Source organism: Cuculus canorus, chromosome 5 (genome assembly GCF_017976375.1).
Source record: "Cuculus canorus isolate bCucCan1 chromosome 5, bCucCan1.pri, whole genome shotgun sequence".
Taxonomy (NCBI): Eukaryota; Metazoa; Chordata; class Aves; order Cuculiformes; family Cuculidae; genus Cuculus; species Cuculus canorus.
In genome coordinates, this window is record NC_071405.1 from 66,742,867 (window position 1) to 66,814,955 (window position 72,089).

General features: G+C 41.6%; 2 protein-coding genes across 2 annotated transcripts; one reads left to right on the top strand and one right to left on the bottom strand.

Moving 5' to 3' along the window:
• The first annotated feature begins 24,374 nt into the window (after window positions 1–24,374).
• On the top strand, window positions 24,375–27,833 carry SSTR1 (somatostatin receptor 1). The gene has a single exon (XM_009563615.2). The coding sequence runs from the start codon at window positions 24,510–24,512 to the stop codon at window positions 25,689–25,691; it is 1,182 nt and encodes a 393-aa protein (XP_009561910.2). The 5' UTR covers window positions 24,375–24,509; the 3' UTR covers window positions 25,692–27,833.
• A 4,700-nt stretch (window positions 27,834–32,533) lies between these two features.
• On the bottom strand, window positions 32,534–36,569 carry CLEC14A (C-type lectin domain containing 14A). The gene is given in 2 exon segments (XM_054068473.1): window positions 32,534–36,509; window positions 36,512–36,569. Coding segments are annotated over 2 exon segments (1,194 nt in total). The 5' UTR covers window positions 36,555–36,569; the 3' UTR covers window positions 32,534–35,358.
• Window positions 36,570–72,089: the final 35,520 nt, after the last annotated feature.

A 72,089-nucleotide genomic window follows, 5' to 3' on the forward strand; every position in this document is an offset into this window, starting at 1 on the left:
CTTCTGGCTTTCCAGAATTTTGACTGTATCAGATAGATGAATTATAAGAAAATCTCTGCAAAACAACATAATACTTAGTACAATGACCCCCTACAGAGACTAATGATCACTTGCACGACTGAATGTGATCTTTATTTCATTTTTACTCTCCTTTCATTATCATCTTTTCTTATAGCACTATGCTGTCTGAACATTTGTTGGGTTTCTGACATGGTAGCCACGAGAATTTTATTTCCAGTGCCATATTAACTTTCTGCTATGCCTTTTGGTATAGCAATAGGACAGTGCTGTGCTCTATTGCTTGGATCTCCGAGCCAGTCACCCATGAAGTCTCTGGAGCTGTGCAGAGCCCCATCGCTCAATAGGGTTCACTTCCATAATCTGATTGCACTTGCAAATTTGGATGCAACACAAACTTGCGGTTCACTTATTGTACTTGAAATGGTACATATCAATTATCTGAAGGGCCTTATTGCTTGAATTACCATCTTTTTGAGCTGTTCAGTAGGTCTAAGAAGCAGTCAGATTTTCATGAGGGAGACAAAAAACACGTACCTGATACAAAAGCAACCTGCTGTCAAATTGCACATCTCTACTTCAATGTGCAGGATCAGTAGAGCTCTTCAAAGACAAAAGCAGGCAGAATTTTGAGTGCTGAGCACTTTTTCACTGTCTTTAGTCTCAAAAATAGCATAATAAGGGAAAGATTCAATCACCCCATTTTTGTCTTGCAGTTCCTCACACATAATTTTCTTCTAGGTGATTTTTCTTTCTGAGAATAATTAAAAATAAGGCTAGCTTTAGTCTGTGCAAATGAAGCATTTTTTGTTTGCACTGAGAGACTCACTTAAGACTACGGAGACCCCGAAAGCCATTTATCTGCGAGGTATGGGAAAAAAGGAAATAACACCAGAATAACATAACAATAACAGAGTGCTGTTACTTCCTGCAAGTTCTTCGAGTCCTCTTTGCCATTCTGTGCAATTTCAGATCCTGACTAACACCTCTCTCTAGATTCATGCATGTCTTCTCTGTCTAAAAAAAATGCAAACAGTAGATTATTATACCCTTACAGAGTGGAAATATCAAGATGAGATTGAGCTCCTATCATAACACCACCTCTGAGCCCAATATTCTTAAAAGATGGTCTATGTTTACATCTAAGATCCTGAGTTGGCCTCAGCTTCAGTAATTATTGACCTGACCTAAAGCTATTCAGTCAAAGGAAACATTCTAATGAGTTTCCAAGAACGTTGGGTGACAATTTTCGTGCATATAAAGTCCAATGATGCATTAAGATGCCCTTACGCTTTGATTTGGACATTGACATTTGAAAAGGTCAGTCTGAAAGAACTTTTGAACTGATGATTAAGTGGAAGTAAAGCTAAAATAATAAATTCTCATCTCACAATGAGCTCACTGCACGCTTTAAAATATCCAAAGTAAGATATTTACATTCTCCAAGGATGGCAAATGGAGACATAAAATACCTCTCGAGACTCACATTATGCCTCTATGAATGCTTCCACAGTGTGATTATCTTTATTGAGATTTCTAAGTACAACACCTTTAAAAGAACAGCTTTTAACTTCCATGATTGTTGGAAAAGAATGGTTCAGTCCTTCAGCTGGTAGTTTTCTCTGAAATGTTTAGGAACTTAGCACAGACAAGAAAACTAGTAAACAAAATATCGTGTTAGGATGTTGGATATTCGTTGCTTAATGAGAACAGCAAGAAAAGACAGAGAAGCTCTTAATATCTGTGATAAAATTAACATTTACAATACACTGGTACAGGTGCTATTCAGTCAAGACCTCCCATTTCAAGTTTCATCACTTAGTATATTCATGTACCATTTTTAATTCCATTAACTCCAGAACAAGTTGAATTTTTGTTGTGGCACTAAGATATGCAGCTACTCTGTCCTGAGATGGATGGCATGTAAAAGGATGCATAATTGGGTGAAAAAAGTAGTTTGTCTTATAAGGGCAGTAACAAGCAGAAGAAAAATCATGAGATTCAGCCCCTGGGAGTCCAGAATTGTACAGAATGAAGCTGGCTTTTCTTCTAAAAAGAAGCAAATCAAAGGTGATAGACTCCACATTCACAAATGTCACTGTCCAAGACAAAGCAGGTAAAATCATATTCAAGTTTTAGTTGATATTACTACACAATGGAGACCAAAATGACAAATCTCTGCAGTTAGTTTGCATCAACTACTCCTTCAATTCCAACCGTTATCAGAGTGATTTTACTGTTAGTGAGAGCATTTACTTAATCTCATCTTCAGCCTCGTGGCTGATGAATGCCTGGCAGACAAATGCTAATAAAACATGGAAGTGGATGTAAAACTTTTGAGTAGCCACTAAACCCAGATTTAATCGTTTTTTTAACTTTGTGTAACTTAGCTGCCAATATTGTAGAAAAGGCGACTTTCTACAGTGATAAAATGGATGCGTTCTTATAGCTGAGCTCTGTCTTCCGATAGGCATGGGTTCTAGGTCAGGCCAAAGACTGCTGCATTGCTGTGGGAAAAGTGGATTATCACTGAAGGCTCTGGGAAGAACGATTACCCAAAATAAGTACCAGGGTTGTAAAGAGCTGGGACGTATATTTTCCATTTTGCTGCAAGAACTAGTTCAAGGCCTGATGATGCCATGTGCTGCATCTGTGGGAGGAAATCTCCTTTATTAGATGCAATCCAGTGACTTTTGACAAGTGGAAAGAAGGGTGTGATACAAAGACTGCTCTGAAACACGTTATCAATCACAGTTCAGAAACAGCTATGTTGAGGTAGAAATTATTTGGGATAGACATTTGGGCAGTTAACACACTACAGAGCCACAGATCATCCTTAACTAAGAATAGGCAAAGTGTACACTGCCTTACAATTTCAGCAGATGCTGCACTTTACAAGCTAAAAGCAAAGAGATGGAATTTAATTGTGCCTTCACTCTGCAAGACCAGACGGCTTTGTGTTTGGAAAGCAGTGGTGCCTTGGCGGTGATCCTTGTCGATCCCTTCCAACTCAAACTATTCTATGATTCTAACAACAACAAAAATACAAACCTAATCATAGAATCATAGAATCACCAGGTTGGAAAGGACCCACCGGATCATCGAGTCCAACCACTCCTAACACTCCCTACACCATGTCCCTCAGCACTTCATCCACCCGTTCCTTAAACACCTCCAGGGAAGGCGACTCGACCCCCTCCCTGGGCAGCCTCTGCCAGTGCCCAATGACTCTTTCCGTGAAGAACTTTTTTCTGATATCCAGAACCTAAAAGCCAATATGATTGTGATGCTGAAGTTAACATTCTAGTTCAGGAACATAGCTCAAAATTTTAAGAGTTGTCACAGAGCCATAGTGAGGGGCCACGGAGTTGTTCTTGCTTGACTGTGTGCAGCCTTCAAACACCAAGGGAGCAGCGATGTGTTTTCTCTAACAGGAGTATACTCTGGTTCTTGATTCATTGTCTCAGCTTCTTTTTGGTCTTGAGTGTTCTTATCAAGGGCAACATGTACTGGATTTTAGCTCCCCTTTTCATGACCTCATTCCTCCATGTGACTGCATTTTCTGTAAGTATTTGAGTACCTGCAGACAGCTCTCTTCAATTTCAGATTACTCTGGTAATTCAGAGATTGTTTTCTACCTCATGAAATGTTCCCACTGGCTTTTCACATTGCCCTATTTTGTTCTTTAAAAAGCAAGAATTAGCAGCATCATCCTTTGCTCTCAATGTTGTATTGTGAAGTTATGTACAACTTAGATGACATTCAGTTTTACTGCTGTTGTACTCTTCATCCTCAATTATTTTATACACCTTGACAATTGAATCTGAGACACCCCTTTCAGAGCAACAACTTGTACGAAAGAAAAAAAATCGCTCATGAGAACCTTCAGTACGCACAAACGTGTAGAATTTATGTAGTGTTTGTCCTATGGCCTTATTTTATATTAATGTTTCTTAGAATCATAGAATGGTAGAATCATAGAAGAGTTAGGGTTGGAAGGGACCTACTCAATTTTCCATTAACAACAGTGTTCAGTTTATGTAGTTCCCATTTTTGAAGTTAAGCATTACTGTATCAGGTTTTGTGGCACTTTCTTTCCCCTGCAGAAATATTTGCAGAATCACAGAATCACTAGGTTGGAAAAGACCTCCAGGATCATCGAGTCCAACCATTCCTATCAACCACTAAACCATGCCCTGGAGCATCTCATCCAACCATCTTTTAAATACCTCCAGGGATGGTGACTCAACCACCTCCCTGGGGTTTAATCTAAACCAGTTAGGACACTCTTACTGGGAGGTTTTGGATACTGACATTTGAACTGTGTTCTCTGCACTGTTCATGATTAAGGCAAGAGCAGCTTCTCCTCCTGTGGATTACTTGAGGAATGTTAATTACTGGTTACTATTACTTCTAATGTTATCTGAAATTTTAACCTTAACATCACGTTGTAAGACAGTAACACACCCGTATTTAGCTGAGGGCTGTATAACTGGAGTCTCTATTTATTAGTGTCCTCTCACAGCTGGTGGCACTTGAAATCACACTTTTGAGATTGAAACTGTATCTGTCTTTCACAGCCACAGATCTCTGCAAGAGACTGAAATAAACAACCGTTCTAAGTAATCTTCAGACAGTTTTCAGAAGTGTTTCACTTCCATTTTGGAGGTTATTTATAACATTATTAATCACTTCTCACTACTGCTGCTTAAAGCTTCAACCCAAAGTCTGCCAATGCACTTAGAATCAGATCATCAGCTACAGTAAATTGACACTGCTGTATCAGAGCAGTAAATACGCTGCTTTTCACCAACCTGAGATCTTCACCAGATCCTAAATTGCTGGGTTTTATCATACTGACTGAATTTTTGCTGCAGCTCACACTTTATTTTTACTGAAGTCAACTATTTAACATTTGGGTTTATGTTCTAAACATCCTTCATCTGAATCCATCATTTAAGCTTTCAGGTGTATCGTGTATCTGTAGCATCTCTTAACCACCTCCTCTCTTCAGTGGCATGTGATAGGATCCCACACCGCAGCTCAGTCTGGATCATAAGATGATTCATGTGTCTGAGCCGCCAGTCCCTGCCCAAGCTATGCTGTAGAGGTGTCTGCCTCCAGTCCCATCTCATACGTAGATCCCTTGGACCATATTGCAGCTGTATGTCCAGCCCCATCTGCAGACCTGTCTCGTGTTGCTTCTGACAAGACTATGAATAGGGCTGTGGATGGACCTGCTTCCAGCACTCATCTCTGCCCCCCTTGCTCAGGAGCTGCGCGACCATGCCCTGGTCAGGGAGGACACCGCCTGGGCTGGGATCACTTGTCTCCCTGCTCCCTCTCCCATAGGACCAGACTGTTCTTGCTGCTTCCTAACTGTGCAAGACACTACAAATCTTCTTTTTTTCTTTCATAAAATGCTGTGTGATCTGTACATAATACTCAGAAAAGGACAAAAAGCAGAGTGTAAGCACATCAACTATGCCCAATACTCAAGGGAGAGTCAATCCACCCACTACTGAGACTTGGAGCCTCTATGTTATTACACTGTCCCTGGCAAACCAGAGGCAGATGAAAGAGTCGGGATAATCCTCTCAACTGCTAAGAGACCTTGAGCGTGTAACACAAGTGCCCCAAACAGCAGAAAATGTTCTTTACTCTTGGTTAATGTTTAAAGGCTTTGAAATGCAATACGCCTATGGCTGTGACTGAAAAGGACAAATTTTGCTCACAAACATAGCTCAGGGTTTTCTCTCTTCTTTCTTTCTCAACACATCATTTTCCCAAATTACTGACAAAGCTGTTGCTTTGAGAGACAATGGCAATAGCTAAAAACTATTTGATTAACTCTAGAAACTCAGATCTTCTAGTATAATGCAAAAATTTTACTCGTCCTGTATGAGCGGTAACACTTGTGTGTGTCCGAGACTTTAACACCACTGGAAAACCGCACTTCTAATAGTGCAAAAGTGAGAGGACTCCAGTCTGCCCAGCTGTTTTGAAAGCTTAATTTAATTTCCAGGAAGCCCTGATACTAGCAAAAGAAATCCTTATTTGGTAACCAAACACATTATTTTTTAAAAAAATTTGTCATGGGCACAAATTTCTGGAAGTGCTCTGTCTTGCAGAAATAATTTCTTTGATTAGTTTGGGTATTTCTCTAAGAGAACAGAAACAGCTATACTGATTCTGGGATGCTCTTGGTCAGGTAGCTGCTTTAGATTCCCAGTGACATTCTTCACTTCCAGGAGCAGCCTCACCCTCTGCAGAGGAACTAGAACTCTCAGATTTGCTGTGGTGTCTCATGAACAAGGATGTTTGGAAACTCTTCCCCCTTTCCACCGGTGCTGCATTTCCCTCAGCGCTGGCCTGATAGTGCTGGTGTTCACAGCCACCCATACAAAGTGGTCTAAGAGCTGGCACCCGAGATGTGCTCTCCAGAAGCTACATCTACTAAATTACCAAGTCCGTACCACTTTCTTGATTTCCTTCATGATTAATGAGGAGAACAGCACAGGCTTTTTTACCAATTCAGCCTCTCTCTAGATTTTATATTCCCTCTCCAAGAGCTCTTGGTAGAAAGAAGCAATTTTTAAAAAAACAATAAAAGATCTGTGAAGAGGGTGACTTGAAACTTGACTGTCCCTAGCTTAGTATCTTAGCCAACACATGCGATGTCAATCTTCTCTTACATCTCAGCTGGACTATTTTATTATTTACACAAAGTGGGATAGCTTCACCAGGAGATACTCGGGTGTAATAATACAGGGTGGGACTGGAACTGAATTTGAAACAAAGTTTGGAAGGTTTGAAAGAGGATCTCTTGCTTTCCAGTGACATACTTTAATCCATGGGACTCTGGATGGTCTGGAGAGGGTTCCAATTTCTTATGAAAAGGGATTTCTCTTTCTAAGAAAGGACTTGAGTAGGCAGTGTTTTAGCAGCAACAGGCATGTCCAACGCGCTTGGAGCTGACGAATAACTACCTTCCAGAGACATGACTTGCCCATATTTCTTCTGAGCACCCCTGGCTGTCAACCTCAGTGCTTCTTCCTACATACACTGGCTCGTGGAAATTCTTTGCTTACACTCCATGTGTTTCATTTCTTTTGTCCAGGGTATATGGGAATCTATCCTGAATTCCACTAAACACCAGCATAGCAGCTATACTGGTGTCAAGCGACTCCACTGGAGCATCCCGTTGTGTCATGGCAAGAACTTAAACTCAGGTTTCTTGCAGAGTGGTCTAGGTCCAGACCTACAAAGGAGCTCAGAAAATTCCCAGAGGAATCAACTAACTCAGCACCTTCTATAATCTGGAAGAGTAGTAACTAGATCATTAGACAGCCTGCGTCCTCAGGCACACTGTGTAAGTGGATAATGTGCAATAGGTAGTTATTCATCTAGAAGTTCACCTAGAATACCAAAGAGAGGATTTTCCCTTGGAGATTGTGATTAGGCTTCATACACTTTCAGAATAGCCAGTCCATAGCGCTTCACTCTCCTAGTAGCTGCAAAGTTTAATATTGGCAATATTGATCTGTGGTAGCTAATTAGTATGTACAACTCCTTTTCCCAGAAAAAAAAAAAAAAAGGCTTTTTCATCCCATTCCATTTGGCTGTCCTTTTACAGAAATCTTATTACCACTATTTGGACTTCCCACACAGTGATGCAATGAATGCCATCTTCACACTAAGATGCTGCTGCTGCTCTTTACTTCCTGATACTTAAGAAAAAATTTGTTATTCAGATATTAAAGTAACAGCACAGTTGTGGGATTTAACACCACTGGGTGATATTTCAAGCTCCAGAACATTTTATGTTTCTTTAGGGGTCTAATTTTCAAGGTGATTTGATTCATTTTTGCTTCTGTATTCCCATAGCAACTGCAGCCAGAAATGCTTTTTACCATTTGGGCAGGCTGAAAGGCTGCAGTCTTTTTTTTAAGATGCAAGACTACATACCAGGATTGATGGTGATGTCTTTGTAACAGGAGGTGGTGATGACTGCTAGGACCAATCTCGAAGAATGCCTGGAAATAGTAGCTGATTCAAAAATGCTGGAACAGAGAGATGAAAAGCCTGATGCTAATCTCTAAATTGCACATAGGCCACCCATTGGAGCCTGGTTTTAACTCAATGCACTGATCCTTATCTCTAAAGCCCGAAGATCTGGATAACTGAGAACATGTATTTTCTGTTTGCTAGCATGAAGGCTGCAGCTGATGAAATTTTTAGACTCTTTAGCTCTATACTGAAGACGAAGGGATACGGGTGTAGTGTGCCAGTTCCTTATCCCTGTTTCCCAAGTTCATCTTTTTTTCCCTTTCAGATTGTAATATACTAATTCAGAACATGGCCAGCAAAATTCTCTTACATAGGAAGTTAGAACAGTTTTTCTTAGTACAGGAAAGTACTATTAGAGAAAGTCCCGTGTTGTCATTAGTGAACATCTATCTGCTCTTTTTATGAAGAGATCTTCTAGATGTGATGCTAAGTGTCTTTAAAAATGTCTCTAATAATAAAGAAGCAGAGATGGAAATAAAGTATTTTCCTGTGCTTTAGCTGTACACTCAATAAAGTCCATGTTGACACGTCTCTTATATTTTTATACCATCCAACAACACTTTTCCTTCATCAAAAAAGTTACCAAATGGACACAACAAAAGGAAAATTGTACCTTAAGATTTGTTTGGCCAGGGCAGGCAGTATACCTTGAATGCCTCACAAATCCCATACCTTTCTTCTGTAAGCAAGACTAGAGACTAATGCAGTTGTGTCATTTCTAGATTTCAGCCTTAGTCCTGCGATTAATGTGAAATGTACTGTTATCCACACTTGAATCATAGTGCAAACAGTGGATTTTACTAAAATAAATTACATGCTACAATGGTTGCAACAGCAAACCTTAAAGATCAAGAAGCTTTTTGTTGCATCTATTTCTTCAGATTTTTGTATTCAGGTGTTTTCAGTTACACTTTGTATGCATAAATCTTTATTTAGCATTGTTATTGTTGCATACGAAACCAAAGGTATGCCAGAAATATAAACAGTAGCAACTAAAGAATGTGAGAGCCTATATAATGATAAGGAAATGGTGACCAATTCAAGGTCACAATTGTGTTGAATCCCCATCAATCTCAAGCTGAAACGCATTAACATGCAGAGCAGAGAAGTCTTTGTGCCAGAAATAAAGCAGATTCCCTTCACAAATTCTTTTCTATAGATTGTGCTGAAATGAATTGAGATTACAGTGGTGATTAATCATTTTCTTCTAAGTTTCTTTACAATTAAGTGAACAACCTGAGATGAAACCTGCCCTATCCGCAATAACAGATATCCACATGATGTCTTGTTAGAAGACGGTAGTTCATATTAGTTTAGGCTCAAGACAGAAGATTTCCACTTCTCGTGCAAGGATTTTCTCCCTATGGCTGTGTTTTAAAGCAGATTGGTTTATCTCTGAGGAAAACCAGTCTTATCAACACAGATTTTTCTCTCCTCATGTTTAGATGGTGTCTGTGAGATCTCAGGAGGCCCATGCAGGGGAATAGCTGAGTTGTGGAACCTCACCAACATCGGCACTTGCATGCCTGCTGGACCAGAGAGATGGGGCAATTCTATACATTTGCATGAAAAAGTTTCCACAGGTATGTGGATTTTTAACACCAGTTTGAGAAGTACCTACAGATTTTTGGCTCCCCTAGATAGCCACAGAGCAAGCACTGGAGCTCAATTCACAAGTCTGGTCTTGGTGGTCTCTTTTCTGCTTCTACAATTCAGTTTGGGCATCTGAACACTTTCCTTTGTCAAATCATTGAATTCAGACAACCCAAATCCTACTCAGTTGGTGTCTAGCCTTGAAGAAAGCTAAAATTTAGGGATAAGTGAGTTGTGTCATTAAATGTCCCCACTGTATCTCATGAAGCTGAGTACACTCACCCCGTGCTCCCTTCATTTGGTGACATCTGGTGCTAGTCAGGTTTAATTGTAACTGCTTTGGATTGACATAATGGTTTTTATTTCATTTACCTTGAATTAGTCTCCCCTAACAAGCACTTGGAACAGTCCTTTCCCCTCTGTTAGCCACAGAGAAATTGTTTTGACTCATTGAGAGTCCTTTTTCTGCTTTGCAAAACTGAGACAAAGGAATGCCTCATCGAGTATTTACTGTTCAGCTGTCCAGTGTTTATAAAGCTCATATGAACGGGCTGTATGCAAAAGTCCTTCCTGTACAAGGTCACCCAGTTTGCAGCTAGTGCAGAGAACCATTAAGTCTTATTAATACAATCCTTTGCTTTAAATTTTTTTCATCTAGAAGCTTTTTTAAGTTGCTAGCAATATTTCTGAGTATAATTTGAATTAATTTGCAGTAATTAAAGAAATTATGGCTCTGAGTCTTGCACTGCTATTTATATTTAGCCCACCAATATTTCAATGCATAAATACCAAAATGCCTTTAAAAAATCAGTCCTCATTCTCTCATTTCTCCAACTTCTCGAGGAATTTGTAATGCTTCCCCCACTCTGCTTGCTGTCATTTTTGAACCATAAATCGTTCGGACTGAGAAATCTGTTCTATTGTGTCTCTATGCAGGATAACAGGACACTGATTTTTCTTGGACTGACTGGATATTATTATAGTTATTACTAAAATAATTGCGGGAAGACCACAAACATAAGCTTCGATGGATGGCTGCTCACTTTCCTCCATTTGGACCATGTATTTCAGTGGAAGGTGAAATTGGAGGGGGAAATGTAGGTACTTCTACCACCCATTTCTTCCCCTCCCTTTTCATCCCTATTATAATGGTACAAAGGGACTGCTGATGCTACTGGAGAACATACAGTAAGATTTTTCCATAGACTGACAGAAATTACACCTCACAGGTATCATCCAATCAGACCTTCTGCTAAGCAAATAAGTTCTCTATATTCAAATCACAAAGCATAATTACACTGAAGTCTTTTCTCACAAGACTTTAATTGTTGCATGGTATAAGCAACAAAAAGGAGACTATCAAGCAGTCCCAGTACTTGAGTTTACAATAGTTTTGCGGCAGGGAGGTGTTCAGGCGAGCACAGCAGGGGAACAACAGCATGTAATGCAGAGAAAAATGATAATTTTTTCTATCTCCAGTCACTCCTGTGAAAATACTATATCAATTCATCAGGTGTGGGCACTATGTGTGAATGAGGCTTGTAATCTCAGGTCTTGGGAGAGCTGGGGTGTTCTACTGCATGCTCTATGTTGCCTACAAATGGCCTGGTGTTTTACAGAAACACAGGGAAAAAAAATCTTAGTATCCATGTAAACTGTCCTGGGGAAATACATGATTTCTGATCTTTGCCTAGAGAGACTTGGTGAGAGTGAAAATTTCCAGGGCCTTTTAAAAATACATTTAACTTCTTATTTCATTGACAAGTCACAAAGGTCACTTGAATGATCATGCAAAGCTTAACTACCCTAACTGCCCTCTCAGTGATAACATAATATCAAGATACCGTCTTTATCAACATTGAAGCGTGCTCTCTTTTACAATTATTGTTATAATTAAACAGTTATAAGGGCACGCTGACAGCAATTGACTTGGTAGCAAACCTGAAACTAACCATAATTGCTGTAATGAATCAATTTCACCAGGATTATTACTCCTGTAAAACTAATAATCTGTAAGAGTAGTGTGTGATTATAGAAGGCTCTCTGTCACATCTTAGCAAGTAGGAATTTAGAGCGCAAAACTGAATTCCTAATGTAGAATGTGAAACTAATAGGTCTGATCATAAAAAAAAAATGAAGTCTAAACTCTCCCAAACTGTCAACAATCACGGAACAAATAAAGATAAAAAAAAAGGAAAGCTTGATCAAATTTTAAGGCTGACAAGAAAACACAAACCACTACGCAACCTGAATGCCCAAAGCAGTCTTGGAGCCATTGGGGTCCCTGCACTTGCAGTGCTGCGGGAGCAGCGCTTTCACATCTCATTAATGGAAGAACAAGGGAGGCTTTATGCAATGATACCCCAAAGAAACAATAAGCACGGCTCTTTCAGCTGATCTAACCAAGACATTTCATTAAAACAAATGTCAGGATCAATCAGTGCAGTAGTCAAACAAGGGGTCTTTGTTTCCCTCATAATTTCCCTCATCGCAGTCATCATAATTACCCAAAATACGCATGACTAATTTCTCTTTTGGACTATATTCTTTTTTGCATTGCCCGAGCAACACTGGATGCTGAGGGCTTTCCTGTAGTGTAGAGATTTCTGAATATTTTAGAAGGAGTGACAAATCAAAGTTACAGCTTCCATGACAACTTCCATTACATGTTTCGCAGACTTGGTTTTGCCCCATTATTTAGAAACAGGTTATAAAGCAGAGGAAGGGGAGAAATTTAGGGTATATTCCTTGGACTCTAAAAACCAGTAAACATTCCTGCCTCCGTGTATGTGCCCAGAAAATTGAGAAGTTAACAAAGTTAGGAGTTAAAAGTGTTAAGTAAAGTAAAAAGTTTAAAAGTTTAATAAAGTTAAAAGCTTAAAAATACCGCTTTCTATATCTATCTATAAATACTTTGAAGGTACTGACACATTTATTTGTAGCACGTGTGGTTTACTAATTTTAAACAGACTAACTACCTTATGATAAAGATGAAATTCTTCTGAGTAAGCCTTTCACACAAGTACAACAGGAAAATACTAACATGCTTTCTTACCTACATGTGAATGCAAATCACATTTAGGAGGATTATTTACTTCTTTTCTTATAAGAAACAAAATAAATCCATGCAGACTATAAAATCATAAGAGTAAAATCAATGCTAAAATTAGGGACCGAGTAGGTAAGAAATATGCATAGACCAAAAATTACAGTGAACAACTCACTACTACTGTGTTCAGCAGATTCATAATCAACTTCATTAAACTGCGAGGTAGCAAGGAGAAAGAAGGTCAACAACTATTGCTGTAAAATCCATTTCCCTTTTACTTTATTCATAACTTTTTGAAGAGTGACTCTTCGTATTCTTAGCTGTCACTGCAGCACAGCCTTCTATCACACCAACCTCTGTTTCTATGCATCCCAAAACGCTGCCACTGAGAGCTTACTATCAGGTCCACAAATACCAAGAATGCAGTGCTAAAACCACATGAGTGCAAAGAATGTGTTGGAGTTTTAATAAAAAAATTGACAGATGAAATAATCTTTTCATTCATGGATAACAGGATAACAAGAAATATTGTTGCATTGTATTTCCACCTTGTTTTCTTGAAGCGGTGGCAATGCACAGAAAGGACGGAAAGCTTGCAGATCACTGGGAAGTTCATGTGAGTTGTGACTGCTGAAACATACTAAGCTGGAAACTTGGATCCTGGCAGAAGAGAGCCCAGGTGTATTCACTGAGTCTCTGCATAGCCGCAGAAAGAAACAGCATTGCTTTACAATGAGATTTAACTAACAAGACCTCGAACAAAGCGGGCTGCGTAGTTTAATAATTGTAAATCCTAGCAGAGTAGACAAAATTAGTTTCTTTTGGTCTAAACATAAAACCCCAGAATGTTTTGCGCTTTTTAATTGCAAAACAGGTAGATGATATTCACTTCTCACTCGGGAGCCATAAATAGCCTTTCATGGTTTGGCAAGTAGCACTTGCTCCATTTACTCCGGTGACTTCAAATCTCTGCTCTCTGGGTCACAAACTCAGCTACTTGGCCTTCTGTTGTGCTAGAACTGAAATTTGTACTCCCATATCTCAGTTGTCATTGAGGGCCAACTGGAATCCGAATGTGTTCTGCTTTAATAATGGTTCTAGCCTCAAATTCAGAGGTACCTGAGAGAAACAAGGGGGTCTTCATTTCCCTCATAATTTCCCTCATCATAGTTATCATAATCACCCCAAAAACATCATCCCAATCCACTGGGGACACAATTAATTTCCTAATTTGCATGGGGTAGAGGGTTTATGGGGCCGGTGTGAGCATAGTCTTGATCTTTTCCTCCTGTAACTGGTTGTGCAGCTGTTCAATTTGCAGGGACATTAATAATCAGCTGCCTTTCTGCCTTATATTCCTCTCTCAGATTTTGACTCTCTTTATTATGTTTTTTTCTATCCTGACAGGAGGCTTCTAGGGAGGGCCCTACCATCTTAGAAATAATTCCTTTTCCTTTAACATTTCTTATATATCCTCTTGCTAATTTTAATTGTTCTTCAATAACACCCCAATCACACCAGTAGCCGCGAGCCCATTATTCTGAGAATTTGAGACCTGGACTTATTTCATGCTTCTGTAAGTAATTAGCGATAACCCTTTCCATCCTGTCGACTGCAATGATTTGTTGCCAACCCTGATTTAGGATCCTGCCAACTATGCCAGTTTGTCATGAATGAGTGGAATGAATCACACTCAAAAGAGAGAAACAGCAATATATATTATTGAGGTGATTTAGATGGCTTAAAGAACCACTATCAAAGGCATTAGCAAAAGTGGTTTTAATATGGTGTTGTAAAAGTGTGACTTAACAAAGTTTGATGGAAAGTTTCACTCTATTAATTACTCTAAGGAAGAAACATGCAAAGGAAAGTTGAGTTAGGATCAGAGTGATTCAGACAGAGACTGAGGATGCAAGAGTAAAGAAGACCCTCCCATTGAGTCACAAGGTTCAGAGTGGAACCCCTTGTTTTATAAACTCCTTATGGAGCCCACGTGCAGATAGCTCCAATCTTAGTCTTGGACAATGGTTTATGTCTAATGGACAACGGTCTAATGGAATTACCTCTATAAATTTTATAATAATTAATACTACTTAATTAGATGGATTAGTAATGTTTCTTAAGTATTAATTACTATTAAGTATTAATTCAGCATGCTATCAGTTGCTCACCACAGATCTGCTGTTGGTGTAAGATGTCTCTGACTCAAGGAGCAACCTGGAGAGGTGTCCCAGCTTGAGGGAAGTTTACCACCATTCAGTCACACTGCCTAGCACAAAAAGCTCAAAATAGGCTCACTTAAGCTGCCATATAATAATAAATAAAGTGTCGGCTTGTAGTCAAATTACATGGAGCAGGAAAGGTATGCATGAGACTCCCTGTACCGAGCACCCACAACTTTATCTTTTCATAAATAAGTCCTGGAAAAGCTACCTGCTATTCATGTGTTCATCGCATGATGGGTGTTCCAAGCCCATATATCTCCATGCTCAGTGTGTCACTCTGTTTCTTTGTGGATTTTCAGAGAACACATTGAAACTAGAGTTGTTCCTGGCCTGGCTGCATCTCAGGTCTTTACCTCCTCCAGAGCTGGCACCAAAATATTGCCGTTTTGGTCAAGGGGTTGAGTGCATCTGTTACAAGGCCTAATTCCAGGGGAATATTCAAAGCCAAATGTGAATTTCAAAAGGGCTAGTTCTGCAATGAATACCCAAGCTAAACATCCAAAATCTGTTTCAGAGCAGCCTCTGTGACATTAGCTGATACATGAGGTGCATGAAAATGGCACCATCAGAGCTGATACAAACAAGAGGCGTCAGTGACAGAAAGAAACACATCAAGAACATTCAAAAGGAAAACAGTGCCAAGCACTGCCTTCAGCAATTCCTTCCCTCCCTGTTCTTCTGTACTTAGTATTAAACAAAATCCTCACTGGCTGATTCACTCAAATTCATAAGCTTGAAAATAATTCTGCCTATTTCACAGCATGGTAACAGTCAAGAGATGAATTTTCCATCTTTAATGCACCCTGATGACCGAGGAGAAAAACCTCAGAATTTTTCTGTCCATCAGGCCACCAGCATCCTGCCTACTGTTACCTGAAACTGTTCCAGAAATGAATATCAAGGTACAGATTGGAAGGAACTGCACTCACAGTTGTTTTTTTCACCACCGTTAATGGTATAGTCTAGTTAAGAGTTATCTTTACACATTTTTCCTGTATTTACAGATAGTTTTTCAATTTATGGAAGACAGAAGAGCTGCAATGTACCATACAATATCTCTACACTTTCCAATCTAATTAGAAAACCCCATCTTTATAATTATGGTTTTATTATCTGACAATCACGTACTAGCACAATGTGATCTGTTTGTTTCCATCAGTACGGGGAATGCTGAATACTTTGTTCATGTTCCACAGTCCCCTCCAAAAAAGGCGACTGCCTTTGCTTAATTCAGTGGTATTTTAACAATAGCTGGACCAGCATATCATACATCCTAACATGAACCCTTTAAAGTAACATCTTATAGTTTCATAGGATAATATAAGTAAACATCTGGATTTATTCCCCCTCCTCTGGCCTGTTGTGGGAATCCTGAAAATTCCCGAAACAATACAGCGAGTGTGATCTGGATATGGCTGGGATATCTGTTTGCATTTTAAAACCCAGAACTGTCTCCCAATTCTTACCTCCAAGGTAGCTCTTCTGATATCTGAGCTCTAAGGGAAAATTTCGGTGTTTTGGCCATGCCTACAGAACACATAGAGCTCTCACAGCCAGATTTCTCCCAGAGCTTAGTGACTGGCAGCAGGATTGCCTTACAACACTTACCAGCGACCGCTGGCTACTAAAATGCAGACTGACACAGCAGGCATGCTCATAGCTTAGGTACCTAACTTACAGAGAATTAGATGTCTAAACCATCCCCAGGGCTGAGCTCTCAGGCATCGTAGTAACACTTTGCCATTTCCTGAGGATGCTGACACATGGCACGATTCTTAATTTTCTCCGTTATTCATATGTTTGAAGTAGCAGTAACAAAGGCATTTTGGGGAAAAGAAGGCATAGCATCCTATGGACAAGAAAGCTTCACAGGTTGAGAAGCATACATTGGTTGGCATCAAAAAGGGACTGATTGAAAATACAGGGGAAGAGGTGCACAGAGTGATAGCAAAACAAGAAAACAGACAAAAATGAAAGAAGCTAAATCTGGATGGTGGTGTAAAAATTTTGATTCTCAACAGACATTATTAGAAAGATCAAAGGAAACAGAGAGGGTCTCCCATCCCTTGAATAGATGCTAACAAACTTCTTGCTCAAAGTAGTGTTCTGTACATATAAAAAACAGGGATCGACCTTTAATATCCATTCATCATGGTGAAGGAAGTGGGGCATGAAATACCACAATAAAGCTCTCAGGGTGTACCTAAATCAGTGGCTCAATTTGGATTACTTTTCACGTATGTCTCCTAATATAACCATTAGTTCTTTTTGAATGACATTGGGGAGTGGTGTCTGAGTGCAGAAATTGACTGCTCTAGGAGCACACTTAGTGTACTGCCACCACAAACAGGCACTAAATCCATGGAACACATTCATCCCAGTCCAAAATTTAAAATAACTCACAATGTGATATCCAGACCAGCACTAACTTTTTCACTCTACGTGTCTCCTGTTATTGGTCTGCACTACTTGCTAATGTAAATTTGGCCTCAGACAGCACTTTTTGCAAGTGTTAACGAACACTGATGAAGTTAAAGAGGCTACTAAAGGGGTTCTGGCTTCACAAGGGGAGATGAGAGAAAGGGGAAAGAATAAAAAGAGAGAGGGAGAGACAAGGACGGAGGCGAAAGGAATCTTACTAGAGTGGCTTACAGAGACTGGCAGAGTGACGCTCGGAAGCTCTCAGAAAAGCCGGAGAAAACAGAGAGGAAAGATGCAGGCTTTCTCCCAGCAATAAAGCATAAAGTCTGAAAGGAGTCAAGAAGTATGTGAGTCATCATTAATACATGAAAGCAAACACGGATGTTGCTTATTACGTTTATTTCCTTTGCATGCACACTTGCTAATCCAAGAGCTCATGTCTGTACATATTCAAACCAAATGCATACACTTAAAACTGTTTTCTTGCCTGTATTTCATATTACCACAATTGGCCTGCATTCTGAGATGATGGGATGACACGAGGTATGTTATTGATCATGACATAGAGCTGAAAGAACCATTTCCCATCCCTGTCTGCTTCACGATCTTCACCTAAACCATCTTCTCTTTCAAATACTTTTGAATATTGCAAAATGCCTTTCCTGTCTGAAAATTACAGCAATTGGGTAAATGAGAAGGTAGACAAGTGAACAACAATTTGTGTTTCTTGTGTCAAAAGAAGATGATAAGCATAAGTCAGAGACTAAAACCAAGTAGTTTAGGTTTGAAATAGAGACGAAAATAACGTTACAGATAGAGATGAACACTTACCTGGGGCAAAATGCCTGTGGAAATGGCTGATAGTACCTTCTCTCAGACGCACAGATGAAGCCTGTATGAAGGTTCATTTTAACCCCTGTTCACATTATGAGGCAGTGATGTGAATACGTGTGTTATGATACACATGGTTGTTTCACACTCCACAGACTCCAGGTGTTCTTTCAGCACAGGAAGAGTCAATGAAGGTGTTGAATTACAGCAGAGTTCAGTTCTAGGGCATCTGCATTGGGTCAAGTTTCAACTCAGAAGAGAGGCATCACCTGAAATATTTTTATTGTTGCTGTTATTTGGAATTTTCTGTTTGCTAGAATGGGGAATTTTCCCTAACATACTGAGCATAGGTGACCATTGCAATAAATCTATTTCACAACTGTATTTTTCTAGCTGTAACTTTTTACTCTGTGACTACATTTTAAGCTATTAAGCTCTATTTTATAAAAAAATAAAACAAAAAAAAATAGCCTTTTTGGCTTTTTTCCCCGGTCATTTAGAAAACTAAAAAACAGTCATTCAACTTAATAAAATATGCAGGATAAAACTGCATAATTCTTTGATCATTTCAGACTCGAAGGGTTTGCCTTCTGTTTTACTGCATGGTATACCACCACAGACTACATCAAATGCTTGGAGTGGAATTTGGAAGTGGAGATTGTTTGGTGGGGCAGCAACCTTGCTCTTAAGAACTCGGAGAGTGCGCTGTCAGCACGTAAGTTCAGCCCTCAGTTTTCCTGAAAAAATTAATGGCACCGAGCAATTTTGTACAACTGTCAGATAATTGATTTCAGTAATGGTAGTCTCTGTCGGTTATGAACTACTACCGTAGAAAACATGATGAAGTGAGAAGAATTGCAACGTATTGCAGCTTTTGTCAACCATCTGAATTCAACGCTTTCAGCAGCTAAGTCTGAAATAAATGCATCTGGATCAAGAGACAAAGAATCATCTATGTGTTCACTAAGCAACAGCTTGACTCTGATGAATGTGGTTTAAAACATCTGTTATTACAGAATAGATGTTAATTTCTCAATTAATTTTCAAGTTCAAATGACAAAATTTTCCTTTTAGTAGAAAACGCTTTCTAACATGCCATTATAATGAATCACTTCCATCTGTCTATTTGCACTGTATTTTCAACCATATCTAAAATTGATGTGAAGTTTAGGAGCTCTGCTAAAAGTAAAATGATAACCAGAATCATGACATCTAAGATACAACAGCTGTATTAAAAGACTAACATTTTAAAATATGTTGACGTCCTAATGAAAAGTTAAAATCTCTGTTGACTCGCAGCACATCCGGTGATATCAGTCATAAAGCAAGAACAGAATTTACATCTGAGTGGTTTAAGTGGCCTGAAACTTTCTATCTTAATCAAAAGGTCATGAAAAATGCATGACTCCCAAAACCATGCAATTGAAATGAGTACTGAATGATTTTTAACAAAACTATGACAGATTACAATTCAACTGATTACCCAAACTACAGCTATTTTGTAGAAATAAATGGTTGTAAGAGAACACTCAGTCATTAATTTCTCAGTAAGATTTACCAAACATTCAGTTTGAACGGTGCACAGGGTGTCTACAGTTCGAACAGAAGACATTTTACTGAACTAATCAGTGAGACCCCATTGAAAAGACTTAGCCTACCAAAACTCTTTTGACTTTGCTGAAAGTTCACTGTGTATACAAATTAGAGCAGTTTCATGGGGTACTACATCACTGCAGTGCTGAGAAGTTGAAAGACACTGGTGAAAACCATTCATATATTTTCCTGGGGGTTAAATATTTAATAAATGATCATAGGCTTCCTCTTAAATTGATTGATTGGTTCCTTTTTCTTGCTACAATACTTGAGACACTGTGACAAGAAGGTGACAGAAAATGTGTCATCTGCCTTGTGAACCATTTGCAGGGGCTTTTTAAGTGGGAGATTTTGAGACTCAGCCTTAGCTCACCATCGGGAGAAGTGTTTGTCAGAAGGCTGTTTCCAATTCCCACTGGCTTTCTTGCCTCAAGTACTTCAGATGGAGTTGATCGTGTTAGTGCTCAGCTGTGGGAAGAAAACAAGGGATCGAGCTTCCAGTATCAGAGTGGGTAGCGCTTCATCAGCTGGAGCCCTGGACTTTGCCGCATAGAAGTATTACCCTAAGATGTGCTTGGGATGGACCTCACCCTGACACCCCAGTCATCTCCCAAAGGATAATGTGGATGAGGGAGAAAAAGTTGCCAAGTCTTCTGCCCACCCTCTGGCAGCCCCTCTCAAGAGAGACCCTCTCAAGCCCCTCTCCCTGAGAGCTCTTGGCTTCCTGTCTCTTCTAATTCACATTTCTAGTAATGCTATTGTTGTTATAAACAGTTATAGTGATGTTATAAATTGCCAATTTATAACACTATGAGAGAAAGAAACCCCTCAATCAATAATCCACAAGTAAACGCCCCTGAAAAGAAATGCTTACGTAAACAAAACCTGTGTTATATTTGAACTACAGGTTTTCAAACAGACTAAAGGGTTGCAGTCAATCAGGTGTTCTTGTTGAAGGATTTGCAGCTATTGACTTATTCTTCTTCTCATATCAGTGACTGCAAGTTGATTCATATTCTCCCAGCATATAAATTTTAAAGAAAATAATTCTCCAGCTGAATTTATGTAGCTGTAGATATCTGAGCAGTGTCAGATAGCACACTTGCGAATAAAGATTTTGAGTGTTATAGTTAAATATCTTATTTTTTTTCGCTGAAGTTCTGATACCAGCACATCAGAATATACAACCCCAAGTATAAGGATGAATCTTCTGAGAAAATTTTGTGTGACCTTCACAGGTGCTCTAACATCTACCTAAAACATTCATATACAGCAACAGTCTTAGGAATGGTAAGATAATTTGCAAAGGCTGCTCAAGAAATGCATTTCTATACTAGAACACAAAGATAATTTGCAAAGGCTGCTCAAGAAATGCATTTTTATACTAGAACACTATAGAGGACACAAGAAGTCCTCAAAAGTCACAAAGAGTATCATCCAAAGTGCAATTACTAAAAACTGAGTAGGGTTATTTTTATTTTTTACATTTATGTGTAAGGGTGTGTATAAATACTTATGTATTCACAGACTGCTTTTTAGATACAGAAGAAAAGGAAACAGCTTGTTTAAGTGTCATGCAAAAGTGTGCATGTGCTAAACGTAATACCTTTGACAAGATGTCAAAGAGCACACACTTGTCACATTGGAGTGTCTCGGTGTATAGCAGTTAGAAGCGATGACTGACAACAAGGAAATTCATACAGTCAGATAGGTTACGTGTATGTGTTGGAATAGTTGCTTGTGGTCATAAGGGGTATGGAGTTATATATGGGGCTAAAGAGAATAAATTCCTAATGACGGGTTATAATGAATTGATGGTAATGCCGCGTGTATCTGCATATTAAAGTGGTGGGCACTGCTAACATGTATAATCATGAAGGTGGGCAGACAGTTATAACAAGATGTGTGAACTGTAGGAGGTGATGGGTAAGCACAGTAAAACGAGTAGGACGCAAGGATGCATGTGTGATTCTCCAGATAGCGATGCTGTGGGGAGCATAGAGCAGTGTACGCATTGCGGTGACATTAATGCAGCGTGGACATGTTCTTCACAAAAGCAGGTGGTGCTCATAGGTGACAGTTTATCCCGTGACAAGTTGGTGTCCACACAGGTGCAGTGTGCTCACATATATGAGTGGCTAGAGTCAACAAAATACGCAGTTACTGAGTATTCATTTCGCATGTATGTGCTAAAGGAATGCCGATGCAGCGAGCACGTGTAAGGGGGGGTGTGTGTTAGTGAGTATGTATGTTTGGCTAACACAATATGGCCAAGTGATGGCGGTGGTATACGGAAACTGATTGGGTGGTTGTGTATAAGTATGTAAGGACAGACTGTATGCAGGGAGCTATAACATATAAAGAGATAAGACACATATTGCCCAGAACAGGTGGATGTGAAGGTCATATACTGAAAAAAAACACCAAAATGTTGTGGTTGCCATACAAAATGTGGTTGCCAAGCCACTCTCCGTGATACTTGAAAAGTCATGACAGTCAGAAGTCCCTGGTGAACGTAAGAAGGGCAATATTGTCCCTATTTTTAAAAAGGGTGGAATAATCAACCTATCAGCCTCACCTCTTGCCTGGGAAGATCATGGAACAGATCATCCTAGGAGCTACACTAAAATGCATGGAGGACAGGGAGATGGTTCGAGACAGCCTCCCCAAAGGCAAGTCTTGCCTGACCAACCTAGTGGCTTTCTATGATGGGGTGACCACATCAGTGGACATGGCAAAAGCAAAGGATGTAATCTTTCTGGACTTCTGTAAAGTCTTTGACATAATCCCCCACGACAACCTCTCTAAATCATAGAGACATGGATAGGTGATAAGACAAGAGGAAATGGCCTCAAGCTGTGCCAGGAGAGGTTCAGATTAGACATTGGACACTTGATGATCTTCAAGGTCCTTTCCAACTCAAACCATTATATGATTCCACAATTCCAGAAAATTATGCTTGTCAGGGTATTAAATGCAGTGTTAGGACTATGTCCTATTGTTCATATGTGTTTAGAACTGGTGATGTGGACGACGTGCATATGGCAGCAGCGTCAGTCTAGAGACTACGATAGCATGGCATGGGTCAGTGTGTAGAAGGAAGGAGTTTGTGGGTGTGTGGGTGTAGAGTGGGACGATGACGTCTATGTATATGTAGAAGCAGTGTATGAACGGAGATGGTTTGCACCACCATATGGTGGTGAGGGCTTACATTCTCCTTTCTACACAACCCCATCAGAGATACGCACGTGTTTTAAGTACAACATCAAGGGAAGGGGGTGCTGCGCTGGTGATGCAGCAAGTGATGGCTGAGCTTGAAGTGATTGCATGAGTGGAAACAGTTGGTGAGGGTACAGGTGAGTGGACAGATGGTGTGTTTGCACGGCAGCGCAGGTAGGGTGGCCTTGGCACTCTTGTGGTGTAATTAGTGATGGTGAGCTGTAGCGTGCAAACTGGTGCCTGTACTGTTGGGTGTGTGATGGACAGAGGCAGAACATGTGCCGGGTTGTCAGAAAGGGACACGGGGCGGGTGTGGGTGTGTGGGTGTGCGGGGGTGTGTGTGGGGTGTGTGGGTGTGTGGGGGTGTGTGTGGTGTGGATGTGGGTGTGTGTGGGGGTGTGTGGGTGTGCGTGTGTGCATGTGGGTGTGTGTGGGGTGTGTGGGTGTGCCAGGGTGTGTGGGGGTGTGTGTGTGGTGTGGGTGTGTGGATGTGGGTGGGTGTGTGGGGGGGTGTGTGTGGGTGTGAGTGTGAGGGTGGGTGTGTGGGAGGGGGTGTGGGGGTGTGTGTGGAGGTGTGTGTGTGGGTGTGAGGGTGGGTGTGTGGGAGGGGGTGTGGGGGTGTCTGGGGGGGGTGTGTGGGTGTGGGTTGTGTGTGTGTATGGATGTGTGGGGGGGTGTGTGTGGGTGTGTGCGTGGTGTGGGTATGGGGGGGTGCGTGGGTGTGTGTGTGGGGGGGTGCGTGTGTGCACATTTCAGTACGAAGCACGCAAACGGGGCAGCCCTGTAGGGTACGGAATGCGTGATATCCGATGGTGGGACAGGACAAGGTGAGGGGCGCAGGGCTGTGTGGCGGTAGGAGGTGTGGGCACTGCTGTTTTCAGGCGGTGCTGTGCACTTAGGATGAAAGGTTGTGTGGTACCCCGTAGTCAGTGCCACTCCCGGGCCGGTGCGGTGACGGCGGGTGGCGGCAGCGGTGCAGGCGGGCGCGAGGGATGCTGTCCCCCCCGCCCGTGACGCAGGTTTTTTTGCTCTAATGGGGAAAGGATGGTCCCTTTTCCCGGGGGTGCCCCTGGCTCAGCCCCCGCTGCGAGGGATGGGGAGCAGAGGAGGCTGCGGGGTGCGGATCAGCACCGGCCGGGAGGAGCGGGGGGGGCGGGGGGGCCGCGAGCGGAGGGCGGGATGGGAGGCGGAGGGGGGGGGGGGGGTGGTTACCAGAGACACCCACTTACGTCTCCCGCATTTTTGTTTTTTTTTTCTTCTCTCTCTCCCACCTCCTTTTCGTAGCTGGTGACGCGCTGCTGCCTATTAATCATTGACCAGCCGCGGAGCAGCAATTAGCGGCGCTCGGAGCGCGGCGCCGGCAGAGTCCCCCCCCCCCCCCCATCCTCACAATGGACGCGCCCCGCGGGCGCCGCGCGGGGAGCCCCGCCGGGATGGCGAGCGCGGGCGGCGGCGGGAGCCCGCTGCTCTGAGCCGGGGCCGCGCCGAGGATGCTCCCCAATGGCACCTGCACGAGGCTCCCGGGCGGCGCGGGCGGCGGCGGCGGCGACACCGGCGGCGGCGGAGTCGGCGGCGCCCTGGAGGAGGCGGCGGCGGGGGGCATGGACTCGGGCGGCAGGAACTCCTCCGGCGCCCCGAACAGCACCCTGAGCGAGTCTCAGGGCAGCGCCATCCTCATCTCGTTCATCTACTCCGTGGTGTGCCTGGTGGGGCTGTGTGGCAACTCCATGGTCATCTACGTGATCCTGCGCTACGCGAAGATGAAGACGGCCACCAACATCTACATCCTCAACTTGGCCATTGCAGATGAGCTGCTGATGCTCAGCGTCCCCTTTCTGGTCACCTCCACCCTGCTGCACCACTGGCCCTTTGGGTCCCTGCTGTGCCGCCTGGTGCTCAGCGTGGACGCCATCAACATGTTCACCAGCATCTACTGCCTGACCGTGCTCAGCGTGGACCGCTACGTCGCCGTGGTGCACCCCATCAAAGCGGCTAGGTACCGTCGACCCACTGTAGCTAAGATGGTGAATCTGGGCGTCTGGGTGCTTTCCATCCTCATCATCCTGCCCATCATCATCTTCTCCAACACAGCGACCAACAGTGATGGAACAGTGGCTTGCAACATGCTCATGCCGGAGCCCACCCAGAGGTGGCTGGTGGTCTTTGTGATCTACACCTTTCTGATGGGCTTCTTGCTGCCTGTGGTGGCCATCTGCCTCTGCTACATCCTCATCATTGCCAAGATGCGCATGGTGGCCCTGAAGGCTGGCTGGCAGCAACGCAAGCGCTCGGAGCGCAAGATCACCCTCATGGTCATGATGGTGGTGATGGTCTTTGTCATCTGCTGGATGCCTTTCTACATTGTGCAGCTGGTCAATGTCTTTGTAGAGCAGGATGACGCCACTATCAGCCAACTCTCAGTCATCTTGGGCTATGCCAACAGCTGTGCCAACCCCATCCTCTATGGCTTTCTCTCGGACAACTTCAAGCGGTCCTTCCAGCGGCTGCTCTGCCTCAGTTGGATGGACAATGCTGCAGAGGAACCCATCGACTACTATGCCACTGCCCTGAAGAGCAGGGCATACAGCGTGGAGGACTTTCCCCCAGACAACTTGGAATCGGGGAGCATGTACAGGAATGGCACTTGCACCTCCAGGATTACTACCCTTTGAGGAAGCGTTCCTGCCCCTGGGCTCCCCTACTGCCCCTCAGCAGGAGGATGAGCGAGGCCAGTGCTGTGGCATAGGGAAGCTGGGAGGGAGGGGCTTTTGGTCTTGTGCACCAACAGTGGTGTTTGGCACAAGAGGGAGTGAAGAAAACCCCACGTCCTCAGTCTACTGCCCCATTCCCCCCCATCTGCCTCCCTTGAGAGCGGATGCGTTTGCTCATGCTTTGACACCTTAGCAAAGTGCCGCACTCATGGGTCGAGCTAGGATCTGCTGCCCCTCTCTTGTGTCTGACGAGTGGCTGTAGGGATCCTGCAGTGACTCTCCCCTCACCTTTTGTACAGGTTGTCCTCCATCTCGGTTGATGGGACCCCCCCGGCCACTGAGATGAGCCTGACTCGGTCAAGCCCCGGCATTCAGACTCCCCTTGACGGAAAGTGACTTTGCACAGCATCTCTTGGTATGCACCTTCCCTTCAGAGAGTGGAAACGCTGAGAACCACCCCCTAACATATACTTTGTCCTCCTCCAGGAAGGGGCAAGTAACCTCTCTCTGCTGCCCTGCCAGAAATAAAAAAGAAAGAGGGGAGTAAAAACACCCCAAGAAAAGCAACAGCATAGTAATGGAGCCGTCTTTTGCTTTGCAGACAGCTTTTACTTCACGGGGGCTCTGTCTCTCAGTGCTACGCTCGGGGAAAGCAGAGCAGAAAAGGTCTTCAGAAAAAAAAAAATCTGATTATTGCTGTGTTTCAGAGCTGTGCAGCAGGTTGCTGATAACAGGAGATAAACAGTCCCGTGACTCACAGGGAGCAGAGCACTGAGCCAGGAGTCGGGGGGGGGGAGCACTGAGCTGGGAAACGTTTGAATGCGTCCACAGGTACAATAAAGTGTGCTATAATAAAGTTTAAAGGGAGCACTAGACTGTGAAGCTATTGTCTTGTGACTGCTCCATCAGCTGTGAAACAGCAATGAAGGGAGCTGAGACAGTTTTGAATGACCTGGGTGACTGCAAAGTCACTTTAGCCTACGTGGAAAAAAAGAGGGATTAATTTCAAAATCTCCCATCAGGCTCTGGAATAAATACTTGACAAAAAAAGTAGCTGTTTGATAATGACTATGACCCGAGCTCCAGTTTCTTCTGTTGCACTAAAAAAAAAATAAAATGGGTTTCCTATGTTGCCAATGTAATATACTGGCCCAAAGCTTCTTATTGTCTCATTTCTGAGAACTCTTGGGTTTTGTATGTGTCAGATTTCTTTTTGTTTGATTTTTTTTGTTTGATTCTTGTTACTGTGTTGTGAATGTGTTTCTCTGAAGCAATTTGTATGGTGTACTTACGTCTGTAGTGGCTGCTTGCAAGGTTGCATTTTAAATGGGTGATGCTCAAGAAAGCTCTTTTTCAGATAAAAATGTTGTCACTTTTTCTAACTCTTCCATCTCTGTTGTCTCCTCCACAAAAATTCTCTCCTGAATTTTCTCTCTTCCCCTCTTATGACAGAACAATTTTCATATAGGTGAATGAAGCTTTCTTATTTGAGAAATGACAGCAGAATAAACAAACCCTTCTATCCCTGCTCCTTCTTACTGCAGTTGTAATAATTGGCATGAACTGTGTTGAAATAAGCAGCTATGGTTTTTTTTTGCTTTCTACCACCGATGTTAACGATGTCACACAGTGGCAGGTGTCCCGGTAGCTGTGACAAATCACTTTTCTAGCACAATAATGTGGTTCTATTAATTATAACTACCACCAATCTGACACAAGAGATTGGGGAAAATCGCTAGTAGCAGCAAACCCGTAACATTGTGCTGGTAGATATGGTGCTTAAGTACAGCGTTAAGTGTCAGACTGACAATTAAGGCATCTAGCATTTGCAGTGGTGGACTTACAACAGGTTTTTATTGAATTTAACTTTTCTCAGTGGCAAAATGCAGGATACTACTTTGTACATTTCTTTCACCAAAAATTAGGTACTGTTAAATGAATGTATAAATTTAGTACTTCAAAGTTGTCTGATTCAAAGCCCATCGAAATGAGAGAAAAGGTCCTAAGCCACTTCAATGGGCTGTGAGTCAGCTCCTTTTAGTTTAAAAATTGCTAATGTGGAAGCTGTTACATCCTTATTAAAATATTTTGTGAAAAGCTTTATCAATTGTACAGTTTCTTTTCTTTCACTTCCCAGGGGATCTCATTTAAAGAAAGCATGCAAATATTAATTTTGGTAATGTTTCACATGTACATATGGAGAAAAAAAAGACAAAATCTCTTTATAAGCTTATTTAACTTTTCACAGAAACCAAACATCTGTGAAAACATTAAAACGCCCCATGATACCACAAGATGCTATTTGCAGAGCTTCGATGAAAATCTCACTCACAATCTCTTCAGAAGGGTATCTCATAATCTTATGTGCTCTTCTTCACCAGACATTGTCATGTATGGTCAGATTTAATAGTCTACTTTCTGCTGTTGGATTTAACATCAGACACAATGAAGCAAAAGTTAAGAAGCAGCGATTCATACCTGATACTCAGCTTTGATGCAAAGTTGAGCCTGGGTTTATTTATTTATTTTTTATATTTTATTCTGTTTGCTTGCTTGTTTCACTTTGCTTTTAACCAAAGCTGTGATGGATGCCTGCACAGTGTAGGTGCTTTAATTTCAGTTCGCCCAGGCAGAGCTTAGAGGGGTGGTGTTCACACTTGGCAGAGTAGTTTGGGTGCTGCCGCAGAGGCTGTGGGTGCCTCAGTAGATGGCAGGCTTTCCTTCAGATGGATGCACCAACCCACTCCCAGCCAGCAGTGCCTCTATGATTATTGGCTAAAATACCCTCTGTTATTGCAGCTGGAAACAAAATCTGTTTATTCTAAACCAACAGCTCTTCCGACTATTTTTCACCCCAGGTTTACTTTGACTTTGGCAGTGGGAGAGATGATGAACAGCTGTAAATCACTCTTAAGAGTGATTTGCTTCAGAAAGAAAAATTCGTTCCTTCTGTGTTTTTATTCTAAACAGTAGAACTTAACTACCAGGGGGAAAAAAAATGTTGTCCACATGAAATAATGTGTACCAGAAAACAAAAAGCACTCTTTTAATTTGCAAACAAGAGTCTTTGATATCGTATCAAAATTATTTGAACTAATGCTTAATTCAGTGAAAAAAAGAGTGCAGTGACTTATTTCCCAGTGACGTTACACTTCTTTATACAGCTATAACATAATCCATCTGCAAATGGGTAAACTGTAGTTTATAACCAGTAGTACTTCGCTTTTGTTGTTCTTTGTTTAGCCTCAGACCTATATACTGAATAGTATCTATGGACTGGACTGTTTCTCATGGTACATACAAAGAGAGAATGGTCTTCGCATGACACATACATCAGATACCTCTGCAGCATTTTCCCACGCAAAGGAGGGCACACAGGAAATTACTCTCTTTTCTCACAAGGCTTCCCACCACAGCAGCAAAGGGGGCGTCTTATATTCCTGGGGCTGACTGTGATGTCCAATTAGTCGGCTTAAACCAGACTGGTTGTAGAGTTACTTCATATCTGGGTCGTGGATGAAAAAGGTCATGGCCACATGCGGATCCTCTGTCTCCTGACATGGTCCTTACAGCAGAGAACATTATAGAGTGTATGGTTTCTTTGCATTTGACGCTTAAAGAACGCACCTGATTTCTTCACAGAGAATGAGAATCAGATTTCTGGATGTCAAATAACCATTCCTGGAATGCCAAGTTTCCACTGAATTGGAATAAAATGAAAGTGTTTCTGGATGTTTCTGAAAAATTAAAAATCTGCATTGGAAATGTGTGTGGCACTCTATTAACACTATATACCATATTTTAAACAGTTTCCAAAAGTCAGCATCCCAGTTTTAAACTAAATCTTACTGAACTCAAATGACCCACTGATGTAAGATTTGACTTTTCTCTGCCATGTTTCCGGAACAGTGGTGTAAATTAGTGTCTTAAAACCCTGCCAAAACAAAAGCCCAAGAAAAATAATTTTTTAAAAAGCCAAAGGAGATTATTGAAGAAAAAAACATCAATCCACTGTACTGGACCCCGTGATTTCAGCCCTAGAAACCTTACCTGACTCCAGGGCTCTACAGACCAGGACATGAATTATAAACCTCTAAAGGAGAATGAAATATTTCTACTGCATTGTGTATTCAGCACCTCCATCCTCGTCAACACAGAGCCTTATTGGATTGATAACCACAGGTGACAACAAAAAAGGGCAATTTACTAATTAGACTTCTCTGAGAAAAATGCTTTAGATTATTATATTTTTAGAGGGAAATAACCAAGCAGAACAGGTGAACCGTGGAGTATTTCAAAGTCACCAGACAGCTACAAACCAAGGACAGTTTTGACAAGAAAGATGCTTTTCAATAAAAGCTAACTATGCCTACCCCTTTCCAACCTTGCCCCCAAAATGCCTAAAATCTGGGTTTCACAGAATAGTAAAGCAGTGATGAAGCAGAGTCAACGAGGTGGTGTGTCCTGCCTGAGATAAAGAGGCATCTTTTTTCCAGGCTGGATGGAATATAGTTGTCATTATATGTTTATCATGACTGATAGCTAGAGTCACCTTGAAAGCAACATAAATGTAGAGACAACCAGCTCTACTCTTCCTCTTCTCAAAAGAAGTCTTTTCTATACAGGTTCTTACGCTGCGTGTTATGACTTAGGGTCAGTCTGTGGGTTCTTGAGTTTCCCGACTAGAAAGGGGTCAGATAAAAGTGCCCAAACACATAGCATACGGGGGTTGTAGGATAGGTAAGAAACACTGGATTTGTGACTTGGGACATGCTGATCACTGTGATAAGCACTGAAATTGGATTGTATTTGCTCTCATGAAACACTGTAAGACAGACCAGAGGGAACCTGTGAGCTTCTGGAAGGGCACTGCGCTTCACAATGCCGAACGATGCTGAGTAACGTCAGTGCCGGTGCTGACAGATCGATAAAAGCAAAGGCCCACAAGTTCAACTGATTCATGCGGGACTTGCAGGTACTCAAATTTACAATGGCAAGCTCAAATCATTGCTATTATTTTGCATATCATTTTGTCACAAAAAGACAAAATACATTTTTAGATGCTAAACTGACTGTGCAAGATTGTAAAGAAGCTTTTTTTTTTTAAAGGAGTTTCATATGTCTTCATGAAAACAAGAACAACTTTGATATTTAAACACGTTTATTATCTTATGCCTTATATTTTCTATATTATTTTATTATTTGTCTGTGTATTCTTATGCTGCTGTGTTATGTTCCAGGGAAAAGTGTAAAGCATTCTTATCAGTCTGAAACACAAGACCTAATGGTTATCTTCCAAAATAAAACCGTGCTTTTTCTGGTCTATGACAGCCCATCTGCCGTCCCTGCATTAATGACTGAAATTGTTTATTTGTTTGCAAACCACCACACTTTGCGTAACTAATCCCTGAAAGATATACAGTGAGAGGACGGTAAGGATGGATACATCCTCGGAAAGATGGATATTCGCTTGTTTTTCTTCTCTCTCCCTCCTCAGCTCATGCTCTCCTTGGATTGGCAGCATCCTTACTCTTTACATTATCCACGAAATACATCCTAGTAGCTATTTCCTCATCCCTCTGCCTCAGACTTGCAATACGAAAGAACTGGGAGGTGTCAGGAAGGAAAGGACACAATGAACGTGGGATCACACTGCCATGCCCCTGCCTTGCCCTCCTCCACTGCTCTCTTCAGGTACTTCACCTACAGCCAAGTAGTTCCTCAAGTCCGTAATACAGAAAAGGGAAGATAAACCTTGCTTGCAAACAGATGATTAGCCAATTATATTCACTTTCCAGTACGCCAGTGCCAGAGCTCTACAAGTCCAGAAGAGAAAGGCGAGGCTGTACGTTGTGGGAGGAAGGAAAGGCATGAAGTTTAACCTATTTTGAAGGCTTAGGACCGTGGCTACTGCTGCTGCCCTCGCTGTGTTTGCATCTGAAGTCATTTAGATATCATTAGTGAAAGGTATGAATCACCACTCCGCACCCTTAATAAATGTCCACATCCTGAAGAAATAGAAAATACCATACCTAGAAGAAACTAAGTTGTATGTACCAGTGATTAAGCTCTGTGCAAAAAAATGAGGAAAGATAATGAGGTCTGAAAATATGAAAAAAATCTATTAAGTGACAGGAAATTATGCTTCCTAAGGGAAGCATAGAATCCATTAATTTTTAATCTTCTTTAAGGTATATACCGCACTTAAAAAAGGAGAAAAGTTCTTTGAAGCATTTGAATTTTGCCCAGGTCCACTTCTAGATTTAACTTTAATCCCATAACACAATTAATCAAGCTCTCAGCAGTATAAATCGTTACTGAAAAAAAAAAAATTGGGGAAAATTAAAACTTTGTGAGTATTTGATGAATACAAACCACTAAAAATTCATCACACGTTCATGAATAAAATGTGCCTACCAGTCGAACTGTCTTTGCAGGAATTAAGAAAATCTAAAAATTAGATTTAATAATTGGCAACACGGGACACCTTTTGGACCACTGATCTATAGATTAGAGGTTTGGACATTGCTGCTCTTCGCAGAAATCACTATTTTAAAATGTGGAGTCACGGATTCTCGTGTCCACTATTTCATTACCATTATATTATCACATCCAGTCAAAAAACAGGGTCTACAACACCATACATTAGCCCAGGGAACTGAGCCGCTCGAATTGATAACACGGTATTATTTAAAGTCCTCCTTACACACGTAGCTATTGTAAAAATCACAGATACAGTGTTTATATGTGATTTAATTGGTTTTAATATAGGAAGAAATAATGGTTTCCTGTACCGGAGAACAGATGTGGTGTAATAAGTTTAGTCAAAGGATATATAAGTAACACGAGGGAAAAGGTCAAGATTTGTCTCCATCTCTGCTATGTTTTGGAAAAATATTTACATTTGATGGTATTACATAGGTATTACATAGGTATGGTATTACATAGGAATCAAAAGAAAGTTGCATCCAATTTCATAACCAGATACATTTAGTACATTAATCCTTGTTACGATTCGCTTCACTCATTACGACCTTGGTCTCCTCCTATGGATGCAAACAGCAAACCCGGCACTGAAGCTGCCCTGGTTATGATATGAGCCTATAATCCGTGTTGCGAGTCAGTTTTCTATTGGTTTCCAATTTAAGAAAGCCACAACTTAAATTGAGCACGGAAAGCAGAAATTATTTATCCTTTCCTGCAAATCATCCACTTCTTGGTCTGACTATTAGAGCAGAGAAAGAGAAACCGATGCGTTTCAAACCTGCTCAGGTTCCAATCAAATCCAAACGCTCTTGGCCTTATATTCTATTGACTGAAAAGAGAAAGTAAAGAAACCTGAACAAACAGAACAAGAATGTCTAACATGTAAAAACAATAGAAGCCATGGTGAAATTGTGGCCGTTTAGCCATACCTTGAAGAGACACAAGGCTCTGTGAACTTGCTATTAGAAAAGTGATTTGCACAGCTGGAGACTCAGGTTAGCTGATTTTTCTGATTTAATTTTAGATATGTGTTTAAATATGAATAGTCCCCCTAGGTTTTCTTTACAGCTGTGCAGAAAAATGGCATTTTTTAGGAGGCAATTCATTGGCCCTGTTTTCAGCATCTAGTGTAAAATGAGGGAAATTGCTACCAGCAAGTACATATTTCTCTCCTTTGGCTGTAAGGGAGTCTAGATGAGTCCAGATGTTGCTAGAGATGTCTGCATCTGGTGAGACGGATCTCATCCTTAGGTGCAAAATAGTCTGGTTGCAGATGAGTCAAATTATAAACCAAGGAAAACAACAGAATCCTTGTGTAATACTTTAGACAAATGTTTAATGTTTAATCTTGAATTTTGAGTGCGAGAAAAAAAGACCTCTGAAATCAAAATGCGATTTCACAGGAAGCCAAGGCAGAGTGAAATGAGAATAATAAGGTGAGACAGGTGAATGGCTTCCAAGGGCATGAACTTGCACATTTTAACTGAATAGTCAGTCAGATCCTGAGAGACTCCAAACGAAGTAGTGAATTACAGGCGATTGACTCAGCACTTCACTGTGTGCTTGACAAAAGTACTGAAAGAGAGAATTAAGAGTATTTTTCTAGAGCTTATAAAACCATATCTGGACAGTTGTACAGTCCAACTAAGAGTTCAGCCATCTAATGCGTGGGAAAAAGGAAAACATAGAAATAATAGGTTAGAGAAGCTCATATAAAAGAGGAAGAGGAAAAAACCCACATTATGTCATACTTAATCCATAGCAAATATTTACACCAGATTAATCTTCAAGTTTTTTCTTGCAAAAAGAATAATACACATTACTGATTGCAAGGGACAGTTCTTCAAAGTCAACAGGTAAGTGACAAAATGAAACCACTAGTCAGGAAGTCAGCTCTAAAGGGAGAAAAACAAACAAAAAGCATATTTTAAAAGACATCTCAGAGCTTAAGTTTCTTTTACAGGAAGGAAACATTTCTCGCACTCTAAAAGGCTTGGGTGTGATCCAGTTAGTTGTGTCTTACTGCACTCGGAAAACATAGAATCAATATTTAGCATCACTACTTTAATTGAAGAATGAAACTGTAATGATAATAAGTGAGCATCAGCACTCTGAACTGCAAAGCAAGTTCTATGGCCAGGATGAAAGCAGCTCTGCAGGAATTCCCACGGGAAATCACATAGGAAGTGCTTAGCTTACTTAGAAAGTGGAACAAGGAGCAAATCCTTCTTTCCTTACTCTCGGGGGACACAATATTGTTGGAAAACAATATATCTAAGAAGAATGGGATTTTCATGCTCTACTTGGACCCACGTGAAGTCTTCTCCCGGTGTTGGGTTTGTCAGCGACTTTCCTGATTTGATTCTATGGTTTGATTCTATTTGATTCTATTGATTCTATGGGAGCCAAGTGTTGCATGAAGAAACCAAGTTTTGAACCAACCCTTCGGAGAAAAACTGTAACTGAAAAACGTGTTGCTCTGCTACAGTTAAAATGAATATTGTACGCAGTAGGAAACGGAGCAGTGATTAAGGTTTTAAGTCATCCTTTATTTTTTTCATCAGCTTAAATATAAAAGTGACTCCCCGTTAAACCTCCCACTTCCTCAGCAATTTAATGACCTTTTAAGCATAGAAATGTTCATTTATAAGAAAGTCAGCCTGAAAGGAGTACGGGTCACAGTTTCCTCGAAAATTACGGCAGTTAACCTCTCCTAACGCAATTAGACAGAGAACGAAGCTCACTCAGGCGAGGAGTGACTTCTAAATTACAAGACACGAGCGCTCAAAGCGTTCCATTTGCTCCCAATAACGCACCCGAGGAAGTCACCGAGATGAAACCCCACAACTGTCGCAGCTGCAGATAAGCAATCTTCCCATCCACCAGGCTGATATGTTTATATTTTACTTATGTCAGCACCTAAATAACTGCTTTCCAGGCCGGCAAACACTCCCCCCGCGCCAGTCCGAAGGCTTCACCGCCCGGGGAGGGGCTCGCTCGCCCGGGCGCCCCGCGGCTCCCAACACGCCGGTCCCGCTCCGCAGAGTCCCGCGTCGCCTTCTCGCCGCGTCCCCGCAGCAGCCGGGCTGGCGGCACGGGGCGGGCACGGAGCCGGCGGGACGAGGCCCCCGCCGCGCCCGGGCTAGTCGGCAGCCGCCGCTCCGCACGGCTCCCCCGGGCCGCCCTCCGCCTTGTCCCCGCCGCCTTCGGGTTTCTTGTCGAAGCAGAGCTTGAAGACCCCCAGGACGGTCATGACCAGGATGACCAGCACCACCACCGCCACCGTCACCAGGATGAAAACGTAGTTCGAGGAGGAGGAGGAGGAGGGGGTGGGCGCAGCGCCCGTCTTCCCCCCGTCGGAGCGGCCCCGCTCAGCCCCCGCGGGGCCCGTAGGGGCCGGGGGCGCGCAGGGCGGCCCTCCCGGGGCGCAGGCACAGGCGAAGCCGCCGGCGGCATCGCGGCACCCGACGGCCCCGGCGCAGTGCCCGCCGCAGGGGCACAGCGGCTCGTCGGCGCCCGTCCAGGAGAAGGCGCCGCGCTCGGGCCGGCAGGAGAGACGCACCTCGCCGCGGGGGCACGCCACGGCCAGCACGGTGCCCGGCGGGCTGAACCCGGGGCCGGCGCCGCGCTCCTCGAAGGGCAGGCGGTACTCGAGGGCGAGCGCGCCCGCGGCGCTCAGGTCGGGGCAGGCGCCCTCGAGGCGGTACCGGCAGGCGTAGCCCCGGCTCTCCCGCTGGCAGACCCGCTCCTTCCAGCCCCAGCCGGGGCCGCCGCCCGCCGCCACCTGCAGCCCGGCGCAGCGGGCGGTGATGCAGGAGCGCACGGGCTCCTTCGCCCACCGCCCCAGCGCCGCCGGCACCTCCCGCGGGGCCGCCCCGGCGCCCTCCCAGGAGAAGCCGCGCAGCGGGCGCCCCGCGTCCGTGCAGGCGGAGGCGTCCCGCTTCAGCCCGACCCAGAAGAGCGAGGGCGCGGGTGCGGGCGCCGCCGCCGCCTCGGCCAGCGGCCCCAGCAGCCCCAGCAGCAGGCGCAGCTCCGCCTCGCCGCTCACCCAGGCCAGGCCGCCCCCCCGCCGGCCGCAGGCGCCGCGGGCCTCGGCGTACGAGGCGTTGGCCAGGTGCGCGCTGAAGCAGGCGCCGGCGGCCCCGCAGCGCACGGCGGCCCGGCCGAGGGCGCAGGCGGCGGCCAGCAGCACGCACCAGGGCCCGGCCCGCCTCATCGCCGCGGGGCCGGGGGCGAGGGCTGCCCCGGCGGCTCTGGCGGCCGCACCCGGCCGCCCGCCCCGTCCCACCCCCGGGCTGCCCGAGGAAACGCGTCGGGAGACGGCGTTGACCCCGGCATCCTCCGTTTGTTGGTGACGAGCGGCTCCCTGCCTGGCAGGAGGCCTGGCGGGCGGGTGTCCGCCCTTGGGAGAGGGCACGAGTGGAAAATGCCGGTGTCCGCTGTGCTGTCGGGGCAGGAGGGTGGCGAGGACACGAGTGGAAGATCTCAGCGTCCACTCTGCTGTCAGGGCAGGAGGGTGGCGAGGACAGGAGTGGAAGATCTCAGTGTCCACTGTGCTGTCGGGGCAGGAGGGTGGTGAAGACACGAGTGGAAGATCTCAGCGTCCACTCTGCTGTCAGGGCAGGAGGGTGGCGAGGACAGGAGTGGAATATCTCAGTGTCCACTGTGCTGTCGGGGCAGGAGGGTGGTGAGGACAGGAGTGGAATATCTCAGTGTCCACTGTGCTGTCAGGGCAGGAGGGTGGTGAGGACAGGAGTGGAAGATCTCAGCGTCCACTCTGCTGTCAGGGCAGGAGGGTGGCGAGGACAGGAGCTGCCGTGGCAGGGTCCACGTCAGACCCGTGCCCAGGAGATGCCCTGGCCTGTCTTGGCAGGTTGTTATGTGGCACTTCAGGAGAAGAGCAGAGCTGCTGCAGCGATCTCTCCCATGAAAGGTTAACTGGTTGGTGAAGCAGCCGAATCCCTTAGCTCCTGATACTCCATTCAGTTTAACACAAAAAATGATTCAGCTCACTGGTTTCAAGCAAGTTGCCCTAAAGGCATCATACCTGCACTGCTGTCCGGTGGGTTGTTCCTGAAAAGGTTTAAGTGATCCCCTGCAGCTGTTCTTCCATAGGCAGTGCATGTGTTACCCTGTTTCATGCTCTGATGGCCGTCTCCTGTTATCTCGTTTACATTCAGATACAGCATGCAGCTGAGTCTTTTCCCCAGGTGTTTTGTGTGGCACAAAACTGGGTGCCTGCCCATAAAAAGTGGAGGAAAAGACACAGAAAATAATCTATTTGGATTTTGATTTAAAAAAAAAAGTAAAAAAAGTAACATTCATCAGTAGTTGCAGTCCGTGGCGGCGTGAGTTCTACAGTCTTGGATCGAGGGTCTAGGTGGGCTCGGTCCTGCACAAAGAACCTTTGTTACTCCAGTACACTAGTAGGTTCTTTATCTGTTCAGCTTTTTCTAAAGAATTTAATGTCTAGTTCTTCACTGGATCTAGCCTTAAATGCACCTAAACTAAATGAACCATTCCTTTAGTCCTTTGCTGTTTCTTGATGATGTACATTAGCAATCCTACAAATACCTGTCAGCTGTCATACTGATCTGGAGCCGTTTTCCCATGGCTGGTTGATGGCTTTGGGAGAGAAGGCAGGTTGCTACAGCTTTACTACTGCCGTCTTGGTGGGGAACACTGACAAGGCTTTGCCTAACATGCCTCTGCAACGCTATAGCTTCAGGTTTTTTTCTTTTTCAAAATGGAGTTAGTTTATTACAAATAAATAGAAACTAGCCTTTATAAATAAAAGGAATAATATAAAAGCGCCAAAATTTTCATTTCATGCTTTAAACCTAAGGCTGTGTCCCTGTCAAGGAAAATGCAGATCAGTCCGTGAAAACACTTGCTCCCTTGCTTCTCTTCTTGACTGTCAGCAAGGGCATGGTTTGAGTCATCTGGGATGACCTCTCCGCTAGGTGATTGATGGCTACTACAAGCTCATTTCGCACAGGCCATAACTTTAATTTCTTAGCTATATTTGAATGAGAAATTTAGAAACAACAGGTTAGTCACCAGCGCCCCAGGCAGTCCAGTCTCATTGGAGGAACTCACTGCACAGAGAGATGGAAACACTGCACAGCAAAAATGAAGGCTTTTGCTGGCAGGAAGCAGAGGTCGTAGCTGTATGGCTGCTTTATCTGCCTGTGTACCTGCTCGTCTCTCTTACAGCTACCTGCAAGAGTCCTGCCAAATATTTAAAAAACAGGTTTGCTAGATCTCCAGAAAACACCTCTTCCTCTGGTTTTGAATGTTCACTTGGTTACATTTTGAGCAAAAAGGAAAACATTTGCATTAAATGCCTTCCTGGGGATTTTCCTGAAGACAGGCTTTCTTGAAAGAGAGGACTAGCACCTCACATGGAAATGCTGATACCAGTCAACATGGGAAGCAACTAAACTCCTACGTATAAAGAAGGCTTTATTGTATGAATGTGACTGTTATGTGACTGAGTGATGTCTAAGTCCTAATGTAGCTCTTTTATTCAGTAGTAAAAGCTTTATTTAGCTGTAATTATTCTTTAGTCTTCTGCCTGTAAGATCTGAGCCTTTGAAAAAACTGGCTTGCTGCGAGCGCTTAGTTTTTTTGTTTCCTTGTGTCAGAGTCTCTCTTACATGTACTTATTGACTAAGAAGTAATGAAAGCATGGGTGAATTTATAAAGCTACTTTTCTCTCTTAAATTCTTTCTTGCATTCAACTGCTAGGTCTCGAGGGAGTGTATTTGCATTACAAGTAGTCTCACAGACACATACAGTATCCTGTTCTTACCAAGAGCTGTGTTTTGCTTTGCAGAAGTAGATGGATGGAGCAATAAAAGAGATCTGCTTGGCTGTGAAGGGGACAAGTGAAATGATTGGATAACACTGTGATGCGCAAGGCATGAGTGATTTCACTAGACTGACGGGTAACACTTCTAATCCCCAAAGGGGATACAGGAAAATGTCTGGAAATGAATCTATTTACTCATTTTGCCACAATCCTGGAAACATCAGTGTCTTAACAGCAGAAGCATCTCTTTTCTGCTAGTATAAAGGAAGGCTGCTTATGGTGCAGCTCTCTTTATCACCTGTCCTGTACAGGTGCAGAAACCTCTTGTGGTCTCTTGCATGATACAGATTTCTTTGGGGTTGGAAGCTTTGGAGGGGGAGCAAGAAAGGCAGGAGGAGACCAGTAGCCTGGCAGCTCTGCCTGTTTGCATAGCTGCAGCCTTTTAGCTTGCTGCAGCCTTGCGGAGTCTGCACTGATTGGCAGTGGAGAAGCTGCATCATCCATGTGAGCTTCCTCTCTCCCCCTAATCCCAGCTGATATCTCTGCTGGATCCACACATCCTTCTGCTGAATTTATCATAAGTAGAGTGGAAACATATTCCCCATCTTTCAGTGCTCTGTTAAGAGGTAAACAATAATTTAAACAACCCAATAGAAGCAGGTATTTTGAAAAAGTGGGGATCACCGGTGTTTGATTGCATGCCTCAAAAATCGCAGTTAAGTCCTCCTTTCCTCACTCAGTGCTTCAGGAAATTGATGTCTGTGCTTAACAAGTGGTTTATCACATAATAAGGCAGCCCTACATTTCATGTTAAGTTGTATTTAAGCGAAGAAAAATATTTTCTCACAAAAAGGTTCCATTCTTCTTTAAGAAGATACCTAAGTTGAAAACCAGACCCTCTTGAAGTTAATGAGAACAGTCTCATTTCAACAGTGTGCCAAGATTTCTTATTAATTTCCTTACATTTAATCAAATAATTTGTAACAGGGAGTAAAAATGCCAGATAGAATCTGGCATGCTTTTGTTAGTTTTCCAGGGAACAGGACAAGAAATGAAAATTTCTGTCTTAATGTAACAATTTACACGATTGTATGAATTTAATTATCCATCTTACGAAAGGACTGCAGAGATAACAAGGTTCACTTTGGAAAAGATAACCCAGCAGAGGTCATGCAAGTTCCTGTCTACTGTAATAGCAGTTTCCAATGACATCGTGTAGCTATGAAACTTTTTAAAAAATAGTATTTAACTGCTGTTGGGAACACATTAGTATATCTGTTACATTTATGACATGACATGAACATAAAATATAACTAATGCTGACCTGCTGAAGGGACACTTAATAGGCAGACTGCACTGACAAACCCAAACGAGTAAAAAGATGTGGCTGTAGCATTGTAACATTACTCATATGCGTATGTTCCCCTTAAAGCCTGTTCACTTTAGATATTCATGTTTCCATTACTAATTATGCAATAAAGTAATGTATTCTGTTAACACTTCCACTCATCTTTAATGAGTTTTTAAGAAAGATTCCAATCCTGTAATTAGCTAGGGGAAATGAACTCTAGAACTCTCAAATTAAACACCTTAAATATTTCCAAAAATACCTGGTGGCGTATAATTATTTTTTTATTCTCACTCTAGCCCACATTCCTTCCTTTTGTTGACTGGATGATTGATACTCATTCCATCCCAGCCTCCAAATTCTTCACATCTCCTGTGTTATGTAGTACTATCTGGTTGCCTCATTTGAGCTTCATGTTGGGTATACGTTGGCATGAGGAGGTCCACAGGAACTGGAGGTGGGATATGACCATATGTTACCGTTTGCAGTTAACTATGTCAAAAAAAGCAAAAGCACTGAAACGCATCATGATATCAACCTTCCCTGCATCATCTTTTCATTGTCTGTACCTGGAATGGCAAACACCCAGCAGTGGTCAGAGCTTTGACTGTTAATATGTTTCAGTGGTCCATATGAAATGTCCGCATGCTGCAGAATCTAAGCTTTCAATTGTGTTTGTGTGCACCTCTGTTTAGATGTTTGCATGTGTAGAATAAGGTAGAATAGAATAGGCATAGGAAGGAATGGAATGGAAGGAGAGAGAGGAGAGGAGAGGAGAGGAGAGGAGAGGAGAGGAGAGGAGAGGAGAGGAGAGGAGAGGAGAGGAGAGGAGAGGAGAGGAGAGGAGAGGAGAGGATAAGTCTGAGAGTGCAGCACAGGGTTCAGTTGAGGGAATGGAGAACTGCAGCACTGAGTAAAATGAGTAGGTAGGAAAAGAGGGAGTCGTCATGAAAAGAAGAGCATAGGAAAGGAATAAAAAGAAAAGGCAGAAGATCATTCATCCATGCAGAAGTACCAGAGTGGCAGAGGATGACCCACTGTGTACTGAGGAATGTTCGCAGCCTTAAAGTTACTTAGTGGCTCAAAGATCATCCTTAAAAAGCATTATCAGAATGAATTTGACACTCTTTATGCCATTTCCTTTCTGGTCCATAAGGATGCTCTCAGCAACCTGTGTAAACTGTAGGTTTCAAAGGGAAAATGTTGAATGCAGTTCTGATGACTTCCCATCATAGAAAAAAACAACCAAACCAGAAGAATAAGACATTAATTCCTATTTACCTGTATCCTATTATAGGCTTCTAATCTTTAATCAGGTTTTGATCTAAATAAAAATAGGTTTGGAAATTAATGAATTTTCATTTACAGTTAGAATCATAGAATCGTTTGAGTTGTAAAGGACCTTAAAGATCATTGAATTCCACCCCTACTGCCATGGGCAGGGACATCCCACTGGCTCAGTCTGCCCAAGGCCCATCCAACCTGGCCTGGAACACCTCCAGGGATGGGGCAGCCACAGCTTCCCTGGGCAACCTGGGCCAGTGCCTCACCACTCTCATAGTGAAGAAATTCTTCCTAATGTCCAGTCTAAATCTGCCCCTCTCCAGTTTATACACATTCCCCCTAATCCTATCACTACATGTCTTAATAAAAAGCCCCTCCCCAGCTTTCTTGTAGCCCCTTCAGGTACTGGAAAGTCGCTATAAGGTCTCCTTGGAGAAAAACCAGTTTTTTAGCGACTTCCTGTAGAATTGTAATTATACAACAGCCTTCTGGGACTGGCAGTCTTTTCGGGGTGAGGCAAATTTTCCTAGGGAAGTAAAGTAAAATAGAAGGAAATCTAGTGGTAAAGAGGTGATTTCACTTCCTGGCCTTGTGCCCAGACTGACCATTTCAGAGAGTCTTCAAGTATTTGCTTGCAAATGGGCAAGGGACACAGACTAGTAAGAATAAATTCTAGAGGGAGCAGCTGTGAGATGGAGAGGCAGCAGATGCTTGTCTACACAAGCGGTTATTTCAAAATTAAAAAAATAAAAGGAAGGGACAATATTCTGAGCCTAATGCAATAATTGTCATGGAGGTTATAGGAAGTAAGCATGCCTTTTATAGAAGTATTTATTGTCATTCTTTCTGTTAGACTGGCCGGACTAAAGAGGTTTTAGTTCACTTTATTGATTCATTTTCCCCCTTTCCCTTTTAAATAATGCCCTTTCTTGATGCATTTCCTTCTTAAGAAAGTCTGATGTTTTAAATATTCCTTATTGTTTGCTTGCAAGAGGGAGAAGCAGAGACTTTAGATATTTTACTATAGAAGTGCGAAAAAAATTTAGAAGATTTTACTGTATGGCACATGACTTTTTTCTTCTCCTGTTTATCGTGGTAAGAAGGCTGTGCTGCTCTTTGCTAAAAAGCAGTTATCTGTATGCTCTGGAAGAAGTCCATTTTGAAAGTAGATCAAGAAACAAAATTAGTCTGTCTGTGGAATTCTCGCACTCCTAGATGTGGGATATTCAGAACATGGGGATTAGTCTGTTTCTAACCGAAACAGGAAAATGAAATTAATATTTTAACTAAATAAAGGTGTATTTTCCAGGAACTACTCATGATTTAAGCACTATGTCTGCATTTCTTTAATGCTAAGGTTAAAATCTCAGCAGCTCTGACAGCTTTTCGCAAGTTAAGTGACATAAACATTTCTGTTACGGCGTGAATGCTGGCTTTCAAATTCTTAAAAATTAAGGTTTATTAACGCTAAAGACATCAAAACCCAGCTGTTTTCATGAAGAATAAAACAAGCTTCTGCTTAACAAATCGTTTCAGAAGGCACAGTCACATAGTCTATGCATTGGTAGTTATGCATCCACAAGACAGAATTGATCTACATTTTCGTCCACAAGACAGAATTGATCTACATTTTCGTCCACAAGACAGAATTGATCTACATTTTCATCCACAAGCAGGTTTTGTTATTCTGATTGCTGCAATGTCGTTTTTGTGTTGTAATTGTGCGTCAGGCCCCAGTTTCTGGGTATTATATCTCCATTAAACTATATCATATAATATTGGCAAAGATGCAGTCCTTGTGCTGCCAATATTAACATCTCAGTGCTGCGGAGAATCTGCAAACATCATGTGTCTCCTGTCGAGCTGTGGAGATTGACTCCCAACTGAGTGTATCTAATCAGCGTGTGTGTGTGTGTGTGTGTGCACACGCGCGTGTAAAAGGAAAAGGGCACACACGCAAGTTGCATACTGACATGCAACACGTATGCATATGTCCATTGTGCTCATATCTGAACATTTGTGATTATTCATCCCTAATGAATCGGTGAGAAAGATAAGCAGTCTATTTATATGATAAAATAAATCCCTAACTATTGTTTAGCTGAAGATGAAAACAACCAATGTGTATATTATCCTATTTAAAGTAAGCCATAAATAGTAGGATGTGAAAACAAAAAAGTGGTTTGACTTCCTGGTGTCATTTAGAGTGATGCCAGCCAGAGGTTGCCCTTGCAGGCTGTCAGCGTGCAGAGATTGCCCATGAAGGGAAGAACTGTAATCACTGCTCCACTGGTTTCAGATTTCAACCACCATATACTTTATCTGCTTCTATGTGGTACAAAAGCACAGTTGCAGTAAATGAGCACGTTGTTCCTCGGCGCTCATCAGCTACAATATAAAGGGAGGGAATGGCTAGGATCTGCAGGCATTTATTTTAGGTACTGAAGAGCCCTACAGGACAGCCACATTCCCTGTGAGGTCGGTTCCTATTCAGTAGTGTTTTCCCAGGTAAGGCACACGCTAGCAGCGCATGTTGCATGCTGTTGCTTTAGCATCCTGTTACTCAGGACATGAACTTGCGATCCAGCTGTGCCACTTGAGGTCAAAGGGCCTTGGTTTCATATTAGTTGAATAGAAAAGGCCAATAAGAGGTGAGACAATCGAATGTGAATAAATAATAAAAGAATGAGAACTGCAAGTGTTCGACCCCTCCCTGCTGATGTGATATTGATCAGAACTAGAAGAGAAATGTCAAACCCTTCCCTACACAGAGGTCTAGAAACACTTCAGATGTGTGCCAGTAATAGATAAAGAATCAGCCCAAGAATATATTAGTAGATGCCACAGGGAATAAAGCATAAACAAGCCAAGAACAATAGTTAACTGTGTGTCAGCTACAAATAAGATATGCCTGCTTGGCACAGCACGTCCTCCTTATGCCACTCCTTCAGTGCAGTCTGAGCATGCCAAGGACTCTTGTCCTGGGAGGAGAGGTCAGGTACAAGGAGAATGTATAAGGGTAACGTAGCAGGTTTATGGGCCTGCGGCGGTGCCTCCACATGGAGATGTGGAAGGAAGGTTTGAAGGCAATGGATTTGTTCTACACAGAATTTCCACCCTGTATATATTCTGACTGGAAGGTGTCCATACTTCGTATTTTTACCTTGAGAACACCCAACTGGATCCGTGAAGGACTCTAGGCATCATGCCACCATTTCTAATTCGAGAATCGATCTTCAAAGCCTCTGCTATGCTATGATTTAACCCTCCAAAGGTTTCCTACCCTTTTTCCTTCCTGTAAAGCCCTTTACATTTTTCCCATTGGACATGTGTACAGCCTGACTTTATACTTGATAAGTTAAGAATTGTCCCTTCTGTACTGCTTTTATTCTTTGACCTCAAGTGAATCAAATCAGCTGGACACACCTACTGCATAAAGTCTTGCACAAAAGGCAGCCAGATAGTAAAAGGATGAGTTAGGGAAATCCTGTAGCCTGAAGGTTAAAGCATTTTTTCATGGTGAAGTGGAGTCACTTCTGCAGTGATTATTCCTGTATTTATATCCACTGAATAAAAGATTTTCCATTGAGACTAATATGGAAACCGATGTAAAATTGCCTGGTCTTTTCCTGAAGCATGAGGCTTTGCTTCAGGTCCCTGCTCCATGATGTGACAGATGAAGGATTTGAATATATTTCTCTGACATTCAAGTAAGCATATTAAGCACTGAACTGTCTTTTTTTCTCCTTTTTCTTATAGAAAGACTGTCTACATACCAGTTTTCTGATGTGCTGGAAGTCAAACAATGGGAATTTGGACTAAACCTTCTTTTCCTTCCTTCTCCCCCGACAGAAAGGGCTTCAGTATGTCTTCTTCAAACAAGCAAGGAATTTGGTGCCTTTGGCAGAGATTGTTCCTTTGAAGTCAATACTAAATTGAGAGCTGTCTACAATATCCAGATGGCAGTACAAAGGAAAAAGCTCTTGGAGAATTATCTAGAGAAATTTTGCTGAAATGTTCTCTGCTAGTCTCCTGCCACATCAGGGTTAGGATGGCAATTCTTGCTGCTGTAAAGCCAGTGAGAATCATGTCTTCTGCATGTATTTGGTTTAGTCTTACCCGTGCTTTGTGCTGGTGTATGAAAAATGGATTTTTATTCTTTAACATTAAACATTAAAAAAAAAGAAGCAAAACTAACTTTCTTCAGGAAAGGACTTCCTATTTCAGTGTAATAAAACTTAAGGGATGAATATACTTAATCTTAGCTATTATCTCAAGATAATGTTTTAATAAGGATGCTGAAGTTATTTGCACTTCAAGCCCCTGCTCACAATGGATAATGTTTCCAAGGGAAATGGGGAGGAGGCTTGCTCCATGTGTTTGATTTAGCCAGACTCTTTTGGTGGGCAGCAGGCAAGGGCGTCAGACAGACGAGATAAAGCTTCTGACTCTGAATCTACCCACCAGACTGGCAGTGTTAGTCATAAGAAAGAAAACTCATCCGGTCTTCCTAACAGTGTAAAGATTATCTCAGCAGCCTAATTATAATTGGTCGTGCAGCATAGACTTTTTTATTATTATTATGTGAGGGGAGTATCCCATAATCATAAAAAAGTCTGTTAGAGCCACTGGATTTTCAGTTTCTCACAGGAAAATATGTGAAACAGGATTAAGGAATCTTATAATAATTTAAATTACTTTCTTTCTAGGTCAAGCAAATGTTACACGAAACAGCCTTCTTTGAAAAGTAGGTTTTATATAGACCTTTAACTTTATACTTCAAGTTTAAACTTGTGTAGTCACATATATTAATTGCATGTATATATGTAATGCTAATTCAGAGGTGTGCTTGAATACATTCGTTGCTGATATACTGAATTTATGGCAACTGGACCTAAGTGCTGTGAAACCTTGCTGTCCTCATCCCAAAGGCACTGAAATGCTTCTGCTCCACAGTCTCAAATGCTTGTCACGATTAATGTACCTCAAATTTGTTTCTCTCTGTGTGACAAATGACCTCCTGAATACCAATGTGAAACTTGTAGCCCTAATTCACATAAAGATGGCAATAGGACAGGAAAATAAATCAGCCTGTAAGTCCTCTCTGTGCTTTTGATATTCTGGGGCTCACTCGGTTCATGGTGCAAGTTTCTACAGCTTCGTGGCTTCTTTACCATGTTAGAAAGCAAGAAAAACTCATTTTGCAGTTCAAAATGTGTTCCTGCCGGGCCCCCAAATTACACCGTGCGCAGGGGGGTACGGCTGCATTACTGACCGAGACTTCTTGGACAGAAGGGTATTGTTAAACCTTGGGCAGACAGGAAATGCACCTTCCCAGTCAAGTCTGAATTGTGAAGGTTGTCATTCCAGTAACAGGCAAAGAAAGAGAGGTGCAGAGAGTGCTGGAAATTGTCCTTTATGCAGCTGGTGGCTGTAGTGCTCAAGAGGAAAAGCCCCAAGAGAACAAGCTTGTCAGTCTGGATCTATCCCTGAGCTCTAGAGTCCTGTCCAGAACATACAAAGGAAGTGGGCTGCAGGGCTGGAAGGACACCAGGGCACCTGAGAGGTGGGTGACATGTCTCAGCGTCCCCTGTTCTGGGCTGGAAGGACACCAGGGCACCTGGGAGGTGGGTGACATGTCTCAGCTTCCCCTGTTCTGGGCTGGAAGGACACCAGGGCACCTGGGAGGTGGGTGACATGTCTCAGCTTCCCCTGTTCTGGGCTGGAAGGACACCAGGACACCTGGGAGGTGGGTGACATGTCTCAACTTCCCCTGTTCTGGGCCATAGGTTTGCAAGTTAAGGCATTTGCAGGTAGATTCATGGGAAGCCTGAACTTGTGTTGGCGTCAGAAGTTACCTTCGTGCACATCTTCCCCTTTGCCCACTGCTTGGGGAAAATAACCTCAAATGGTGGACCAGGACTAATCGAGGGGTGCTGATCACATCCAGGTTTTCAATCTCCTGCCTTTCTTGGTTATTGCAGCGGTCGCTAGTAAACCTGGTTGTGGGTAGAGCTGCGCTGGGCACAGCCTGCTGGCTTCTGTGGCACCTCTGTTAGGCACGGCTGCCTGCCCAGGGCGTGGGAGTGCTGTCCCGTGCCTGTGTCAACCTGCTGTGTGCAGTGTGTACTACACCCTCGAATAGTCGGGCTCACAAGAACAAAATGAACAGCTGCAGGAATAAAACCCAATTGCTCCTATGCTGACAGAAAGTGAATTCAAAGAGCGAGCAGCGCAGGTAGTAGAAAGGCTTCATTTTGAAGCCTGACTGGAGAAAGACAAATATTTTTGGAGCCACGTACCGTTCTTACTCTCTCTTGTGCCTTATTTTCAAAGGAGATCTATTTGACCCCAACTTGTACTACACAGTGTGGTTTATAAATTATCCCTAGTGCACGTAAACAATGCATCCTCTGCATAAATGCACAAGATCTCCCTATATGTAATTTGTACCTGCTAAAACAACCCTCACTGCCTGAAAAGGGGTCAAGTGGGCAGGGATCCAAGTAAAAGAATGCTTGAAAGCTGAACTGAAGTGGTCTATCCAAGTGTGTGCTTATAACTATGCATCTGTGAAAAAGAAAATCCTTACTCCCATTTGAAGCAGTGAGAATTTCACCATTGGATTCAGAAAGTCTAGAGCGCCGTGCAAAGCACATCAGAATGTATAAATGAACGGTTTCCGGAAAAGACATTGAAATGGAAATGTCAAAAATATTTTTTCTTCAGAAAGAGAAAACAGCGTTTCTATTTTAGAAGAATTCATTTGCAAAAAGCTCTCTTAAAGTCTGACATTTTTGTGGTACTACCCATAGCAGAAGTGAAAAGTGGCTATTATCCAGTGACACAGAAGTAGGTTACTGAAATTACTGGGGCTTTAACATTCCAGCATGCCTGACACTAAGCCTGATTTCTGTCTTTAAGATAAGAAGATTTTATATGGTTCTGTAGTAACAGGGAGCTTTCCCGTTTTCTATGGATTGTGAGCATATGCACATTATAAGCATTTAAAAAAATATCTGTAGGCAGTCTGAAAAGAGACTATCATAGAGTATTGATAACAGCCTAAGACTCTCCTCTGCTTCATTGCCTTAATGCCATAGTTCTGGAATTGAATAGCCTCAGGATGACCCACCTGTGTCTAGGCAAGGAGTCTAACTTAATTCTCATTTCTGAAGTCACCTGCCTGATAATGGCTAAAGCCTTGATGACTGTCGAGCAGTATGGACTGTAGTTACCTATGATGTATAAATTCTGAAGAAAAAGCAAGCAGTTACTTTTCCAGCACTATTGGCTTGGTGCATACCTTCGAAAAGAATGTATAAAGAAATGAGACAGGTAAGATTTGAATTTGTTATCTTGATTTTTATATGGATCAGCCCTTGGCAGGTCTGAATGGCAGTGAAATCAACACTTATAAACAGAGCACGAACAAAGGTTCATCATATAAGCTGCTTACTTTGGTCTTTGTTTGCAGTTCTTGTGAATACAAGATTAAAACACTAAGCAGCTGTCATCTCCTGTTTGTGGCTTAGAAGAAAAACCCTGCAAACCCCATAATTTCACACAGTTCTGCATCAAAACCATAATTTAAGACTGTCCTAATGTGAAAAAAACTAACTTTTCCCCCCAAATACTTAGGCAAATGGGGCAAATTATTCTTCCAGGGTTTCTGTTGGCTTTGTAGGTGAGATGTACTGATAACACCGTGTAAGTTTTGGGTTATCTCCTCTTTCCACAGCACAATGTGAAATTCTTGCAGAATCCCCATGGATAAATATTCATATTCTCTTTGAGGAACAAATTTTGTCACAACCATGGATCTCCATTTCTCATTCTATTTGTCATTTCATTTTTAATTTAAAACTGCGGAATTGCTGTCTATCTTTCCTCATGGTCTCGTAAAAGATGAAATCACTCACAAAATTAGTTGATATTGTGGAGTAAAATCTCTACGTGGGTAAAGAAGGACCCAGTGGTCCTTGTTTTTTTCCTGAACTTACCCACCCTTACCGACTGCAGGGTGTTACGGAACCAACAAGAACACATTAGCATGGTCAGGTCAAAAGATGCTTAAGAGCACACGTTGTTGTTGAGTCTAAGCACAGCTTAGACTGATAAGTGTTCTAGAAAATGCTTGTGAGGTCTTTAACCAGTAGATCAGAAATGCTTGTCAACTGGTCTTTGCAAGCTGTGCATTTCGAATCTAAGGTTCTGCGGGTATCTAATAGGATTTAAACAAAAAATCAGTGAAATCATCTTTGATTGAACAGTTAAGTAGTTTTTTGCCGCTTGATGGACCAAAAATGTTCCTTAAACTTTTCCAAAGTCTTTTGAAAGTGCAATGAAAGAAAACATTGCTTTTTAGTGTTAAATTTCAAAAGGCAACATCAAAGAGAGAGCAAGAGCACTGCTTCTGTTGCATTAATAGGGATGCATTTGTAATAGTACAGAACTCTGAATGTCAAGCTAAAGTGTCCAAATACCAATATCGATGGATTTCTCCAGAGACCATGTGCAGTTATATTAGCTAAGAGACTAAAGTACTGTTTCTGGAAGATGCTGAATTTCCTTCAACTCCCTTTGAACTCATTGGGAAAGATAGGGTTGTCCAGGGCAGGAAAAATTATCAAGGTGTAATATAACGGCATTCATCATTTTGCTTCCTAAAATGCGAACCTTTGGGTTCCTTTTTGTCTCTCCTCACTTCTAGATTAAAGCTGAGGGTAGAATATTAAAATGCCATCCAATGTATAATTGGTTACTAAAGTCAATACACAGATGACCTTGAAAAAGAATTAATCGAGCAGGCTTATAAAAGAAGATGACCCAGTCATTTTGATTAACAACAGAGCAGGTGATGGAGCAGCAATGTGGTGGGAGAGAAAGAAGACAGAGAAGATTTAAGCACTCAATATGTTAAAAGATTTCTTTAGAAATTTCATCTTCCCTTGCATCTAGAAAAAAATCCACAGATTCTGGTTGACAGTATAAATGTATTATAAATTCAGTATCGGGTCCGCTGTTATCGCTACGTGTAAAGCAGACAATTTAGAATTCTGTCAAAGTATTTTTAGTTCACATTTTTCCATATTAGTAGGCCACTCTGTACAAAAATGTAAGTTTAGGAATTTAATTGGATGGAGAGAAGAAAGGAAGTTCCGAAACCAGCTTTACAAAATTAAAGGGAGTCTTGATGGAACTGAAGACCAAATGGCCAACTGTTATGAAATAGTCATAGTTCAGATACCTCATTGTTACCGTAAGCCTAGTCAGACACTTACTAAAAATTCTTCTGTCAGGTGACTTCCCGAGAAAACTAAAAATAAACAGGGAAAGTTTCAGCTACGTTAAATGGCAGTGCTGTGATCTACAGGTGCAGGGATTCTTTTCCCATTAGTAAACTGAATATGGAAACACAACTTTTTTATCACAGAACCAGAGAACTGTTTAGTTGGAAAAGCCCTTTGAGATCATTGAGTCCAACCGTACCTGCCCACTACCAAATCGTATCCCTGAGCATCCTTCTATCCCCCTTTTAAACACCTCCAGGAATGGTGACTCAACCACTTCCCTGAGCAGCCTCTGCCAGTGCCTGAGAACCCTTTCAGTGAAGAAATTTTTCCTGATACCTAATCTGAACCTGCCCTGGTGCAACTTGAGGCCATTCCCTCTCATCCTTATCACCTGTCACTTGGGAGAGGAAACCAACACTCACCTCTCTACAACCTCCTTTCAGGTAATTGTAGACAGTGGTAAGGTCTCCCCTCAGCCTTCTTTTCTCCAGGCTAAACAACTCCGGTTCCCTTAGCACTAGATTTGCTAATGCCTTGGGGTTTGTAGCTGATAAACAAATGAAGAATTCTGAAGGATTTTTGGGGAATTGTTGTTTATTCCATATTTTTAGCTATTTTTAATTACTAAGTCTTTTATTTGATACTAAGCAATGTTATTTTTCTCTGTGTCAGGTAAATGATATTTTCATTTCATTTCAGCAGCGATTTTAATTTCAGAAATTATATGCAGTTGGACGATTTTGTCCAACAAATATTTCTTAACCAGCCAGATAGTGAAAATAAACTTTTTTGGTTAGTAAGTCATTATTGTTCAAATATTCTTAAAAATGAAATCACTTGGAACTGTTTATTTTCTTTGGAGACAAGCATTGCATTTAACTACACCTCCAGAAGAACCCAAGACATTTTTTGCTTGTTACTATTAATATGCTGTATGTAATAAAAGTTGTTTACCATAGGTTGAATACAAGTCACACCCAACCTCCTAAATGGTCCCCTCCCCGTCAAAAAAGGCTCAGCCAAGTGGATTATCTAGTTCAATATCCTATTTCCAGCTGTCCCAATACCAAATGCTTCAAAGGTTCAAGAAAAGACCCTTGAATTAAAGAGTAGTAAATCTACGGAAGAGATTTGTGCACAGCCGTTGTACCGGATGATGTGCGGTTGGACTACAACATCGTTCAAAGCCGCTTTCAACCCAAACCATTCTATGATTCTATGAATATAAGGAAAGTTAACATCTTCAAGCCTGATTTCCTTCAAAACAGGAGAATTTAACTTTCTTGTTAGACCTTTAGACTGTCCTGAAACAATTCAATACATGCAATTTTACATATAGTCATTCCTCACCGGAGATTGGGGATAAGATAACAGTTACAGTTATTTCTAAGTTTCTTACTTGTAGACTAAAAAGGAAAAGGAAAAACAAGACTAAGATTTAATTGTGTCATTGTCTGTAGCATTAAGGAATGTTGTTAAACAGCAATCCATCATGCTCTAGTGATACAGCTGGGGAATAAGCTCTGCTTCACTCCGCTGATAAGTCTGTCTGCCTTCTTGTGCTTGACAAGCTTAGAAACAAGTATTAATGCAGAATGTCAGAAGTATCAGTTCATTCACTTTATCAGGCATGAAAAGTACAGTTTGAGAGATTTAAAGAAAAATCAGCTGAAGTTTCAGACTTACTGCTCTAAAGGAAGCTTAAAAATCAGTTTGTGCAACCTAAGCTCGCGGCAAGGTTTGTGACGGTCTGGTCAGATCAGGGAAAGACAGCAGCTTCTATTCAATGTTACATTATTCTATATAAGAAATTGTCCATTTGAGTGTATAACACACAGATTCACTCTGTGTTTGTACTGTCAGCTTATGGCCTCGGGTACTCTGTTACAGTTCACTTCTACATACGTTCTTATTCTGAGTCATTGTTGTAGTTCACTCTACACAGCAGTGGTGCTTATGAGCAAATGTAGGTGTAATACTTTATCGGGCACATGTTGCCGGTGACTAAGTATGACGTTATTTGTAACAACCCAAATATACTGGAACGAGAGCTGCTCTGGAGGTGATGTGGTGTGGCCAGGTAGACACCAGGCTCTGCTCTACCACCCGTGCTCCGCTTTGCAGGCAGCTTTCCCTTCCTTCTGCACATCCCATTGTGCCAACTCAGCCTCCCTGAGAGGGTTACTGTGAGCCCATTGCACATCTTTAGCTAACTCCTGTTGGCGCAAAACAAAGGGGACCTGCTAGAACTCACAGCTTGTAATTTTATGACTGTTTCTGTTATTGCTTTTCTTTCCCTAGTGCCATGTGATAATGCCGGGAAAACAGGAGGAAGAAGATGCTCATTGTAGGCTTCGTTAATCCTTTCTCTTTCAAAGGCTGGATGTCAGCGCTTGCCAACATTTCAGCCTCCTTTTCCCCACAGCTGCCGCAGGATCCAAGCAGGTTTATGCAGCTATCAGAACTGAGCATTTACATTTACAGCAGGTCCAATACTTAGCCTACTGCATTTGTTCCCCTTTAGCTGAGCATCTTTTTGGTCCTGAAATATAGCTGGGCTGTGCTGAAAACTCATTGTGCTGCTTAGAGATGCCTTGCCAAGGCTTACAGACAGTTTTTCTGTTGTTGTTTCTGGTGCTGCTCAATAATTCTCCCCGCTTCTTTAATTTCTTAGCTGTGGATGAGCTTCTTGGCAAACAAGAAAACCCGCAGCTGTCTGGGGCCCTGATCTTGCGAGGGGTGAGAGGCTTTCAGTTCTCAGTAAACCACGACTCCGAGAAATGTTGAGGTTGTCCGTATGCTGTAGGATCAGATCACATCGCTCCACGTTATTCATTAGGCGGTGCTGGACATGCTGCTGTTTTAAAGCCAAATGCTTTCTGGAGCTGCAGCAGTAGCACACATAGACCTGGCAGGAGGCTTTCATTTCCCTGGTGGAGGTCGCTGCCCTTAGCCTTTTCCTGAAATCAGGCAACTGGGAGAGAGTGGGTTTCTTTTCCAGTCCTTGCTGGAAATTACTATTTCAATGTTTACCGAATGGCTGTTCACTGTAATGCTCAAACAGATTCAGAAGTCGGTTCCCAATGCTATTCCTTTTCTAATAAACACTTGAACTTCAAGTCTAGCATCATGTACTCAGGTCTTGGATATCATCTTCCATTTTAGTTCTTTGAGTACTGCTGGAGGGTAAATCATCTTCAACTGAAAGCAGCAAAAGCACTTCCTTGCATTTTCCTTAATTAGTAGCCAGATGGTTAGGCTGCGCTTCTCTGCCAGGAGAGATGTGATTATGAGTGCCCTCCTGAGAGGGAACCGAGCCTCTGTTTCCCATTCCTTGGCTTGCACAGCAGCTTGAGCACAGAAGGACTCCTGTGGCACCGTTTGTGGTAGAAGCAGAGTCAGCACATGTTTTGAAGCGTGTCACCCAGACCAAATACTTCAAGTGATGTGAGCAAAGGAGGCTCTACGGTATTTTAACACACTGCAACAAAGTTCTTTATAACCATAATGGGTAATAAAAATGAAGGGAGATCAGAAATGTCTATGCAATTTTTCAGGTTTGTATCTTCAAATAGCGTTGCTACTTCATGGAAAGTGTCTGATCTCAATTCTGTTTATGGTGATTAATAAAACATATGAGTGCAGACAGTGACTGTTTTCAAACTGCTTGTTAACACTTGTTCATTTGACAGATTTTTCTGAGCAAGAGGGTATGAGAACACTGTCACTCTTGTTTGTGCTAAAAAATGTCGGAGTTTACATTATGTCAAACATTCATGTTATAGCGCAAACAATTAAAAAAAATCTCCTTTTTTTCTCAGTAAATGTAATCTACTAATATAGTTTTACAATAAGTATTTCAAATTCCTTTGCTCTGCTAATAACCATGGGAACATTTAGAAAAGCAATCATCATTTATAACACATATTTGATTTGTGGAGAACTAGGTGATCTTAACGGCTGCTCACTTACTCCATGATTAAAGTACATATAAGTCCTGGGTAAAATTAATGAGGGAGAAACACAGTGCTCAGAACCTGACACAGTGGAAGGCTCGGCACATCCTTTTCTCTGCCAGTTTTACAAACCTATCTTGCAAACAACATGAGGAACAAATAATCCTCCCTTTCTATTCCCTTTTCTCACAAAAAGTCTTTGAAATCTTGGGCACCCAGACCGTAGCGCAGTGGTGTGTGAAACAGTTTAGGGGTGCAGTGTTGGGTAAAGGGGACTTTTGCGGGGTTAGGAATGGAAAATAGGCTTCTGGATTGTGCTATGATAAAAATCCTCTTTACACAAGTTTAGCAGGGTGGTGATTCCAGCTCAGAGAGGTCAGCATCTATCATCCCAGTCAACATTTTGCCCTGAGATGGTTGGACTCACACTAGTAGTGAGGGAAAGGGGGTAAGGCAAAGAACAGGACAGTAAAGCCTTCAAACACTTACGTGATTTAAAACCAAGAAATGTATTTGTCTAGAAAGATAAAAAATAATAACAACAACAACAGTACCAGAGCTCAGCTACAAGGATTTTACAGAGCTGAGCAAAATGGCTGTGGTATCAAGGGCACCAACTAGAAATAACACACATCAGTTCCGTGTTCTGAATACAAATGAATATTTCCAGTACTGTTGTCTTTCCAGTTTCAGGTATTACTTTCCTAAGCTTAGATATATCTTTAATTCAAATCAGGTAAAGAAAGCTTCAAGGGCAGCCTATAACAAACACTCAGAACAAATTATAAGGGCTTCAATAATTGCAACACTGAAGTATTTTCCGGTAGGTTTAGTTTAAGGGACTGATCGGCTGTTAAAGACAGAATACTGTAGCTTAAACCTTTCAGTCTTAATTTTAGCCTTAAAAACTGAATGTCTTCATAGCTTTACAACAGAGTTAATTTGGCTTTGTGGGTCTTAATTCAGCCAAATTGTCAGTGAAATTAATCACCCTTATAGATTAGTCCCTACTCACCACAAAATTTTGCCAGATGCGTTCTAACTGTGGCTACGACACACTGCAGACAAATAAATACTTGGTATTACATAAAAACTTTTAACTAGCTTTCTCACTTTATCGGTTGACCCAAACTCAGTCTGTTATAGTGCAGCCCAACCTTCACTGCATAACTTTGTGAGAAATCAACTGAGGAGCCTTTAATTTAAATTTGTTCGTAGAGCCTCACCCTCCCGACTGCCAAATGTCATCAGCTCCCAGGGAAGTGCTGCGAACTGAGGCGCTCTGTGCCCTTCAAGAACGGATCCTAAATTGAGTTATTAGCTGTAGAGTCAGGAGGTGCCTTACTTTGCTACCTAAAACAAGCTGCAAAACCAAGTGACCTTGCTAGCATTAGCATTTTGGCTCAGGCAGTTTTAAGAAATCAGGAGTCAGGGGCCAAATCCTTGGGGTGCTGAGCCCTTCTAGTGCTGCTGACCTGGCTGGCTTCTAGAGCTTCTCAGCCTTCGCTCTTTCGCTCAGCACTAACGAGGTTCAGCCGTCTAGGATCAGCAGCTGCCCTTGCCTTCAAAGTTATTAGTTTTAAACAGCTGCTGAAGCATAAAAAGGCTGACAGCCTTTGTCTCCCCATACAATTACAATGCATCAGTTCTTCCTGTAGCAGTCGTGAGTGGATCACTCATGATTTTTCTCAGCATTGTTTTTGACTGCCCATGAGAACTTGCCAACAAAGGGGAAAAAAATACTTGTGAAGAATGCAGTGATGAACCAGAGGAAAAGATGGGAATTGTGTTTATTTGTGGTTAAGGGGGAAAAAAAATTGATATTATTTTGCTTAACATGTGAATGATTATGAAATTAATTCAGTCATAATATCTTGTGGATAGGAAGACTGTGACATTGAGTTAATAGCTTAACAATGATAAGATGGAAGTCTTGATGAAGCGTATAATAATGTAAATTTTTGTCTTGACAACTTTCCTTTTCCAATTCATAAGTTTTGAATTAGATATTAGTCACATAGCAGAGGGGGACAGGGATTTCTCCTATATTCTTCCTTCCTTGGGCTGTGTGAGGTCTACTTCTGTTGCCTAAATGGAAGTGCCATTCAATACATCCCCAAAGTTCTGAGCCATCCACGTGGGCTAGTAGATATTTCACAGGAGCCAGGAAATATTTGTGCTGTTTTGAAGAGGCACTTTACTGCCAGGCATCTGGCTGAGATGCTTAGACTTCACATAAAATTGCAGGCAGAAATTGATGGGCTAGGATGGAGCTGGTCTCAGCCAAAAGCACATACTTTTGGATAATAAAACAACACGGGTATGCAGCAACTGTCAGCTCCCGGACCTCCCTATTTCTTCTAACATTCATTTTCAAATGTGACTTTTATGGCTCTAAGACACTGAGGTATCTGTACGCGAGAACATATAACCAGTGACATGGGAAGACTTTTTGCTACTCTAGTTTTATGTCCGCAGTAGTCGATTCTCTGGTGTCCTACCATACCAGCGGTGGTGAGCTTGCTGTGGCTGGCTGCCAACCCCCACCCAGACACTCTCTCACTCTCCCTTCTCAGCTGGACAGCCGGAGAAAATGGAGTGGAAAGGCTCATGAGTTAAGATAAAGACAGGGAGATTACTCAGCAATTACTGTCATGGGCAAAAAGGACTCAACTTGGAAGAAGAGCTGGCAAATATTTAAGGATGCTTTCCATAAAGTGCAAGAGCTCTCAGTCCCCAGATGTAGGAAATCTCCTCTCCCACAGATGCTGTGTAGAGTTTTTTACCCTTTCTTAAATGTTTTCACAGAGGTGCCATCACCCTGAATGATAGGCTGAGGTTTGGGCACCTGTGGATATGTTTTGGAGTCTGCTGGAAGCAGTTCTGCCTGGCATGGGGCAGCTCCTGCTCCCTTCCTACAGGGATCACCCCTGCAGCTCCACTTGTCCCCCAGTAATAAAACCTTGCCGCGGAAATCCAGTTCATCATCCTCTGTCTTAAAGAGTCCTAATGCTGTACGTAAACTCTGAGATAGGGTTATGGTTTTGCTCAGCTATTCAGGATTACTGGGACAGTGTCTGCTTTGCTTGAAGTTCCAAAAAAAACCCCAAAAACCCAAAACCCAAATGCACCAAAATCAACACAAAACCACCATAATTCATTTCAGGTCCCTGAATAACTGAATTATTTTTCAAACTTTCAGGTCAGCCTGGAAAGAACGATTTCAGAAATAACTGTCAATCTGAAAGCACTTTGCAGAAACTGTAATGATGGGTTTGGATCTTTGCTTAATGAAAACTTGAACAAGTCTTCAATTACTGAAAGCATTTTTTACTCTATTAACCTTTCCTTTTACTTCTAAAAGGTTAAGAGACAATTCATATTTTTTCACAATTATGTATCTGCCTTTGTCTCCTCATTGGCCGTTTCCACTACGTCTTGTGAAGGCTTCAAAAGAAAAGCATTGTCCAGAAAAGACTGGAGAAGTAGTTCAAAAGCAAAGCATTTATAGTGTTTATCGCATATTTAGACGTCCATTCAGCTTTTGAAAGAAGCTTTATCTGAACAATTGATGTCTAGATGACAATTTTTGTCTGGCTGGAGGAGTCACTTTGCAATTAAACTCCTATGGCTGGTTGCTCCAGCAGATCCTTGCAATCCCCTGGCTGTATACTGGCTCCCCTCCAACCTCTTTTTTCTGTGTTGCAGAAAGCTCTAGAGTGTTGCAAAGGAGAGACAACGTTCCCTGCCTTGTTCCCTTGTGTTCAGCATTCCCACTTCTTTCATGGAAGGACAAGTTCCCAAAAACTTGTCTCTGCCAGTAGGGGCACATTGAAGGGGTCTCTGGTCTCAAGGTGTGAAACCAGGCTTCAACTTTTCCTCTTCAGAGCAGTTGCAAGGTATCTCTCATCCGTTCATTCACCCATGTCCATAATGATAATAGGAACTTAATTACCTCAACATTTCTGCCAAATGTGAGGGGAATTAGGTGGTGGGTTCATAAATTACTGGCACAGATGTACACGTGGGCTTCTAACGGGACTGCGTGGCAAATGGCACTCATGGTGTCTCCAGTTACATTGCTAAGTATGACTTTACATAAAATGATTTGCTATAAACTCAGCAGTGTGTCCTACAAAACAGGACCTCAGACTGAGAGTTTGGAGAAATGGAGTCTGTTTCCATTTCTGCTGCAGATGTGCATGACTGTAGCAAATACTATTTTCCTCCTGCTGTCAGTGTCTGCATCTGCTAACCAAGAGTAGCGTAGATCACTTTCAACTAGTACTTTGAAATCTGATTTCAAGTGTGTATTGCTATTGAGGACCTTAGACTTACAGGGATATTAGCAGGCAAACCAATCTCTTTCCCGCTGAGTTTGAAAAGATCTGAGTTATAATAGTCACCATTTATATTGTGACGTAAGTGGGTCACTAGAAGAGGACTACAGCACTTCTGCTCTTAACTAATGTCAACCTGAGATGAAAATGTTTTCTATACCGTTGCCGCAAGTGCTGCATGACTGCAGAAATACGGTTTATTTCATAACAATTACGTGGTTCCTCTGGAGGTACGGGTTTTGTAGCCCAAACCAGCAGGATTGTAGTTTATATAAGAACTAAAAAGGTTTGCTTAAACCTGAAGTTCTACTTTCTGTAAATATTTTTTAAATAGGGAAAAGATACACATGTAAAATACTTTATAGTTTCGGCATCTTAGTAGCTTATCAGAATTCTTTTCATTTCACGTTCTTCCTATTTCTGTTAAGATGTTTAATGTTATTTGCTTAATGCCTTAAATACAGTACTGGAAACAATCCTGCACTGTCAAAAGGATAAAGCAGATGGCCCAAAACTTCCACGAATACATGTGATTCTGAGCCGTATGCAGTGTTGATAAGCAGGGTAAGTTTTTTGTGTGAATGCTGAAAAATAAAACATATGTGCTGATGTCTAGACTGCCCTAAGGACAAGAATAACACTTGTATCATATTGCTTTTTAGGCTAAGTCCCTACAGGAAGATTTTAGAAAGCCAGTTGGTAAAATCTGTATTTCTGAAGATCATTAGCTTGGGATATGGCTGATTTTTTCACACTGAGAGCACTTACCTTTCACCACAAACTGCCTAGTTATTGAAAATTGCTGGAGAGAATTGTCTTTGTATTAAAAATAAATGCCCAGATGGATCCAACTGGTTTCAGTTTATCATAGAATCATAGGTTTGAAAAAGACCTTTGAGATCACCAAGTCCAGCCGTACCTAAATTTTTTTTGTTCACTAGCAGGAGTTGGCATCTGTTCAATAAGGTATCCCAGAGATATATTCATTCCTGTGCAGGTGATGTTCTAATGTTCTTTCCATTTTCAAAGCTATTTTGAGGTATTTAAAGTCACCTTTATTAAGCCAATAGATCAAGACCTGGGATTTAGCCACAGAAAAGCTCAGTATTTCTGAACCTAACCTATCTATCTATTCCTCGTTGTGCCATTTACAGTGCTGAGTAATGTGCCCAGGCACAGTATTTAAAGGCTCTTAGTTCCTTCTGGATTCATCCCAAACCACAAAACTTCTTTAAGACAGTTTTTGTCCCATTTTATTGTACCCGCGGGTACAACTTTGTGAAAAATCTGCTTCTAGTCTTCATGAAATATTACTTTCACATCCTGGCTAAATCTAAATTAATACAAGAAGCACTGTCAAAAATTCACTCCTCTACTTTATCTGACAGGAAATAGCTAATGATTATTCAGCAGTCACAGCATTAAAATATTGATAGTCTTCCTTAAAAGCTCTTTTATTTCATTGTTTGATATTTGACTGTTTTACTTCATATAAATGTGCAAGCAATTTACACCTAATTATACACTTGTCACTTAGCTCCTACTTACAGTTTTCCACACTGCTACTCCAGATAACCGTGAATTAAAATGATTTAGCTGTATTGTGTCAACTGTCTATCTCCTGAAATTCTTCATATCCAGGAGCACTGAAGAACAAAAAGTAAGTTATACTCTATCTGTATAAAAGAAAATAATGCAAACTACTGATGAAAGGGTCCAAAATGGTTTTTTGCATAAAAATGACTAAGTTGATGTTCTTGGGTGAATCCCAATGCGTTACTGAATGGAATAACAACTAATAAAATTCTGGTATGTGAAATAGTACAATAGGCACTTAGCTAAGTCTTAGAGTTAGCTCCGAATTAGACCTCCTGACTGTATCCTAGACTGCATCAAAAGATGCGTAGCCAGCGCGTCCAGGAAGATGAATTTATTCTGCCCCTCTACTCCACTCTTGTGAGACCTCATCTGGAGTATTGTGTCCAGTTCTGGAATCCCCAACATAAGAAGGAGATCCAACCCAGGTTGGATGGGCCTTGGGCAGCCTGATCCAGTGGGAGGTGTCCCTGCCCATGGCAGGGGGGTTGGAACTCGGTGATCTTTAAGGTCCCTTCCAACTCAAAGCATTCTATGAGTCTATGAGTCTATGATTTTGTATCCAGAAATGAGATATTTTATTAAAGGGAAAAAAAAAAGAGCTTGTTTCTCAATGGTTTTACACAGCTATGTGAAATCGCTTGGCGAATCAAATGTGATATATCAGAGTTCCCAAAACTGATTCTTACACTGAGTCTTTTTAAAAAAGTTTTTGAAACGTGGACACATTATAGCAAAAGTCCAAAGAACTCCATAGTAATTCTGCTACACTAAATTGTAATAATACTAATGTATTTGTATAAGGAGTAGGGAAGACTATCAACAGCTTAAGAGAGAATGCAATTGCAACGAACCCGAAAAGACATAAAATATAAAATAAATATAAAATATAAAATTAGGGGTTATGTCTGACTTGTTCTTTAATGAGTTTTCATGGCATATGAAAATATGTGAAGACATAAATGATACTCAGGGTCACAAAGAATGCCTCAAAAGTCTGTGATAAAGTATGAATAGCTAAGACATGTAACGTTAAGAAATAATAAACCTACGGATGATTTGGTTTGTGATCCAGAAGCCGTTGTGCTCTTTAAGAAGAAAAGGTTGCAGGACCCAAGAGAGTCTGAATTAACTGAGACTTGCACTGTTTCGGTTCCTCCTGCTGCCTCCCACTAGCAGCTGTACCCCAGCAGGAGAGCCTGCACCCCTGCTAGCCGGGCAAGCTGCGGAGCAGTCGAAGCTGAGTTCCACGAAGGGGAAAAGCAATCCCCTGAAGGGGGAAGGAAGTGTAATATACCCTATCTGAGAAGAAACCACACCGCCATTAATAAGTCAAAACTATCTCCACATCTTTCAATATTTATTTGGGGAACTGCTCCCTAGGATGACCGCAAGATATAACTGTTGGGTAAGGCACCTTTATTACCAGTTTGTGAGTGATCTAACACCCCTCTGTGCCCTTTGGCTGCCAGAACCACATGAAACCTGCGTGTGTGCTTGTGTATAGCAGAGACGTTACGGCTTCCCTTCCACTTTACATTTACCAACACAATAATATGTGTGCTGATGTTGCTCCCGTTAACGGAACTGTGTCAGAGCAAAGAAGTGATAATATAATTATGTAAGCACAGAAACTGTAAAGCACTGAGCAGTAACAGAGAAATAAAACAAGCTCAGATCTAGGAGAAAGAACTACCAAAATGCAAAATGAGCTTCATTCAATATGTAAATCAATCTGAATCTGCATTTGCTTTCTGTCTTACAGCAGTCTGTAATTAGAACTACGATGACTGCTGTTTGTTGCTGATACAGGAGCCAAAACAAAATCTAGTTAATTCCCTACCATAAGGCATACAGGTAAGAGAAGAGTTTCATTTCATGAATCAAAAATATGAACTTGGCCCACTGATGCTCAGGGAGCCTTTATACAGTCCATTTTACATGCAAGAACATTTCTGACTATCCCCAAATCCACTTGAAGGTTTGGGGAGGGAACAAAATATTCTTATTAAATTAAAAGTTTGAGTCCGTCTGTCTCAAACAAAATAAGGTACTTAACTAACACCTGATTGTATTTTGTATACATAGGTTCAGTTGCTTATAAATTACCATAGTAGCATAATAGCGTATTTTGTTGGGTCATGGGTACCATTACTGGTTAGCATTTAAAAGCACCATCTAAACTATAATTTCCAGCACATGCAGCCTTCAAAGACATTTTCAACTGAAAGTCTTCTGTATTAGCTGTGAGTCACTTGCACGCCCTTTGCTTCTGTCTGGCAGGTTATAGTGGACTAGCTGATGGGAGCTCAGCACATCACTTTAAAGAAGCTACTCTAGATTTGTTTTGCATTTTAAATTAACCTAGTCTAATCAAGACTGTCATCTTTTGGGGCAGAAGAGGTCTGAATTGCCTAAAAAAAAAGATGAAAATATGCAGATCATATTGAGGAATAGAAAAGCAAGTAAAATGGGCATGAAAAGTGATGGTATCGCACAGCTGGACGGCTGCTGCGTAGCTTTAGGAAGAGGTGCAGAGTCTAAAGTAAGACGTATGATATTTATAAGGACAGAAGACTGTCGTGAAGATATAGGGCTGCCAAGGTTTTAATGGAATGTGAGTTAAATATTGAGGAACCAGGTTGTAACCGTTCTTAAACACGCTTCTCTGGAAGTTAATTTGCTACAAAAGCAGGAGTAAAATCACATAATGGCTACTGCACAAACATGTTTAGTTAATTAGTTCATGGATTAAATTAGCTAATGAACTAAATAATTTCCTGGATCTATTTTATTTACTAATTATGCTCACAATAATTCTCATATTAATGTATGATTCCATTTCTTTCAACATTTCTCAGTGGGTTTAACTGCCTTAAATGAGCTCCACAAAACTCAGACTAACAGTTAATTATTGTGGCAAGGCTATTATCCACGTTGGAAAGAAATGTACAAAAACTTTATCATAGAGTTTATTGCCTACTGTCATAAAGTTGAGACCTGGCTTTATATCCTGGATTTTATAATTGAAATAAACAAAGATTAAAAATGCAAAGATAAAAACGTGTACTAACCCAAAATTTGGCGTGCTGTGGAAAAACCTTAAGCATTCCAATCTATCACGCAATCTCTTAGGGACAAATTCACATGACCTGAATTCTAGTACAGTCATCTAACATGACATCTTCTTTAGACTGGTTCTTCTGAGAAGCCTAACCATGGAACACAGTGACTGATCTCAACAAAATCTTAGAAAAACAATTCAATACAACACAGTTTCATGGAGGTCGTTTTGCTACCGATGTACCAGCATTTTGACAAATGGTTTTCAGCCTCTTTGTTTTTTTTTTTAAGGATCTCCATCCCCCTTAATCGACAAGCTTTGTAATTGTTCTCTGTGCAGCAAGATTTTCACCCCACACGGAGATCCGTGACAAGTGGTGACCCTCAGGGGTCTGTACTGTTTAATATTTAATATTAATATGCCATTGATGTTTAGTATTTTCATCAATGATATAGACAGCAAGATCAAGTGCAACCTCAGCAAGTTTGCAGATGACACCAGCTGAGTGGTGTCACACCAGAAGGATGGGATGTCATCCAGAGGGACTTGAACAAGCTGGAGAAGTGGGGTTGTGTGAACCTCATGAGGTTCAACAAGGCCAAGTGCAAGGTCCTACACCTGGGTCGGGGCAATCGACGGTTCCAATACAGGATGGGGGATGATGTGATTGAGACAAGTCCTATGGAGAAGGACTTTGGGGTGCTGACTGATGAGAAGCTTGATGCGAGCCAGCTCTATACACTAAAAGTGCCTTCTCTCAGACTGCTTTGACAGATTCCCTTTCTGTCCAGCTGGCTCTGGGCCAGTCCAGCTTCTTAGTGCAGCAGCTGCTGCTCCACTATAGCAGGCAAGATAAGCCACTATCAGTCTCCCTTACAGCAAAGTCTTCACTAATTACTTTGCTTTGGGACGACTCCATCTCCTTGCTGTCCCATACAAAATTCCAGAGACTGGTTTGGCTAAGAATATATTCCCCAAGCACACGTTGCCTAACACATTACACAAAAACACTGATTACAAACATTTTAATTAGACATAAACCCAAGTATTCCAGAGATGAGCATATGCAAATACACATTTAACACAATTCAACCTATATGAATTAATTCTTCCTATATTTAGTACAAGGGATCTTATGTGCTCTTCACTTGTTATAGACACAAAAATATTGCTGCTCTTTCCTATATAAGGAGGTCATTCAGATCTGCTCTACTCTCACCATCCAGCAATAGCTCCTTCAGTATCAAAGCTCCACATATGTTGAGTAAAATCTACTGAAACAAAGGAAGGGGATGAATTCCTATGCAAATTTCAGTATGCTCCTTCTTCCTCTAATGCCAAGTGGTCCGTTTACTGGAGGTCAAGAAACAGAAATCTATAGATGATGTTATAAACAATCATGACAGCTTAAGAACGTATGTGAGGAGAACATGTTAACTCTTAATGGACTGATAGGTCCAGCCAAAGGAAAAAATAAGTTTTCTGGCATACAAGAAGCTTTTATACTCTAAAACTGAAAAAGCAAGCTCCACAGAGAGGAAAAAGATGCTTTGTAGTTGTGAAGCAGAAAAGGATGTTTGCAAAACAAGAGGTGAGAAGGTGGTTAGCAAAAGTCAAAACAGATATTTATCACCTCTAGAGCACTGAAAGATCGATTGCGGAAAAATGATAGTATGTGATGAAATCAAGATCTTGACTGACTCCATGTTTTTAATATCTTCCAGGCTTGTATTTTAAAGGTATTTATAGGCCTGGATTACAACAAGACTTCCTCCTCTTGAAACCATTTTGTTATGATGAAATCTTAGTGAAAGTTATGAAGGTGCTTAAAATTATTTATTAAGCAGAAATTAATTAATTAATTAATAATTAAGCAGAAACCCTTAGAAACCCTAGGGCGAGAGGTTTAACACAAGTTATTCAGTTGGCTATCAGACTGCAGGATGCCTGACTCTCTTTGTACATTTGAAACTCTCTTCTCAGTCTGAACAAGGTTGCACTTCAAATATAACATATAGAGAATAAGCCAATAGCTACAAAAGCGCACAGTTCAGCGTACAATAAAATCCCCACAAGGATCATGTTTATCAAATTCTCCTTTCCACAATCTTGAGTTGCAAGTTTGCATTTTAAATTTAAATCTAAAAATACTGCGAATCTATGCGCTTGTGGCTATATACATTATAAGGCAACCAAATGCTCACCGCAGATGTTAATTTTGTTTGCCAGGTCCTCAGGGAAGGCTATTTCAAACAGTGCTCTTTTCAATGAAGCACTAAAGATTTTCCATTTCATGAAAATAACTCTTTTATTGCAAAGCCGTAATACCTCAGTTAAAGTGTATGTGAATTTTTGTACCTACCTTGCAGCACATGAAGAATTGAAAAAAATCAGTTAGTTGTCCCAGATGTTATATGCTACATTACCAAACCCCAAACAGAATCACCTCTTTTATTCTATTAACTTATTTTTCAGCTATAAAGGTTGCAAACTGTGCAAGGTTTGCCATTGTAAGGAATCTAACCATGTTTTTAAACTATTTGACTGATTTCTTTCTTCAGTTTTATTATCTAACCTATAGCATTGTATCCTGAGACAAATTATTTTTGAATAAGAAAAAAGAAACTGGAGTAGCATTTCTCTTCTAAGAGGAAAAAAAAAATTGCCAAATAAATGTCAAGGATATATAGTTAAATAGGAAGATTTTTGAGGGAGGATCCATAGGACATTTCCCTAGGTATCTAACCTTCAGAATATACACACCAGAAAACTTCACTAATTCAGATATTTCTTCGCCAGGATGTTAAGTCACTCTGAGTTGAGGCAATACCTATATCTGATCTAAGTATTCCATTTATAGGTATTCATTTGGGGAGTAAAATAGGATTATGATATTCTCATAGCCACATATGATTAATAGACAAAAACTATACTCAGATATTTTTAAATTAAAAAGAATGGCCACAGATTTTATTAAATTTCTCAAATTAAAATATTAATCAGACAATTTCTTTTCTCATTCAGGAGAAAATTCATCTACGATCCACCAGCAGACTCCACCTGGGCCTCAGCTCAGTGGGATGAACCAGTGGCCCTTGTGTTTTACTTAGAAGTGAAGTAAAGCTGCTTTTTTTCTCCTGTGGAAAGGGATGTGTTACAATCTCACTAACATTGTGTTAACCACCATGCCTTTATGTTGTCAAAAGGTCAGGGTTTGAGGTTTCTTTTCGAAATGTTTTGGTGAAAGGATTTGGTGTACTCTTTTAAACCAATCCTGAATTCAAGGGAAGGTATTACCAAGAAAGTAAATGTTTTTATTTATATGGAAAATGCTCACATTTAACACTTTTTAATCCTACTAAGCAGCTGCCTTTGTGAGAAATGTATTCCGTGACTTAGTCTTCCATCCTGACATGGGTGCAGTATTGATCTTCATTTGACAGCTGTGATGTACAGTAGCACAATTTCTATCAAATACCTGGATATCCTCAGTGGATTAAGCTCCCCGGAATCTTTAACTGATCCTGATAGAAGAGGAGCCTTTTAATCCTGAAGTCTCCATCCTGCAACTTGCAGTAAAAGTCAAGACAGCTGATCTGGGTACCAACTGCCTCTTTTCAGTGAGATAACTATTTGGGATACTATTTTGTGTGGTTCTACGCATCTGTGAATTATTCACAGCCACGATGGGCCAATAAAGACCCATCGGCTGATTCGTGTCTGGTAGTTATTTTTAGAAGTCTAAAAAAGAAGAAAAATCATCATAGTTCCTAAATTAAAGAAAAATTCTGCTTATAAGAACGATCATCTCCAATGAAGGAATTAAACTTTTTGGAAGATCCCCGAAAGGGTATCAGCAACTTCACACATAGGTTAGGGCCGGGCTGGAATGGGAAGGCAACGAGGTTGGGTGTCAACTGAAAAGGGATCTGCTGAAGGAGCGTTGAGCCAAGCTGCTGAGTATAGATAGGTATGAAACATGGTCAGGAGAGAACCAAGGTTCGAGGAGCTGCTCAAGCTAGGATGCACCAAGCCAGAGAGCTAAACAGCAACACCACAAGAGATTGGGGCAAGGCCAAAAAGCTGAAGACTCTAAGACAGGACCGGGGAGATGGGAGAGACAGGGATGAATGATGTTGGACAACGTGGTCACCATAGCAACTGGATTTTTACCAGGAATAATAAGGAATCAGGTGTGAAAACACAGAGGGCAGGGACCAAAAATGAAGACAGCAGATGGAGGGAGAAGAGGAGCCTTACCTGATATCAGGAACCAAGATTGGGAAGGATGAGATGCAAACAAGGATGCAGATGAGAGACACAGAGAAAGAACTGCCTGATGCGTAACAGTAACCAAAAGAAACAGCTGGGAGCAATGGATAGGATTGTCTCACATCTCCAATAAACGGAAATAGGTAGGATTTGGGATTTCTCAGGACAAATAAGCACTGTTAGGTGGCCGTTCATCACAAACTAGTGTTAAGAACTAAAGAAAAACTCCCCTAATCTTTTCCCGGTGTGTGTGTGGTGGGGGGGAAATGTACTTTGGTAAATTTTGCGCTGAAGTTTCTCACAAGTCAAATAAAGATGGAGAAAAGGACTGTGACTTCACTAAAACCAATAATGCAGCTAAAATGTTTTAGTAGCTTTTTTTGGGGGGAAAAAAGAAAGGTTTACAAATTTTGTAAATGATCACTAAACATTTCAGGTTTTAGTGGAATAAAGTTGTGGCAGCACGTGTGACTGTGCACCCCTTTGTGTGTGTATGTACGTTTGCATGTAAGTGTACAATTTCCTTCCCAGATCTAACTCAAATCATTGCATAATTATGTCTGATAATAGCCTGCCAGTTGTTCTGACTACATAAGCACCATCAAAGGACATTAGGAACTCTGATATTTTACATAAGCATTTTCCAAGCTATTTTTGTCTCATATACTGCCATCTCAGAGACATTCAGCTGTTCACATCTCCTGCTTATTAGATTCAACACAAAGCTGTACTGACACAGATATATTGGCAATATTTCTAAAACGTAGCTCAAAGTATTACTTTTTCCAAGTGCAGCTCCAGGGAAACACTTGGAAAGGGAAGTATCCCAAGCTTTGCAAAGGTCACTTGAGTAAAATTGATACCATGCATCCCTGACACTGACTGAAAAGCAGATTATGTCTCCAAACAATTATCTGCTATTTCTTTTTAATCAGTAGCAAACAGTGTTTCAAAGAAAGCTCCTCAGTAGTTATGAACTGATTATGGGCTATTTTCACCTCATTCTTAATTCACAGAGCATTAGGTCAGTGGGTGATTATCATCTTGATTGCCTTAGAAATTAAAAAGAAAAAGGTAAGAAATAGAAATGCAAATCCTACAATTTGCATAAGTATATTTAATCAGCTCTTCTACTGGACCAGATCCAATTATTTACAAGTCTCCTTTGGAATCGGTAAATAACTTTTAAAACTACCCCTCTAGACTGACAGCATGTTGAGCTTTAAAGCACAGTTTTTTATTACGTCTTAATCATATCAAGATAATAATAGTGATAAAATTTATATGGAGAGCTGTAGTACTGAACTGACTAGTGCGAATGACTTTGCTAATAAAAGACAGTAAAGTGATGCCAGATCCCATTTTGCTGTAGATTCCATATGTAAAACTTTAAGCCTTACATAACATGCTCAAACTAAAGTGGGAAAAGAGCATATCTGAAAATAAGATCTTAAGACTATCTTGAGTGGTATCTGTTTATGTGGAGGAATATTTCTCCTTTATTTCTTCATAAGGCATTGCAAGCCTATCTACAAACCAATAGGCTGATTCACAGGCATCTAAAATAGATTATCAGGTTTTTCCAACTGAAATTCACGTAGAATTTTCCAGAGTTCCTTAGGCACCCAGGAACTCTTAAGTAGCCAAGATGTGTTTAAATAGCTTTGTTTTGTGAAATGCTGTATGTATGTATATATACATATAAGCCCATATTTTTATCTTTAAATATATAACCACATTCTTTTTCCCTTTCATTTATTTATTTAGTATTAGGGATAAAAAGCATCAATTAATATGCACTTTCTTCATTTTTTTTTAAACAGACTTGACTAAGCTTTCGAGTAAATTTGTTTAGCAAAGTAGATTTGGGAACATAAAAACTTTGTGTACCTCAGAAGGGATCCAGCAATCCTTATAAAAAACATTTTTTCCTATAGAAATTATTTAGAATGGTAAGAAGTGAGGCTGGTTAGGTTAGCTGAAAAAGTAACTTTTCCTTCTGGTAGCATTAATTGCTTGAGGGCTATGATAGATAGGAAGAAGTCCGATTGTGAAAATTTAATGACAAGAGAACAGCAGCTTTACGTCTGCCAAGAAGCTACTGAATATCTGAACAATCAAAAAAGTTAGCTTTGACATTCATTGCAATAAAACCAGAAGAAATGAAGTTAAATTATGAATTCTTCACAGTAAATATTTTATTTTCCCTGGTGTATTCAAGACAGCAATAAAACAACTGGTATTTCCAGTATTAGATTTTATCTTTGACCAGATGGTGCAGCTTACAGAAGTAATTTTGGCAGAACCTGATGTGGGTTTTTTACACGCTCGCTAAGTTCTTTCTTGGTGCAGGCAGGTGCACATATTAAAAATATATCACTGGGTAATACTAGAGTAGGTACTTTAGCTAGACAAAAAACAACCTAGTCGGTATTTTCCTTGATGAATAAAGATGCAATTCACCCTTTTAAATTAACGGGTCTAACCATTGCCCTTTATATATGGTAGTGATTAAGGACATATATATCAAAGCCTATAGTTCAACCCAAAATCTTCTCGTATGACCTAAACAGGGGAACCCTGCTGACTATTTCTTTGGAAGAGAATGCGATTTGTGGGTGGATGAGTGACAGCTCAGGTGGAAAATCAAGAGGTTGCTTCCAAGTTCCGAGAGAGAAGGACATTTTAGCGCTGCCTGAGCCACACTGCTGTGTAACTCTGGTAGAAATACAAATGAGTCGTTGCATAGAATGATGCTAACAGAGGGCTGGTAGTTGGATCAGAGAAAACAATTCTGGAAGTTTGGTTCAAGATAATGTGACCTTCACAGCTTTATAGCTAGCAATTACCAGTTTCTCATAAAAAGCAAAGCATACAAAATCTTGGATTTTGGCTAGGCTGGGAGCTTTAGCAGCATTTTATCCGATACTGTTGTATGCCATAGTGTTGGCTCCTTGTAGGCAGATTAACTTGGAATAGCTGACGCGGCTACTACTCCCTCTGCCTCCCCCAACCTTCTGCCATCCCTTTAGCAGATACTAAATACAGCGCGTTGAACTGAAGTCTGAATCCAGTGCCACCAAATTCAACAGGACTCATCCCTTTTTCTCCAGAGAAGCTAAACCAGTGTTTTGGGTCTCTGTGCTACGTCCCTAGTAAGGCCATGGGGAGATTCCTTCCCACTTCTCTGGGTCTTGTTGATTACTGAACACAATCCACCAAACCTGAGCATCGGCATGTACAGAAGGATGGAGTTTGGGCGATGGCTGTGGGGAACTGGATTGCTGGGGACAGCCTTACTCACCAAGAGCCGTACAAACCCTACTGTCAACAGGTTTTCTTCTGTGCCCGTCTCCACGCTGGCTGTGCATCCTCCTGCCCGCTGCTGGGAAGCAACATGAGGGAGAAGCGAGGAAGCAGGCAAGCTGAGCAGCAACCGCGCGGCCCTGGAAGACAGTGATGAGTGTTAATCCCTCAGTATTACCAGCTGCTGGAGCAATGAAAAGCTGATCATCCGCTGAAAATAAAACATGTGAAGATAGAAAAAGTTTGCTCAGTCCTCATGGGAGCTCCTCTTGGTGAGGAAAAGATGCCAGATTAACATCCTACTTGCAAAGTTATTTTGGTCTCCAATTTTGCCTGGACTGCTCTAAATATGTGGAATTATCCTAAATTCAATTTGTTTGCTTTTAATTTACTGAAATTCATGATTTTACTTCAGTTTAGAGATTTAAATTCTAAAAAACACGTCAATTAATGAGGATTTAACGTGGGTTTTGCTTATTAAAAAACAAAAACATCAAAACAGCGAATGTAAAAAGTTACTTTGCCCCAATAGTTAAGGAGTGAGCTAAGTATGGATAACTGCAACAGTAATGATTTGGTTTGCGTTAGCATCCATTG

What these genes read in the sequence shown, in the direction of transcription:
- SSTR1 (XM_009563615.2), top strand. Translation starts at nt 24,510, where the DNA reads ATGCTCCCCAATGGCACCTGCACGAGGCTCCCGGGCGGCGCGGGCGGC.